Raw genomic sequence first — 72,089 nt, forward strand, 5'->3', positions numbered from 1 at the left:
TGAATCATTAAAATAATGAAAGAGAGATTGAGCCTTCCATTCCACCCTTTCTCCTTACACCAGATTCTACCTTAAATCAACATTGACACTGCATTTAAACAATGCTGTGTTGAAGGTAAGACAGTATGAGCTTGTCCTAATTTCTTTACATCTTGGCTCAGTAATAGTTTTCTTCTCTTTCTGAGGCCAAGGCAGAGTCATGAAATCTTCAGTTCCACACTTGAAAGCAAAGCCTCCTTGTTATTATATATATACACATTATATTATAAATATATGTTATAAAATATTATGTTATATTTTATATATATAAAATAATTGTTTATAATGATTGCATGGTTGATCAATGTGGGAAGGATCGAGATTTAGGGAAAACTGGATGAATTCAATGTTTCCAATTTTGCTATTTCTTCTTGTTGTTTCTGGGGGAAGGGGAAAGAATAAGGGGAAAGCCAGACATGACTTTCCACATGTCCCAGTACCCAGGGATGAGGAACTGCCACCTTATATCAACCCAGAATCTCAATGTGTACATATTCCGAGGGTTCTGCCCAAGTGGTTTGGGTAGTTCTTGAATTCTGTCGAAATTTCACCGATCCAAGGATGATGTCACCCTTCCAATGTCCATTGGCTGACATGGTAAGCCCCAAGTCTCCATTCACTGAGATTTTTTACTGTCATGGTTTGACTGGGATAGCTATCCAGTTTGTTCTGTTCTTCTACTATGACACCAAATGAACTGCCATAGTCTCCTTTTACAAACAGGGCCTGTGTCTACTGCTCAACCTTTTTCACTAAGTAGGACATATTTTTGCAGGTGAGCCCAAGGACCCAGCCCAGGTGACCCAAACCCGGTCGGATGCCCTACTCCTGGCACTCATAAACCCAGCACCCACCTTACAGGCAGACCCCAGGATCCAGGCCATGTGACCCAAGCCCTGCTGGATTCCCCACCCCTGGGGCTCACGAACCTGGCACCCACCTCACAAGAAGGCCCCAGGACCTGGGCTAGGTGATCTGAGTCTTGCCAGATCCCCCACCCTGAGGCTCACAAACCCAACACCCCCTTAGAGGCAGACATAGGCCAGATGGCCCAAACTGCACTGGATCTCCTGTCCCCAGGGCTCATGAATCTGGCCCTACTGGGTCCAGGCTGGCATGACTCACCTCACCTCAGCATCCACAGTCTTACTGCGCAGCCTGGCCTGGTCTAGCCTGCCCCTAGTTCCAGCACTTGTTGGTGGAGGCTGTAGCCTATCGCACCCTGCCTGATTGCTGTCCTGGTCCTAATGTGAACTGGCTGGTTTGTGGCCCAATCTGGCTGGCTCCTCCTGCCCCAGCTTCTCAGATCTGCCAGTGGGTGTTATGAATTGGCACAGACTGGTGCCTCCCCATTCTTGTGCCAATTCCTGCCTGACATTTCTGCTATCTTCAAGTTAACATTCCTCAGAGAGCATTCTCTTCCCAAGAAAAACAAGTTTGTAAAAAAGGCAAAGTATTTAACACAATGCTGGGCACTGAGTTTATGCGTACTAGCCCATAAATTACAGCCTTTACAACTACGGTAATTTTCTAAGAGGATGATGCAAGTGTTTCCATCCATGTTTGATTTCTCATCACAGTTGAACAAAAACGAGGAGCGTGGAGCTGCCTCATGTAGCCTTATTACAATGGTTAACTGCAGATTCAATTCCTGTGTTTTCAGTTATTCTCAATGATAACAAGATGGATGAGAATAATATAGTAAGATGTTCTAAGAAGGAGCGGAAAGAAAGCACACTTATATAATCTTTATTACAGTAGATAGTTCTATTTTACCATTAATTTTTATTTTTACTTCCTGCTGTGCCTATTTAATAAACCAAACTTTATCACAGGTATGTATGTGTAGAAAAAAGCAAACTAAATACAGGAGTCTACTCTGAAGCTTCCAGCATTCCCTGGGGTTATAAAACATATCTCCTGCAAATAAGAAAGGAACTCTATGACGTTATACTATATAAAGCTTTAAGGATCAATTTACTATTTAATGGATGAACAATGAATAGTGCAGAGAAAGGCATGTCTCAAATTCCTTTGTGAGTCTAAAGATTTCCAGATACTACTGAAGTTGTAATTTTCAAACTAAGTGGGGAGGATTATAAACTCAACTCTTCCTACAGAGGTCTGTTAGAAGCATGAAGTACTGGGTAGTTTAACAGGCACATACTCAGCATACCAATAGTATTTTTAACATAAGCCATAGTACACAAAGTTCAACAAAATCCTTCACTTGTGGGAATAGACAAAAATAAACTGAGAGGAAATTTTAGGAATTTCTTAAAAAAAAAAAAAGAAGCTGGATCAACTGCCTGCTAAAACATATAATTTCTCCCATAAGAGACAGTAAATTATAACTGAAAATTTTAAGTGGCCCTTTCAGACTCTTAAATATTCTATAAATACTATAAATATAAGATTAAAGGCATAGATATCAAACTGTTGAATAAGAAATTTCACTCAATTTATATATAACCTTGACATTCTAAAAACTGCTTTCTACATCTCTGTATATTCTTCATTTCCAAAGAAATGCTAGTTTCTGAATTTCATGGGGGAGAAGAAAATTTAAGAAAAAAAAGTGAAAATTTTAACTGTAGTATCATTAGAGAATCTGTCCCATGAAGAAAACTCCAATAACCCAGGCTCAAATAACATCAGGAATCACTGGCTTATGCTGTAAAATCTAGGAGAAGTGTTAGTTAGAACCAGGTATTTCTAACACCAGGAGTGCTGGGGTACGTCAGTACTTCTTTCAGGTTTGTCTGTCCTTGTATGTTTTTCTTGTCCTCAGATTGGCTTTCCTCTTGGTAATAGCATCAGCTCAGTGGGTTTCAGTCTAGTTTCTCATCCACATCATAATGAGATGAAGAAGGAGTCTCCATTGTGCTGTTTCACCGTGACTCTGGTAAAGACTGCAAAATGGCTTCAGATCTCTCCCTCTCCCTGAAATCACATTTTTACAATATGCCCTTCCAGCTCCTTGCAACACGAGATGGAGTTTATTTCCCTATTGCATGAGAACGGGCCACTCTCCTGGTTTGCTTCAGCCGAAGGAATAAGGAGGAGAGACTGACTTCTAGCCTAGGGTTGAGAAGCCAGTGTGAAACACTTACAGTTCTACACTGGAGTGCCTGGGTTTCACTTCTGACTCCAGGTTTGAGTCTAGCTTCTTTCTAATGTACACTCTAGGAAGCAGCTGTAGTGTCTCAAGTGACTGACTTCCTGTCACCCATGCGAGAGACTTAAATCGAATTCCTGGCTCCCATCTTTGACTGCTCATCCATTGCCATTGCCATTGCCATTGCAAGAATTTGGAACATTCACGAACAAACGGGAGCTCTTTATCTGTTACTTCCGTGCCTATTAAGTAAATGAATACATAATGTAATCTAGCACAGATATAATTCATGTAATAATTATACCATGTATATTAAAGTCATAGAATGCTAGTGGCCAGCTTAAACTTCAAGGAAATTACATGTTTTTCATTCTCTCTCTCTCTCTCGGTCAAAGTCCTCTCTCTACCATAAGATCTTCTCTCAGCTACCCTGATGGGGAATGAAACACCATGCAAAACAAAGGCAATGCATTCACCTGAGCCCAACCCAGACCAGCACACATCAAGCCAATTTCTGAGTGTATAACAGTGACCAATACGAAACTGTGGAGCCATTCCCTGGCCTTCAGCTGACCATGGACACATAGGGAAGCCCAGCTGAGAGCAGATGAACCAAGCTCACCTATAGAGTCATGATCTATAACAAAAGCTCATTATTTAAAGCAGCTAAGTTTTACACTGATTTGTTGCATACCATACCTAAAGGCAAGACATCTTGCAAGGTTGCCTTGCTTGTATTAAGTCACAGGTTCATCTTTGAACCAGTCATGGTGGCCAGGTCTAATCCAATCAATGCCTGCCTTGGGTCGTGATAGGGACATTAGTGATTATTAAGAAGGGGGTGAGAGAAGAGGGAGGGATAATGATGGCTCCTTAGGTGGGTGATATAAGTTAAGGTGATGGAGCAGCCCCTTTACATGGCATAACTTTTACCTAAAAACCAGTCTCACAGCATATTCACACCAAATCCCCCATCCACAAAAAAAACTAGAAGCCATCAACTGCCCTGAAGGTTCAGCCTGCTTGAAAATTCTTGAAACCACAATTATCAAATCCATTAATGTCAATGCTTCTAAGAACTGATAGTATCACATACACCAGGTAAAAATGTGAATAGATCACACACCTTTTAAGCTCAGAATGTCTTCAAAGAAGACATCTGCCTGCAGAGCCGGGTGTGTTTTCCCATGAGGCTCCAACATAGACTCTAGGCCTATAACTCATGTATCACTTTTCGGGTCTTTCTCCTGCAATATATGTAATTCGGATTCCTCCTGCAATGCATATCAGTATCATAAAATCACTAGATTATTCTGTTTTGAAACCCTATTAAGTGTTGCTGCAATATGTATTTTAACATTTATGACTGATACTTTAAAATACTTCCCAACAGTACATCCTAGACAAAAAGGTAAATAAACTCTATGCATTAGAGACATGCTCACCAGCAGGTATAAACTTTATAAAAGAACCATCCAGCACTTTAAAAATTCATTAATGGAAGCTGGATGATCAAAAGGGCAAACAGCTACCGTTAAGATAAGAGAAAGAATATTATCTTGCAACTGTGAAAGAAATAATCCTGGATCACTGTGAGCAAATATTCTATGCATAGCATTTTCTTTTTTGTGTCTCCCTTCTGCTCTTGGAAGCAAAAGTAGTAGGGAATGTGTGTGCTGGGAGAAGTGATCTGCAAGCTTAAGAAAACAACTTAATGGACTTTTAAAAATAGTATTTGGAAGTGGTCAAGTTTTATTACTAGATGGCATATCAAAGCTCTGAGAATGTGTACGGCAACCAATGAAAGAAGATATCTCAACAGGATTTTGACAGGAAATCGGGCCAGATCTATTGCAGAGGATGTAACAGTAAACATTTAGTGTAAATTTAAGAACTCATTCATTTAAAAATGAGGGCAATTATATTCGATTTAAAAAATGGTAGAAAACAGGGATATTGTGAATAAAGGTTTTGTCATCCTGAATATTTCCCTATGAACTAGCAAACTGAAAGAGACCTTAGTAGATTGTTGTGGTACATTAACTACACTAATGGCCTCAATTTATCACAGTTGCCTGAATTCACGTCCTTGAGTATTATTACCCTAAGCAGGTCAGTTTGTGATTCCCTTCACTCCGACACAGTGGAGGATGCTTTCTTGTCTGTCTTGGATTCCTGTAGCCATCATGTTTATGTAAGCCCACGCTACCTTGTCATAGCCACATGAAGCGGAACCAAACTAAGCCAGTCTATTGGAGCTTATACCCAGAAGAAGGGGCAGAGGCTTAGCCTAGTGTCTAAGACAGCCATGTCTGACATCTGGGGACCTTGGATCACTTCCCAGCTGCAGCTCCGGCTCCTGACTCCTGCTTCTTGACCTGACCTGACCTTCTTGACTCCTGACCTTAGAAGGCAGCAGTGATGGCTCAGGTATTTGGGATGATTCCCTCTGTGTGGTACACCTGTATTGTGTTCTCCCAGCTTCCATGTTTGGCCCTGGCCCAGTCACAGTTCCGGGCTTTTGGGAAGTGAACCAGTGAGTGGGAGGGTTCTCTAAGTGTACCTCAGCCTGTCTCTCACAACCAAAACACCAAGCACAATGCATTCACGCAATCTGTGAGGCAGCACACACAGCCTCAAAATTTTCAAGAAAACTTTTTTCCAACCTCACTTTTGATACCAATTTTTCTGACTGCACAACAAACTGTTCTAACATATAAGTGATTAAGTGAGCAGTGCAGGTGTCATGACTCAACAGGTAAAGCCACCCCTTGGGATGCTCACATCCCACATCACAATGCCAGGTCAAGTTCTGCCGACTCTGTTTCTGATCCAGCTTCCTGCTAATTCTTGGAAACAGCAGATGATGGCTCAAGTATCATGTCCCTGACATGTGCAGCAAGACTGGGATAAACTTTTAGACTCTTGGCTTCAGCCTGTCACAGTCTTGGCTTTGATAGACATTTGGAGGATGAACCAGTGAATGGAAAATATATCTCACTTTCTTTCAAGCAGGTGAAAATAAAGACACATTTAAAATAATAAAGAAACATTTACTATCCCATGCAATTGCTCTGTGTCAGAAATCTCGATGTGGCTGTTAACAGAAGCCTCAATTCCATAGCACTTGACTGTCTCCATAGAATGGAGCCATGTAACAAGGCCACTGGAAACCAGAATATCTTGTGTGACCTAGTGACCAAACATGCTCATTATTATTTGTACAATATCCTACTGGTTTCACAGGTCACCCCTCTCAAGGTGCAAGGCATAATGGTCTGAATGCCAGGATCAGTGCATCATTGGAAATTACTCTTTGAGGCTGGCTGCCACAATAGTGTTATAAGCCTTAGATCTACAAGACTAGTGCTGTACATTTCTTCTCAATAACTGTCTTACACTATGTGAATGTTCCCTAGATCTTAGCAGCTTGTTGCTCCCACAGAAAGCAATTTCAATAGTTTCTGAGAAGCCCATGGATCACTGGCCACACTGCCAAATGGTAGGATTCATCCAGTTCCTGTCATTCTGTCTCTCCAGCAGTCATCCCCCTGGTGTCCCTGTGTTGAAGAGGCTTACAGCGGGCTTGGCTGTTGGAGCCAGCAGGTGCTTCCTGAGCTCTGCTGCCCCAGCTGGCTGAGTCCTTCTGTTCCCTTGTGTACACACAGGTGTGTGCATGTCCACACTTCCATGCAGAACAGCTGTCTGCTTCCTTAACAAAGCACATATCCCTACTTTCATCTATTTCTCTCCCATTACCATAGGGTGAGAGAGGCTGCCAGCTGGAGCACTCATGCTAACCCTGTTCCCCTCTGCCAGCCCTGTTCTCAGCCAGCCCAGCTCCTGAGGATGGTAACTCACCTTCTTCGGGTGGTTGTTGCTGTTTTTCCAGCCACCCACTCATAAAGTTTATCAGGTATGTCTCCAAACCTGAACTTTGATTGTGGTTCATACATTCTTATTCTTTTTTTTTAGGGCAAGTAGAATACATGTATTTAATATATAGATCTTAGCGAGTCTGAAAGACTTTCTTATAAGTTTATTATTCAAAAAGAAAGAGGGAGAAAGAAAGAAAAAGGAAGACAGGAAGGGGAGTGCGTGGAGAAGACGGACAGGAAGAGGGTATGTTTGAGGAGCGTAACCATTGTTTAACAACCATTGTTTAATAATGATTCAGGAGTGATTGTTTTATACAGCAAAATCCAATTGAGGGCCAGCATGATGGCACACAGGCTAATCCTCTGCCCTGCGGCTCCAGTATTCCATATGGGCACTGGTTCGTGTCCCAGCTATTCTACTTCCCATCCACCTCCCTGCTAATGGCCTTGGAAAGCAGTAGAGGATGACCCAAAGTCTTGGACCTCAGAGTGAGACCCAGAAGTAGCTCCTGTTTCCTGGCTTTGGATCAGCACAGCTCCAGCACTACAGCCATTTGGAGAATGAAACTAGCAGATGGAAGACCTTCTCTCTGTCTCTCCTTCTCTCTATATAAAAAACAACTTCCTTTCAAGTAAAAATAAATAAATAAATCCTTTTTTTAAAAGACCAGCTAAAAATGCCATTCACATTCAAACAGTGAATTTATGTTGTGAATTTATTTTTATTGTCTTAGCATTAGAGGATTTCATGTTTATGGGACTTTAAGGTTAAGGGATTAAGTAAACTTTTTTTTCTTTGACACTACATTATTCATTCTTCTCCCCGGCTAGTTCTTGTGCGGCTTTCTCTGCCTGGGTCCTATAACACCAGGATTTAGAACCAGATCCAGGTGCTTTGGCAGACTCAGAGAAGACCTGGTTCAGCTTCTGGTTTAAAAGCTGTGTTGAGCCTTCTGTTTTCCTTACCAGCAGAGCTTGCCGTTACAAGGCTAGGAAACCACTCCGGGGGTTTGACTTGCACAGGGTCTCCCCAAAGACTCCTCCATAGTGCAGGCAGCTCTAAGATCTACTGTTTGTATATTGAGACCTGAAGACAACAAGGGTGAAGCTTCTCTGCCACCTGCTCTGGGTGTGTCTCCGTGTTCCATTCCATTTTCTATAGATAGACATGTCTGTTCTGTTTTGATCCCAAATTTAGTTTTCATTTTTTTTTTTGCTTCCAATATATGTAACATTTGTCATTACATTTTCAGAGAATTGAGAAGGGGCCTGGGAAGCAATGAAGTTTTAATTCATTCCATCAGGCTCACCTGGAAACCCTGATGAACATTTTTAGAAGCTTTGACAGGCTGCTTTGTGGAAAGCAGACCAGAGGGGACTGGGTTTGGAAACAGGGAACATTTAAGCATTCAGGTAAGACTGTGAGGACTTGCATGCAGGTAGTAGAATTGCAAGAAGTGAATTAACAGCCTAGAGATATATTTTCAAAGTCAAAATATCAGAATTTTCTAATGCATTAGATGGGGAAAGTGATGGGGAAAAAAGAATCCAGGGTGACAATTTAGCAAGCAGATTGGAAATTGTGTCTTTCATCCCATCTGGGGAAAGAGGCATGCTATTTTTTATTTGTTTTCTATTGAGGAGGTTAGTGATGGATACCCTAGCCTTCCATACTGGAAATGTCTATTTTGAGATGCTCATTTAGAGATTCCAACGGAATTGTGACAAAGCAACTGAGCATATAAACCTGTAACTCATATCTGGGCTGGCAGCAGAAATTAAGGTCATTTAATAGGCTGTTTCAAAACAGGATACAAACAATGATTATCTTATTCTGCACATAGATTCTGCGGATTAATATTGGATAAGGGACAGCAGGACAAGCCCATCCTTTCTCCTGAAGTCTGGGGTCCAATCTGGGAATGACTCACGTGGTTGGGGCTGGGAGAGTTTGGCCTGAAAGTTCTACTTCTAAGCTGTCTTCCCCCTATCCTCGAGTCCTATCTCTGGGATGCAAGGCTGACTCAGCTAGCAATGTTGAGCAGCACAGCAACTTGTGACATCTGCAACAAAACAGTCCCAGGGTGATCCAAGAATTTTCAGTGAACAAGATCACAGCTTCTTGATGACTTAGCTTTGGAAGCTGCACAGCCTCACTTCAACTGTGCATCATGAACCACTCGAGTAAAATGAAATAGACGTTAACTCTACTTCCTATCTGATGCCGTAGAAAAGAATTTGGAGTCATGATAAAGCTGCCACATCTTACTCATCAGTTCCCTTAACTAGAAAGTGAGCTTTGTGACATAGCATTTTTTTCACTACTATATCCCACCATACCAGTCAAAATTCTTCAGAAAAAAATGCGACTCATGTGAAATGGTTTGACAGCTAGATAATGAAGAGATCTATTACAGGAAATGTCTATTTTGAGAAGCTCATTTAGAGATTCCAATGGAATTGTGAGAAAGCAACTAAGCATATAAACCTGAAACTAAGCTCTGGACTGACAACAGAAAGTAAGGTCATTCTATAGCTTGTCTGAAAGAAACTGAAACACATGACTGTGCATATCATGCCATGCAGTCTGCAAGGTGGCATCCCAGAAACCTGGTGACATATTTCAGTCCAGGACTGAAGATCTGAGAACCAGGAAGCCCAGGTTGTAACTCTCAGTCTTGGGTTGAAGGCCAGGGGATGAGAGGCTCCACTGGTTTAAGCCCCAACATCTGGAAGCCTAAGAATGAAGGCGTCCAATGGCCAAGGGCAGAGGAAGCTGTCTGTCTCATACCAGGGAGAGAGGAAATTCACCATTCCTCTGCTTTTATGCTCTGTTCTCTCATAGGCAATCCACACCAGTGGGAATAGATCTACTTATTTAATCTAATAAGACAACATTTTTTTCCAGAAACGTTCTTACAGACATACCCAGAACTGATATTTTGTCAACTCTCTGGGCATCCCTTACATCTAGTCAGATCGACATACAAAAGGAACCATTGCACCTTGGCAACTGGAAAGCCATACTTGTTGAATGAGTGATACAATCATGGAAATAGATAAGGTCACTCAGGAAGGAAATACAGAGGAAAGATTGAAGGTATCAGCATCAATTACCTTACAGACACTACAACTTGGGAGTTGGACAGAGGACAGGCAAAAGGTTTCTTATTTCCTTTTTTCAAATTTAGGTATCATTTTTCTAAGCTAAGTTCTTTTAAATCCTATTCCTTATTTATCTGAGAAGCTGGGACAGAGAGCCCTCTTCTACTAGTATACGTCCCCAAAGCCCACAACAGCTGGAGCTAGCCTGGGGTCAAAGTTAGGAGTCAGGAGCTCAATCCAGACCTCCCGTATGAGTAGCAGAAACATAACAGCTGGAGCCACCGTTGCTGCCTCCCAGGGGCTTAAATGGCAGAAAGCTGGAATGGGAAAAAAAAAAAGACTAGGTATTCAATGCAGGTATTCAGATATAAGACACAGGCATCGTAACTGTCCATGTTAATCTTCTCATTACCTTCACTTGCAATGTGCTGCAGCATGGTACTGAATTGATTTTGACAGTAGCGTGCATCCATTAAATCATCGCCATAGTCAAGCGCAGAGCACTTATGTTGGGCCCCACTGCCCACTCCAAGCTATTCTTGCATTTACCCATGACTCCAGGAAAGCATGGATTTTTTTCTTATTCTGTCCTGCCATTAGAGATTAGCTGTTACTGTAAAAATGATATATAAATAGATTTGTGAACTATATACCCATTGGCTCTTTCAACCAAGATAATAAGTTTGGGTTGGTTCATGCTATTATGTGTGTATCATATATAAAACACATAGAAATCACATATTTACCAGAAGCCACGTGATGTTTCAATACTTGTATACACGGTGTAATGGTCAACATCAGAGACACACCTATAATCTCAAACATTTCTTTGGGATAAAAACATTCAGACTTCATGTTTTTCTCATGTACAGGATTGTTATCTACATTATCACAATATTCACTCTGCCATGTAATAAAAGGCCACATATTCTTTTCCAGGTGTCACCTGAGGCCTTCACAAACCAGTCAAGGTACACAGTCCATGCTTCAATCCCTCCATTATGCAACATGTGGGACTCTGGAATTCTCTGCATTCCTAGGCCCCAGATGGAAATTCTTTGTTCTTGAACTGGGGTGGACCACATCGAATGTAGCTTTGAGAAGAGATTCCTATGAGCCCAGGACATGGGTACTGCCTCTTGTCTACCACCACCCTGCCAAGTACAGAGCTCTGAGGACCCAAGAATTCAAAGCTTAAACCTGGCCTTCCATGTCACCACAACGTCATATTTGTCAAGGTAGAGTTCTATAATATATTTTATTTAGCCAATTATTAGCTTGGTTAGGATCCTAGAACATATTTAATGGAGCATTTGGTAAGCTTAATTTTCAAATTTTAACATTTAGATAGATATGAGGAAATTGGGCATTTGTACAAGTCTCTTGGATCCTTTAATTGTTAGAATCAGGCACAGGTAGATGGGGAATTTGATGTGGAAGAGACAGTGCTGCTGTATCCAGAAGCCAGACTTACTGGAGACTCAAGTTCAATCCACACAAATTCATGCTGCACTTGCAATTAAAATTTGCTAAAATTAGATTATGTTGCTACCAGGGGAGCTGTGAGAATGCTCTAATGAAATCATATCTAAACTTGCAGGCTTCTCCTAGATATGATTAACAAAGATCAAGAATTTAGAATGCTTTTCTATTTAATTAGGAATTTTATGAACTAGGAGTCCTCATTTAAGCAGCTAAGCATAAATACCCTTCCCCATATTAAAGGGGATGTACAACTGGAGTCAGAATTCAGCAGTACAGTGTTTGTAAAAACCTTGGTCTACGTTACATGATGCTGGAGCCAGGCAAATCATAAAGATCTCACTGTCTACAAGAGTGTACAAAGCAGGGTAGATTTACTTTCAATACTGTTTTCAGATATGTCATGGGTGGGGGTCCCAGGAAGGAACTTGGGGAAGGAGAAAGGGAGAGCCCACCACCAACTAAATTGCATCAAAAAACAGTAAAAAAAAAAAAAAATTAAAGAGAAAATGATCTAATTTCAGGAACTACATGTGATGCATAAGCAATCTGGTACAAAGTCCATCACATTTTAAAATGATTTCTTATGGAAATTTCCAAAAATACACATATGCAGATTGTGCCCTGAAACTCATGTACTTCTCATTCAACTCAATGATCATCATTATTTCTTTCCAGTTTTTTTTTTTTTTGCTTCTTTGTTTCATTATAATTCTAAACTGTCTCAGACAGAATCCCCTTCTTGATGGGATGCAGTGGGGTTTTTCCTGGTTTGTTCTTTTTCTTTCCTTATCTTGCTACTGGAATGAGAGTTATCTAGAATAATGGGGACCTGCTCCTCCAACGGATATCTGAGGTTAAATAAGATACACTCATCCCAGCTGGACATGCCCACAGCTTTCATGTTTGCCCTCTATTCTCCCCCGATCTAGGTGCAAAGGTTTCCATTGTCACAAGAAAGGAAAAATGCTTCTGGAAATAAATGGGAAAGGCAACATCAATTTAACATAGTCTTTCAGGGTTAGCACAAAAATGAAAGAACAGCAGGAAGCAGTTAAAATGCTTCCTCTGACAAGAGAAGCCAAATGATGCTGAGAACTGCTCCCAATCAGACACGGTATTGACAAGAGATCCGCTCTGATAATGACCTATGAAAGACTGCATTCTGGCTGCACACGCGCTCTTGTTTTTCTAACCAGCATGTCTTGAGGGGGGCAGATCGGATGACTGCCCCAGTGCTGTGCAAATGGCAGTCAACGTGGGACAGCACAACCACGGGCTCATCCTCCTCCTTTTCAGGTTTCTGGAGACACTGACCTCATTCTTTCCATCTCCATCACGCTAACAACATGACAACCACAGGCTTTTCCCACCAGCTGCATCCTTCCCCAGGTGCTTATCTGCCACAGAGGAGCGTCTCAGCTGCGAAATGTGAACACCTGTCATCAAGAGAAGGTCTCCCCTATTTTCAACATTGATGACTGTGGGTGTAGGGGTAGGGCAGAGAAAGGGAGAGGCTGTTTCTATGCATACACTGTGGCTGGAGATCAGCGAGCAGCAGGGGGCATTTCTCTGTCCACTTAAGGAAAGTCAACCCCGTTCCTCCATTGCTCTTCTAAAGGTTCTGTGTCAGGGAAGGTACTGTGGCTCTCTCCACAACCCCTTTGTTCTTCCCCCACCCCAACCCTACTCTACTATATTGGTTTTTGCTCGGTCACATCCGTGTTGATTTCTGGAACTGTCCTGAATCAGAAGCCAAGGAGACTTGTGTTTGTGGCAGGTGTGTTTTTTAAAAATTTAACAAATATTTCCTCAAGAGGTAGCTACTTCTTTGTAACTACAGGGAAGAGTTTAGGTCACTTCCTACTTGATTTCTGAACTCTTCATAAAATGAAACAGTAAAGAATGGCACAAGGGGCCCGGCGCAGTGGCGCAAGTGGTTAAGGTCCTCGCCTTGCACGCCCGGGATCCCATATGGGCGCCGGTTCTATCCCGGCAGCCCCACTTCCCTTCCAGCTCCCTGCCTGTGGCCTGGGAAAGCAGTCGAGGACGGCCCAAAGCTTTGGGACCCTGCACCTGCGTGGGAGACCCGGAAGAGGCTCCTGGCTTCGGATCGGCATAGTATCGGCTGTGGTGGCTCACTTGGCGAGTGAATCATCGGATGGAAGATCTTCCTCTCTGTCTCTCCTCTCTGTATATCCGCCTTTCCAATAAAAAATAATAAAATAAATCTTAAAAAAAAAGAATGGCACAAGAAAACTTACCACCACAACAACCAACGTAGGAGAAATGCCTGTAGCTACCTCTGCCTGGTTATGCCTTGTGGGGGTGCTGTCTTTACAGGGACATGAACTCCTTTTGATGCAACGGTAGGCTAGAAAGGAGATAGGAGGTTTTATCATTGTGTAGCTGGGAAGACCTTAGCTCTGCAAGAAACGCGCTACTTCAGTACAGCCATAATTTTCTGATCAGGAAGGGTGACAGAGACGGTCTCTGCAAAGGCCCCTCATCACCGGCCTCCCATCCATACTACTGCCAATCCAAGATTACATCTATGGCCATGGAATCTGGTAAGGGGCTAAAGGCACTCAATGGTGGAAAAGCAAATACTTAAAATGCATCCAGTTGTGTTTAACTGTTTTCACATTTCTTCATTTAAGGAAAGTAAATGTTGCAAACTCAAACAAATGAAATGGCTTGAGCTAGCTCTCTTAGTTTATGATAAACCTATGGGGTAAATAAGTCTCAGATTTGGGCAAAGAGTGGTGGGACTTAGCACATCTCCCGGCATGGGGTTTCTCGCTGGTTGCTAATGCTAATTAAGCATAATTTCTCAATAAGCACCATGCTCTGAATGCTTCAGTTTTCACACACACGCACACACACATCCCAAAAATATATGTTGGAATCCTAGTCTCCAAAGTAACGGTATTAGAAAGCAGGGCTCTGGGAGCAGATTAACTAAACCATGTGAATGGTCCTGTGTGGGTGGGATTGGTACCTCAGAGAGCCTCCTTGCCCACTCAGTCTGTCGGGATACAGTGACAAAATGAGGTCAACTAACCCAAGAATGGACCCTCAAACCTCTTGTCCTTCCTGTCGCTGTGAATGTCAGCACTCAGTTTCCCTTCATCTTCCTGCACCTGGGAGAAGCTAACACCACCCAAGGTTTCTGAGGAATGTTCTTATAAACAGCGGTGAATAAATACAGGAGGGAAGAGATCTTCCTGTTCATTTCCACAATCTATTCTCGCTTTACTAGGGTCTGGTTCCCTGCACAGTGATGCTAAGAGGGCAAAAGATAAGAATGGAAGTGAGGCTGTGACAAGACACAGATCTAAGACAGCGTGCACTTATTCCAGGAGAGGTTTTGGTTTGAGAACTGGAGTGAGCTAGTAAGATGAGGCCAAGTGATAACGCCCAGCTACGCCGGATGGGCTGGCAAAGCAAAGCTCCTTAGGAAAACCAACTGCTACCATGAGAAAACATAGCCAACGGATATTTGGAATATATATGTTGGGAATACAACACATTCCTCCTCCTCTCCCCTGTAAGATCTTCATGTACTCCAGTGTGTTTTGTTCAAGCAGATTCTCTTGAGTAAAAACAGCAATATCTAGCACTAGATCAAATACTGAAGCTGACGAACGACACAGCCCGATACACCACTGCCTCTGGATCCAGAGCCCTTGCCACATGACCGCATTCTCAGTAAGGAATACACTCTCACCCCTCATCCTGGACAGCTGGGTGGCCTTGTGCCTTTCTCTGGTCATCAAGCTCTGTGACGTTTTACAAGCTCTGAGCTCAAGTCTCATGACACGTGCTTCTCCCTCTCACATGATGTAGTGGTGCCACCACCATGGCCCTGACATAGCTGGCTGGAATAAGGCTGCCCCAGCACTCAGCTCTCAGAGAGGTGAGTGAGCCAGGCCTCAGAGTTGTCCAAACAACCTATGGGGGTCTAGCTGTGCTGCAGTAGGCCACAAAGGGCTTGCTGTGTGTTTATGATGTAATTTGGGGGCAACAGAAGGCAGCCAGCGTGGATGTATTTGAAGTATGACCTTCCAGGTATGAGGTCGGAGGCAAAGAAGAAAGGAACAGAGGTTGGGAGCCACAGATCAGGCTGGGCAGGGGTTAGGTCAACAGCAGTATGGGCAAGAATACCAGGCTGGCTGTGGATGCTCGGTGAGGAGACACTACAGACCAGCATGTCTGAGAAGAAGGAGCGGGTTTGGAGACCAGAGTCCTAAATATAGGCAGGCATCAATACCAACAAATGGCAATGAGGCCATCCCTCAGCAAACAGTGGCAAAGCAGGTGCAACCATCACTGGGCCCACAGCAGTGAATCTGGGGCTTTCTGAGTGCAGGTGGAAGGCCAGAAATATGGAATATGAGAAGCCAGCACAGATTAACAAACTGAGGTCAGGACCAAGGGCAGCAAAGGATGGCCTGTGTCCCATGGCTCATTTCCTCACTAACACTTAGGATCAGTTTAGGAGGCCATGTTCAGGGTATTAGCTCCCGACTGGCTTCTGGGAGTACATGGAAGAGGGTGCTGAGGCCACAGGTATCCATGGGTATGCACAAACTTCCAGGACTTGTCAGTATCAGGAGTTCTCAATCTTTCATGCTTAGCTTCCTAAAAGCATGACTGGTCCCTCCTGTTAAACCTCCTAGGGGCACGTTTTCACAGGTTAACTAGGGAAACTGGCAGAGAATCCAGGCCTGAGAAAGTGAACTGAAATTCCTATTCAGGATGTCAGTGTCTGAGGAAACTGAGGCCCAGTAATAGCTCAGGGAGGTGATGAGCCTACAGGTGCAGCTGTTCCTGGTGCGGAGGAGGAGGTGAGGCGGCACCAACCATGGGAACATCCAAACTGAAGGTTTCTGATGTTTTTGGTGCAGCTGTGTCTACATGAACCAAAGCAATCAGGAGTAGCTTGTGGCACCACATGTTAAGCTGCTCCCCATGATGCTGGCATCTCCTATGGGTGCTGGTTCAAGTTCTGGCTTCTCGACTTCTTATCCAGATTCTTGCTTAACATGCCTGCCTGGGAAAGCAGAGGGAAACGGCCTAGGAGTTTGTGTACCTACACCCACTTGGGACAGCTAGACAGAGTTCAAGGCTCCTGGATTCAGCCTAGCCAGATCTGCCTGTTGTGGCCATCTGAACAGTAAACTAGCAGATGGAAGACTTTCCCTCTTTTTCCTTCTCTTTCTGTAATTCTGCGTTTCAGATAAATAACAAATATGTTTTGAAAAAAAATTCAAACATCAATTGAATATTTACATATATGCTAATAAAAACCAAACTTACATTCAACACAATACTGATTTTAACCCCAAAATGTTTGAACTACGGGGTATATCCAGAATTGACTAAGAGCATAGGCAGCAAAAATAGAACTTATTTTTATGCCAGCAGAAATACTGAAGGGGCATTATTTTTTACCTGCAAAGCAGAGTCCTCATGGAAAATGTCTTAAAGCTTGTTATGCACACAAGCACTCAGTTTTATAGCGTAATTTTCTGAGCAATCCTAGACAATTCTCTCACAGAGAATGTGTCCGATGAGCTAGAATCTTTCTATGGCAGAGTAAATCACGTCTGAACCTCATCAGCAAGATACGATTAAAACATCAGATTTTCTTAACTGTGAAATTTTTAAAAATATGCAACCCTTTGCAGGTTTATACATTCTTCTCGTTACTGATCGTGGCGATTTCAAAGAACAGCAACAAACTTTTTAACAAAACCACTTTTTCTTTGCATTGACATCTAGTTAAAAGCATGTGTAAAGGAAAATAAATTAGTTCAAACAAATGCACACATGAGGAAAGTTTGGGTCCTTTTAGAATCTATTCCACTTGACATTTACATGACACTTTCACATACTATTTAAGGCTTTGGGAAATAGAATTTACAGGGATTGTAGTAGAGTGAGTGAAGTCACTGCCTGTGACTCCAGCATCCCACATGGACACTGGTTTGAGGCTGCTCCACTTCTGATCCTGATCCTTGTTCATGAGACCGGGAAAGCAGTAAAACATAGCCCAAGAATTTGGGCTTCTGCACCCATGTGGGTTATCTGAAATAAGCTCCATTCTCCTGGTCTCCTTCTTGTACAGCCCTGGCAATGGTGCTCATTTAGGGAAAGAACCAGTGGATGGAAGATCTATATTTCTGTCTCTTCCTCTCTCTGTGTAACCCTCTCAAATAAATGAATTAATCTTTAAAAAGAAAGAAAATTTAACTGGTAGGTTTGTGTTTAACCTAACAGTTAAAAGACACATCCCACAACAGAGAGTGCTGGGGTTCTAGACAGAACTGCAGCTCCAGGCTCTAGAATCCTGCTAATGCAGACCCTGGCAGGCAGTGGTCATGGCTCAGTTTACAGGTTTCCGGTCACCCCAAGAGAAACTAAAGACTCGAGTTCCCATCTCCCAACTTGGGTCCTGGCCCAGCCCAAGCTGCCATAGGCTTTTGGTCGGTGAACCAGTAGCTGAGATCTCTCTCTGTCTCTCTGTTGTATGGTCTTTCAAACAAATATACCTTTTAAAAAACAGAAAAGTTTATTTATTGACTCATCATTGTAACCCTATAAAGAGGACACTCACTTATTATTTATAAAATAAGTAGATTTCATGGTTTTCACAATACAGGCCTAGAAGCAGAGGGGTTCCTCCTCTGTGCGGAGCACAAAATCACATCTCCCTTTCCTGACAGAACCGACACCCAGAGAGATCAGGTAACTTGCTGAAGGTCTTATGCAGCCAGAGGACAAGGTCAAATCTGGGTAGCAGTCCTGCCCCAGATCTGAGCTTCTGATCCCACACTTCACCTTATTCTGGAAAAGAACAACGCAAGGCTAGACTCAAGAGTAGGCGCCTACAGGGATGACCAATGAAAAAGTGTTTTCCTTCTCCCTGCAAGAAAATGAACGTAGATCAAGAGGTTCCACTCTAACTTCAGCAAGCCCCCTTTTCACTGAATGCTGCAAAGGACAGCAAGGGTTGGGCATTTGGTCCAGGGTTGGAGTCAGCACTGGGGAAGCCTGCATCCCGCATCAGGCATCCTGGCTCACGTCACAGCTCCTCTGCTTGTGATCCAGTAGGACCTGATGCTCTGCCATCCACAGGGGTCCCAGGCTAACTCTGGCCTGGCGTGAGGCCAGTCTGCCTTTGTCCTGGCTGTTAGCAGCCTTGTGGGGAGTGAAATGGCAGATGCAAGCATGTGTGTCTCTGTATGTGTCTGTGTGTGTCTGTGTGTGTGTGTGTGTGTGTCCCAGATTTTCAAATCAACTTAAACATATTTGAAAGCCCCACTACATCTTTGGATATCCCATCCCTATCTAAGAGAAATTTCATTGCCAACATGTTTTGAAATCTATGTCATTTTTCACAAAATGTATTTTCCATGAACTTTTTGAACACGCTTTACCTCAACAACATGATAGTTTCTTGCTGGAGAAATTTTTTTTACCAGTGTGTATACAGATTGTGGAAATAAATGAGAAAATCCTATCTTTGAAAATATTCCACCGCATTAGTTTTGCTGGAATGCACACATTCAGCCTTGTGAATCTGTGCTACAAACCCCTGGATTCAATCATAGGTGGAAAATACAAAAAAATTTGCATTTTGCACTGACTGAACATGTACCAACATTTTTGTCATTATTCCCTCAAGAACACAGAACCAATGACAAAGTATTATATTGTATTAGATATTACACCTAATCCAAAGATGATTTAAGATACATAGGAGGGTCAGCAAAGGTTACACACAAATTGTCTATTGTTTTAGATAACAGACTTGAGTATCGGCAGGTTTGGGTAATGGAGAGTTCTCTGAGCCCATCCATAGGAGATACCAAAAGGAGATGTTCTGAAAAGCATAGGCTAAATGAACCATGTGCTAGTTGTTCAGTAAATGCAAGTGGCTCTGCACTGACTGAAACACTGAATCGTACTGTTTGGAAATCCAGAAAAAGGGTCCACCTTCTACTAAAGCACCTCAAAGGCACTCACTTAATCACGTTCTGTTTTCATGGATAATTGCTTATCTCAGCCTCTAAGTCTGGTACCATGTTGTTTCTCAGGAATGCTTTCCTCTTAGGTCCATGGCCATGGCAGCAGAGTAAGCTGGAAAGCATGACTGCCATGACATATGGGTCCCAGCTCCCAACAACAGAGGAGGATCATTCCCAATAGTTCTTGGATAGCATAGACAAACATGTGGATTAAGTAGCAACAGAGAGGAGCCAATTGCTAAGACTATCCTGAAAGTAAGATCTTAGCAGCGCAGGTTGCAACTGCAACTAGGCTGATGCAAATGGAGTGCTCCAGTCCCCTTGGTCCTTGGAACAATTCCAAACAGCTTTTGAGCAGATATGCTATAGAAACCAAACCCCGAGGAGATGAAGTGCTTACAGAAACACATATGCTTTCCCAAAGAATCACAGTAGAAAAGCCTCAGAAACTGCAAAGAAAGCCAAAGTACATCTTAATTGTGTTTGAGTGTGTGTGTGTGCGTGTATGAATGTGTACTTGACACTGGGAAATAGAATGGAAAACCACTTCAGTACATGAAAATAGTATTTAAAATTTTCATACAGCATTCCATTGATTATTTTATTTGCAGACACAAGCCCTTCTAACAACCCAAGCAGCGCAGCACCGGTCACCTGGGAAGCCAACGAACAACACCCGCTTAGGAGCAGGAGAGGCACCTACTGCTTCAGAATGCCAGCCAAACCACACATTCCCTAACAGGAATACAAATGCATCCATTCACGCTCTCATTAATGTAACAGTTAGGCTCTGAACAATGCAACTGATTAACATATTCATTGTTCTTTTCCTTATCAACCCCAACTTTTTTTTTAACTTCATTAGGATCAAAGATATCTGAATACACAAAAGGAGGAAAAAAGGGTGTTACTAAACTCTCTCTCTAAAAAGTAGTGGCACCAAAACATCAACACTAGCTTTTTCCCATGTCAAGGCAGTCACAAAAACACTAAAACAAGTCTATGAACCAGTTTTGTTTTATTTGCATTTAACATGAGTATACACATTCATGTGTCTAACAAGATCTGCACTGTTACATTAAAAATACAGTACAATAACATTCAACATGAGGTACTTCATATTTATATTTTTTCCTTCATAAATAATGCTGTAAAAGCTACTAAATTCAAGCACGCTGATGGCTACAGTGTCTTGAATTAGCTGAGCTTAAACACCATAAAAAAACAAAAGACAGTTCAGTGCAATCATTATGTAGAAATTAGACCATTTACTTAAATACTATTTTAAAATATGCTTAAAGAATGGTACATCAGAACTGCTAGCCTAGCCCCTTGATCCCCAGTATTAACAACAACAAAGACTGCCAGACACAGTGGGGGAAGCATCTACAGCATACTGTTTAATAAACTTGTGTGTTTATACGTTAAGAGTTGCCTGCTTCTTCAGAACAATGGTTTCTTGCTGTAAAAGCTACAAAAGTCAGGATTACCAAAGAAAATAAAGCAAATAGATTAGCCTTCATTCCATTTGTTGAAAAACACGCAAAGGAGGATAGGGCTTTAAATATTTTTTTTCTCCACCTAAATATTATTTTCCAATTTTACCCACAGCTCTTGGCCAAAGCCATGCAGACAGTGGATATGTCATTTTTTTTTAAAGTAACAGTGACGAATAGAACACACATTAGGATCTTGTATACCCAGTGTACAGGTCTCAGGTGGCTTTCACCCAGCAGTTTCTTAGGCACGTGGAGGGCATCTAACAGGAGCACTGACAGTGTGTGTCAGCAAACGAAAGATGTTCACACTAAGGCCAGCAATCACACCCACCTCAACAGTCAGGATGAATGAATGAATGGAAAAACTCCCTTCTCCTCTGGCTTCTAATCAGTGCCTTCTAATCAGATCTACCAATGTGCTTGGTAGCTACAAGGTACTGAAATATTTCAATATGACTTAAAAATAAAATCCTTTGTACAAGTGTGTTTTTTTTTCCATTGAAAATGTACCTTTTCTTTGTTTCCATCAACGCTTTGCCAAAACTACTACCTGCAATTTCCCTAATAGGAAATGGCTGTTTGAGACTGTCTGAAAGTTACCCTGGGAGTGATCTTCCCCAGTCACCAGAACAGCTTCTGATCTATGCCAACAGAGGCTGACAGACACAGGTAATGGCAAAAGTGAAGGCAACATTTCTCCTAATCCAGTGTTCTCCTCCAAAGGCGACAGGCCCCCACCCATGGGGCGATGGGGCCTGGAAACACGGTAAACCAGGGCAGTCCCTCGTGGGCCTTGCTCAGGCCAGAAGGGGGGAACTCTTTCTGTCCCACCTCTCACCAGCCAGGCAGGGAGGACACAGATCCTGAGTTGGCAACCGCACTTGCATGCGTGCGAGTGTGCCTGCACACACACACGCACAACCCTTGACTAGCCCCTGGCTCCAGCCCAGCCAGCTGAGGCTTTGCAGAGCAGGAGAAGGAGGTGGCCAGAGACCACACTCTGGGCGGCGGGGGACGCCATCTCAGGATGACACTGAGCACAACAGTTGCCCAGAAACACGTGGATACTTGCACTGGAGGTGAAAACACTCAACACTCCAGTGCTACAGGCACTAGCGGAACGCCAGTCATCTCTGAAGGAGAGCTTTGCAGTGAATTTTCCGTTCTTTGTTGGCATGAACTGTGGACAAGCAAGGGAGCTGGACTGTGATGCTGATGCAATGAATATTAGTGATCATCAAGTGTGTCACTCTAGACCATTTTTTCAAAAACCCTGCAGGCATATATTGGCACTTTAGGACGGCCACAGGCCATATTCTAGCAGTCCAGAAACAGTACGGAATTATAATTAACGAAAAAGATGGCATACAAAGAAGATTGGGTAAAGAGTATTTCAGATAAAAAAAAAGTAAAAGTATCATCACATTTACATATAGTGCTACAAAACTAAGTGCGGCTCCATCCCTGTGAAGTCATGTTTGGTCCTCTTGGAATGGGAAAAGGGAATGAGAATTTTATACAGTGCAATTTATAAAAACAAGCAAACAGTGAGGATTAAAAGCTAGGTGGTGAGAAAGAGAGTTTGGTTTTGTTCAAACTGTTATGCTAATGTGCCATTAATTAAATTATCTGCAGTATGAGACATTTTTAGGATTTGTCTTTAGTTTCAGCTTAAATTATCAGGTGTGCAACGTCTATTGATAAACGTAGAATTTAGTTGCTTCTAAAACAAGCATGTACTTAAATATTTTTTTTCTTCTAAATGAAGGCTAATTCTGCTCGGAATAGAGGTCATGGCCTCAAATTCTTTATTTTCCTTTGAAGTGTTTAAAATGGACAATTCTATGAATTTAGGATTAAAAAAAAAAAAAAAAAAAAACAAGACCCAGAAGTAACAAATTTAAAAGGAGAAAAATAAGAGCCAAACATGACGACTATCAACTTTCTAAACTGCAACTTAATACAAAGGAAAACTTTCGTAACTGTACACTGAGGTTTGTATGTTTTTTTGTGTTTGTTTTTTCTGGAGGGGAAGGAGTCTGCTTTAAAATAACTCTATATGTCATTATTTCCGCTCTTTCCTATTCATCAAAGAAAACCTGAAAGGAAATCCCAGGTGATCCCAAACTGTCTTCAGAGAGGCAAATCTGGGAGGCCAGTGGGGCATTTAGGAGCAAGCACAACATCCCCCCAGTGGTACAGCTCTAAAACTACATGGCCTAAGCGACTCGGCTCCGTGAAGCATCTAGGTAAAAGCGGAATGCGGCTGTGCATCTTTGCTTGTACATAATTGAAAGGTTGAAAGAAATCAAAAGCTTTCTACTGCTCCATTCACTGCGAATCACCAGCGCTGATCATACATTTGCACAGGAGCTAACGAGCGTCAAGCAAGCAGGGGCCAAACGCGCACCTCTAGCTCACACTGCTTCAGGAAGGGAGTTTTCAAGCATAGAATATAAGTTCAGGGATCTGGCCTCCCTGTACCCCAGTGCCATTAGTGCTGTCCGAGGAGCACTGGAATTGGACAGTCACTTTGCCACACTGCACTTCCGTCATGCCCTCCTGTCCGAAGTAGCTGAGTTCATTGCCATCGAGGATCACACTGGCTGTGTAGAAGGTGTCTGGCTCAATCTGCACTGGGTATTCAAACCACACAGGGAAGGTGTTGCTGGAGCCATCTGAGAAGTACTTGCTCAAGTTCTGCCCCAGGACCACGCCCTGCCGCTTGAGTTCAATCTTGGCACTGTATTCCGCAGAGCCACAGCTGGAGCCGTACAGCCCAAAGCCAGCGATGAACACTCTCTTGTCAACCGCAAACTGGATACTGTCACAGCGGCCCCGGTAGCGCCACTGGTTGCTCCGATAGGCACAGGACTGGAATCGGTGACAGCGCTGGGGAACAAGGCCCTTGCGGGCTTTACTCACAAACTGCAGCTCGGGCTTTTTGGCTGCGGTGTACCAGAGGAAGATGTCGTTAGTCTCATTGAGAGTTAATACTCCGGACTGTGCAGCACCGTTGGCAAAGTCATCAAGGGCCATTGTGGGGATGCGGATCAGGTAAAGTGCCTTTCCCAGGACTTTGCGTTTATTCTCAATGCTCAAGGCTAGATCTTGCCGCTGGCATTCGACTTCAGCCCAGTTGAGAGCTGCCTCAAACACCACGATTTCTTTGGCATTCAGAGTCTCCCTGCGGAGAATACTTTCCAGAGTCTGGAAGTCGATATCGCAGAAGCCCTCGGACTTGAGGGCTAACTCGGCCTGGGCGTCGATCACCTCCCAGCAGCGCTGTGTCAGGTCTGGCTCTTCGAACAGGCAGCTCTGGGACAGGAGCACACAGGCGTTCTTGGCGCTCAGGCTGGTCTCCAGGAAATTAACGCAGGCTCTGGCAAGGTGAGGGACGATGTACTTTTTGGCAGCGTAAAGAGTGGCCAGGACTGTGTCAGCAGCCAAGTCAATCTCATCACAATAGATATATCTGGAAGAAAATCCGCAACACACGAATGATTTTTGTCAAAGAGGCATCTTCAGCAAGAAGCAAAACAACTACTCCCAACTGCGTACAAGAATATCATCCTACGTGACAGTTACTACTTTAGAAACTAAAGAAACACAGTCATAAATTATTCATATTTCAACTCCTAGTTCCTATAATTAAAGACATTAACTATTGTGCTACATTCTAGCTTCTGACTAAAGATGGAAAGCATTACATATTGAGATCATCATTAGGAAAGAAATTACAAAATTCTGTTACATATATTCTATGTAATCAAAGAACTGTGCTGAAACAGCAGTTTGTGTAGCTTCTACCGTAAATATGTTTATGAAAATTCAGGTAAAAAGCATGAATACTGTAATGTTAGCAGACTGCATAAGCAGGCTAGGCTGTTCAGGCTGCCAGTCCTGTGCGGAAGAAGCCACGGGGTGCTAACCCACTCCTGAGGGGCAGCACTGACAGCCCAAGTCGTTGGGCTCCTGCTATCCGCAGGGGATACTGCACTGAGCACACAGCTCCTGGCCTAAGGCCAGCCCAGGGCAGTCTGCTGCAGGTACTTTTGGAACGACTCAGCAGTAACTAGTGAGAAAGCCCTCTCCCACTCAAACAGGAAAAAAAATAATAAAAGCAGAACAGGGAAGCTAAAACATGTAATATTTATTTCTGCGCTTCCATGAAGTGCTCCTATTGTAGGAGAGAAGATACTTCCTGGTGTTCCTGGTGTTCCAGGAACCAGGATGCTCTCCTAAAACGACCCATAAAGCAAGATCTCATCTAATTCCCTTACGTTACTATGGTTGACAAAGAAATAGTCAGTGAGAATTACATAAGGATGAAAAATACTGGTAACAACTTTAAATTTTTCTAGCTTTCTGAGTTTCTTTTGTTTCCTAAATAATGCTTTAGTGAAACACACTTAAGAAATTAAAAACAGCTTCAGTAAGAAAATTCAAAACTTTCTCAGCATGCAAAAAATGGCTATGATCACCAATGGGGTGTGCCTTGCTCCCCTCTCTCCAGCAGGGCAGCGTAACAATACAGTTGCAGTTCAGGGGCGGAGCAAGAGCACCAGCACTTGGCAGCTCACATCCTGTAGCCCCTTTTCCTATTAGTGACTCACCATGATGTAGAAGGGAGGAAACATGATCACCACTCTCCTTACTAAGGTATGACAGCAAATGGCATTTCTAATTCTTACCACTTTACAGGGATTGCGCATATAATAAAAAGCTGTATGCATCTATGTTCTAGGCCACACATCTGTGAGAAAAGATACTTGTCAAATGATGAAACAAGTGACTTAGGTGAGAGGTACTTCTCTGCTGTTCGTACGCATGCTTCCCAATTATGTGCGTCTCTGGACTGACACAACACTCCACTTGATGGCAGTGAAGCCAAATCCTCCTCACTACCAGACAACACCAGCTTCGTGGAGCTGGCATCAAAGGTCAGCTAGAATGCGTCCTGCGCACCAGCTTCTAACAGTTCCCAATGGCTCAAACTGGGGGATTCATGTATGTTTTGCTACTAATCAGGTTCACTGCCTTTAATTTTCCTGCTTTTCACTGTGAAAGTTCTAATCACACAGATCAGATTTCAGAACTGCATTCTAAAGAATGAATACTTTGAACGGGGAGGGATAAAAACATGGTATTCATGCAAATCCTATCAACAAAATTTATGAAATACATTTTCTATAAATTAGTGAATTAAAAAAAAGAACGTGAAGTTCTAGAACTAAGCATAATACATATTTTCAGTATGCTTGCAAAAAACACATGTCACCATTGTAACCATCTGAGGGACTATTAGCCAACTTTTCTGACCCATGAAATAACTCTTTTCTTAAACGTATTATTTATTCCAGCAAAATAATATTAGCAGGTAATTTCAAAGCTGAAATACTCTGTTAGAATAAGAATTTTAAAAGTCATAAAAATTAAAAATTACTTTAATCATGGTAAACTATTACACTTTTTAGTCCCAGTACATGGTAAAGAAACTAATCTAGTTTAGCTAGCTCACATATACTGGGGTCTGCAGAAGACCTACTAGATACAAAATTATTTTATAAGTATCTAACTTGTCATAATTTTATAGTTCTGTATTAGCAATTAAAGTTCTCTATATAGATTCATATGAAACTGTTCATATCTTGCAAAAGAGCATCAATCAACTGCAAATGCTTCCCATCCTTGACAAGGTATCTGAATCTGCGCAAGCATGCCCGCCCAGGTACACAGACAGGATTGTAAAATCAGGACTTGCCATGAAGGAAGGAACTCTTAGGAAAAAAAAAACCAAACTTTCCAACTGATGATATTTAAATAAGGTATATAATTTCTAGAATTATGAAGCAAAAACATATTTTTGGAAGATTTCTTTACATACTGCTTTCAAGATTACATCTTCAAATAAATAATGCCTACATTGGAAAGCTTTTTTTTTATGTTGTTAAATTTCAAATCACTAGACCTTCACTGCCTCCTAGCCTACGTGAGGTGTGATCATGAATGCCTGCACACCATTCCACAGGCTCTTGGACTGCACCTTTTTTTCCAAAAACATCCAGCAGATAAGCAGCACGCCCATTCTCCATCAGAGTCTCCTTTTTTGCTACACAGAAGTTAGATTATTTAATGGAGAAGCCAGCAAAGTACGAAGCACAGAATAAACAAACTCTTTCCCAATGTATGAACAACGCTTACTTCAGCATAGCAAGAAAAGCAGCAGGTTCGACATCTGGTATACGGATTTCATCTTTGTCCTCAGCAAGTTCTCCATAAAACATTGCATGGAACACAGAGCTCCCAACAGCTAAAACATACTGTGGAAAAACAAAAATCTTATTTCATGCATTAAATTAAAAGCATTTTCGGCAAATCAATCCAGAAAAACAGGCTCTAGGCAATGGGGTTAACCTAAATGGACAGGGAAAACCTAAATGTGTTCTTTTGAAAAAGCCAAGGTACAGGGTATCATGCCAGGGAAGCATAAGACAGTCACAGAAAACAGTTGTTAGGCAGTTAATTATCTCAAGTCTTTAGGAGATTAACGTACAAGCCCCCATCGGTGTAAATAGAATACAAGCTGATCTGACTTACAAGAGAAGAGTAAACATCTGACTTTCCTAACCTGTCACAACTTCTCATGACTGCACAGTGAGAGGGCTTGTTTTTGCTTGAGATAGAAGGAAACAAAGGAAAAAAAAAAAAAAAACAGCCTCCAAATCAGGCTCCAGTCTTTGGGGAGGGGCCTGCTTTCTGTGTCCTCGGGGGACGTGCACTGTCTGCCCCAGCCACGCGAGTTCCCACACCAAGTTCCCGGCTCCCTGAGGGAGGGTCCTCTGTGACTCCTGGGACTGAGCCCAGAAGGTAGCTGTTGCTTACTTTGTGTCCTGGCAACCGCTGAGTCCCACCTGGTGGCCCAACCACAAAATGTACATCTGCCATCAAATCATTATTGAACATCACCGCATTTCTGTAAACAGAGGCAATGCATTAATTCACAGAGGCCAGCATTTTAATATTCCCTTCCCCAACTCACAAAACCCACAAAAGATTTGCAAACTAAGCAATGGTTTAGTAACTTCAAGGCAAAACAAATAAAGGTTCTAACTAAACAACTTTGTTTTTAATCATTACAAACACATGGCCAGTAATTAATGTTTCTTTAAAAAGAAAGTTATACAAACTTTTCACAAGGCTAAGGGACAAACACAAGGTTTCTATATTTTATTTCCCTTAAACATATCCTTGTCATTTAAATGTTACAGCTTGCAAAAATATTTTTATCTGAGAGGAGAACAGCTGTACTGTTTTGGAAAAGATACAAGGCAGTTTTCCATTACCAATAAAACTTGTGGGAAAAAGGAAACATAATCATGCCCAACAATACATTCCAGGTCCTGCAAAAGCAGAAACTTCACCACAGGAACACTTTCACAGTGGACAGGCTGGCGGGCACTCACCTTTCTCTGATGGTGGGATAGAGCCCTTGCCAGTTCGGGGCCGGGATAAGGTTGTTGTTGCTCAGGTTCTGCTGGTGGTACTGCTGGACAGTGGTGCTGCTGGAGCCGGCTGGTTTTTTCCGGGGGAATATATCAGCAGCCATCTTCTTCTTCTTTTTTGTCTTTAATGTAATTATTTCATAACAAACGGGGGGCAACTTGGTGCTGCTGCCGCCACTGCTGCTGCCGCCACCACTGCCACTGCTGCCGCTGCTGCTGCCGCTGCTACTGGCTTTCTTGGAGCTTTTCTTGGACCTGCTCTTTACCGTCTCTGGAAGCATCAAGAAGAAGGTGAGACATTTCATGTTCTTTTCCTTGTCATCTACCATGAGTACAGTATGTCTCTCTTTATGGCCAGATATCCCAAACTGGATCGAACATCAAGGAAAACGAGCCCAGCTGGAGCTAAGATGTTAACAAACCAACAAGCCGGTATTTTGCTGCTTTTCTCAGCCAGGCAAGGTGACCTTTTCACTATGTTGAACAGAAACTGGCTTTTAAGTTTTATCCAGTGCTGGATCTGTTAAATACATCCCCATCATGATTCCTGCTTTTCTTATTTGTTCATAACAATAACCGTTTCCTAGATCACCTGAAAATGCTACCCTGAGCAAAGACGACAGGCACTGAGCGGTAGCACTTGTTTTCTGAATTAGGTTAGCAAGATGTGCTGGAGCCGAACGCGTCTGCTGAGCCGGCTGAAGTTGTGTGGTGGTGAATGGATCGGAGGAGAGTAGGTATTACAGCCCTGCAGATGGAGTCAGACAGCCAGTGCTCCGAGCCAATCGCTGAAGTCACCAATCAGGATTGGACCAAGCAAAACAGTGACACCTATTGTAACGTGCATAGTTCTGACGTTAAAGGAACAGCGCAGCATTTTCTTGTCTACTGTATATTTAAATAAGATAAACAACTTATGAAGCACAGTCAAAAATAGCAGTGGAGGAATTTATGCCCACAGATTTCTCTTCGGTAGATGGACAGTTTTTACTCAGTTAAGCAAACAGAATCAATTAACAAAGGGAGGGTCAGATATCTACTGCATATTTCTAGTAAAATCTTTTTCCCAAAAGCATTTAATTTAAAATCATTCAACTACAATCCTACAATGTATAAGCCAGAAAAAATTATTAATAACAAAAATCATACATAACATTTATTACAGCTTATGAGGAGATTTTCTATACTAATCTCTGAACGCAAATTCTAAAGCAGAGGCTATTTTCAGTTTACCTGTCCATGTTTATAGCTCCTAAAATAACCTTTAACAGGGGTTTCAGGTAACAACATTCTGATAATTAAAATATTCTAGACTGTTTAGCCGCAATGAAACATAAGATAAATTGAATATGTAAATAAAAAGTAACATTCAAATGAGATTTTGGTAATCAGTGTTTAAAAGCTGTAAGTCACTGAAAAATATGTCAGAAGGGGGCCTTTTCCAAATTTCAAAATCCAACTTAGCTGTTAAAGCTACATTTAGTCTGGCAGTAAACTTAAAAAATAAAATCCACACTTCTAATGAGGAGCCAGTAAGGCCATGCAAAATGATACATCTCTGATGCTGCCTAGTTAAAATGTCAACATGTTCTCTTTACTTTGAAATCAGAGGATTACAAACTACTACACGGTTTTCATAAATGTAGATCCTCTAGTAAAATACTCACACATACACACATACAAACCCTGAAATGCCTATTACTTGTTCTGCACATGCTTATTTACCGGGGAAACGGATAGCGAAGACACTGATTCCATCTGCTGTCTGGGTTACTGAGTTGCTCCAAGCCATGTCAGTTCCGTGCTACCCAACCTAACGCTCTCCTCAGGGCCCCAGCTCACCTTGCTGCACACAGCCATCTGAATCATGACTGCCTAACCAGGTGAGGGTACAGCAGGAGAGTCAGCAGTGCCCATCACCGATTACCGACTGAAGACAATATCAGAAATTAAGTGTCTAAATTCTGAGAACCCTAAATCCTGCACTGAGCCAGGGAAGACTATCTTCTTTTAGGGTCATCATTATTTTCTTTAAAATCATTTGCAATGCCATTGCAAAACATACTGTGTAAGAGAACCATGGTCTTTAAAAAAGGGGTACACACCCCCACTTCCAATGCACCCCCAGTGCTGTTGATTTAACATAATAATCATATTCCTAGCCACAGGGCTGACATTTTTAAATATATACTCTAAATATACTTTAAGATGCAATGTTAGAGAGCGACCGCATGCACTGAAGAGCCAGATTGAAAAGCACAAGCAGAAAGGCCTGAAGAAGAAATAAACAAGCTCACCTTTGGGCTACAACCAAAGGATTTTTCCCCTGCTCAAGTGCCACCCAACTTTTTGACTGCCCCCCTCCTCCACCAAAAGCCCCACACTGGGCAAGCCCTTCTAGCTGCAACTAACACGCATTTCTGACAATGTAGTATCAATCAGGCTTTTCACATGTGAAGTAATCAATCAGAATGGAAAGGGAAACCAACTCTGAAGCAGACGTACTGAAAACTGGCACTTGGCTTAGACAAAACCGAAAAACACAACACAGACACATGAAGTCACAAGGTTCTGGATTTCAAACTCCATCACTAAGAAAGGTTCGACACACACGGTTCACATACCATCCAATAAAGTGGGGAGCACAGGCAATACTGTAGGAAGACCATGCACCATTTGTGAAAATGCTCTTTCTAAAATTAGAGTGCAGTTAGTTGGAAAATTAAGTTTGGCAGAAAAGCTTGAAAATACCCACTAGAACGAGTAGTCTGTCTCAGTCACCCAGAACAGTGCTGCAGAGGGGCATTTACCACTCAGGGTGTGGCAGACTGCGACACAAGGCTGTTAACAATCAAGGCAACCAAAAATCATATGAGCGAGAACTCAGTTAAGAAGGCAGGTGAGAAAGGCCCCCGCTACCCAACAGCACCTGCTGGGAGCTGGCAGAACCCCAGAAAGTCACGCAGAACCAGGATCAAAACCCATACTTTAACAAGGCTCTTGACATAATCTGTATGGCACTCAAGTTTAAGAAGACCTCAGAGAAGTTATATAATGTCTTTGTCTTTTCAATGATCCAATATCACTATCTGGTGCTACAATTTACATCTAGTTTTCAAGTCCCTGGAATAATTCAAAGTCATTAGATAATTCAAAATAATTCATTCGATTTGGATATAAAACTTAACAATTCTTCACATATTTTTCTAAAATTCTGATTAGACTCTGATTGTGAAAATTTCAGGATTCACAGGTAGAGGCAGCCAATGGAGAAATCTCTGTCCAATTAATAAGAAAGGCCACAAAATCCCAGACTATCTTCAAGGGAAATGAGATGATTTTAGTGGGAAAAGGATTAAAAAACACGCCAGGAGTGAAGCAGACAAACCAGTTAAGATTTCTAAATAATCTGATTCCCAATGCTATTTTCAAAAATTAGCAATGTGGTGTGCCACAATCAAGTAATCTGGTTTATTCTGACTGGGCCACTTACAAAGTGGACAGGCAGGGATTAGAGCAGACCAGTTAGTCTTTAAGGACATCCACTTCTTCACCTGCTGAATGAGGTTTGGTAAACAGAAGGGTTCTCAAGCCACAGCAAGAAATACATTTTACATTCTGGTTTAACACTTAAACATGCATGAATACAAATAAGAGATAAACAATAAAAGTTTTTCCTACCATGTTGTAATATACCCTGACATTTTCAATTTCTATTTCATACTTTTTTAGTTTAATGCTAGTTTTGATCTACTGAATATAATAACCACAGTTCAAGAAACAAGGCACAAGTAATGTATAAGGGCATTTAAGGCTTAACATGCAGGTTTCTTTTCTATCAAGAATGTGGAGCAGACAGGCAGGCAGGCAAGACTGCACTGATTTCATGGGAGTCAAGAAAAACCCTCAAATCACCTCCACACCCATTCTTCTGGAAAGAGAAGCCATCTTTCATCTGCCCTTCTGAGTTATTCACAACTTGGAACACAACAAAATTACTTTGTGTTGTTTTCATTTCTACAGTCTGGATATTGAATCCAAACATGACTCTTTCTCTTGATGATATGTAACTATTTACAACTTCATTTATTGAGTCTGTAACCTAGAACGCATCAGCCAATAGACTGAAGGTTAAACAAGGATCAAGATCTGTTGTTAAATTTCACTCCTAAATTTTCTTTCCAGCTAGCATTCTATCACTTGTTGCTACAACTCCTGAATGTTACAGCTGCTTGAGACCTGGCCAGTCAGCACTAATGAGGTATGAGGTCGAGTCCCATCAGTCTCTGATTAATTAAAGTCGCTGAAAACACAACACACTGAGCATGCACCCTATTACAAGTGTCAGGCATCAACGGTGATTCAGATTGAGAACTAAGTTCAAATATTAGCTAACAGTGAACCACCGTTGATTTTGTAGCTGCCAGAAAAACAGAACTGCTATTAACTATTTTTATTCCATTTCAATAGCCACAGTAACACAGTTTAATCTTAGATCATCCATTTCACTGGTAGAAACTCTGCTTTCAAGCCTTTTATTTATTTAAATTCAGCAAGCTGACTCGAGTGAGACTGGGAATTGACAGGGACTGCAGAAGTCAATTAGCACCTGTCATATTTATGGATAAGACACAGTAGGTGTAGTAAAGTTTAAGGTGTCTGAAAAGGTCACAGTTAAGCTGTGGAACAAAGTCTGGACTATTAGATCTGCTTGCCAAGGTCTACTTATCTCACTCTAATTTTTGTCCACAAAATGCTGTTTCTATACTTTTAATCTACTTAATTTTAACGAAAAATTCATATGAGTATACAAAGACTATACTCCTACAGGGAACCATTACAGGGATGAATGCTTAAAGACATTTTCTGGAAGGAAAAAAAAAAGAGGAACTCTAATAGGAAGGAATGAGGAAGCCACTCAAAAACAGAAGAGGCTCCTCAGGTAAAATCAAAGTCAAAAAACCAGCCATTCATGGTTAACACCAAATTCTGTGTCAACAACTAATGATGCTAGCAACTCTTGCTAAACTTGCTCTAAATTCTTGTTTGGACTTGTATGTGCTTTACTACAATACACCTAAAAAGCTACAGCAGTGAGGTTGAATGAAGTTTAAGCAACAGAGGGTAGAATCACTCCCCAAAATGACTGATATAGCCTAAAAGAGGAAAGCAGTTTAACTTGATAACTCATGATGCAGTCGTATTTTGGTTTGGGGTCTATTTTTTCTTTCTGATTACCAAGCAAAAGTTCATGCTTGCAATTTGGAAGGTAAACAAAGAGAATCTGCAAAATGCTGGAAGTTCTTCAAGACAGCAGTTACTGCTGGAAAACAGACTATATGTCTTCTAAATTTGGAAATAAACACGAGTCAAGCATTGGAAGCATGGTGGAACGAAAAAGCAGGTGCCAACAAGTGACCTCAAGATTGCTTAGTGTGCGTGAGCCTCATTAGCCTCATCTGCCAAACGGAGTAATTAGATCCAGCTCACCTCTCAGGTTAATTGTGAAGGCAAGATGATGTTTGTGAAAGCACTTTGATGAAAGTTGAGAATTAGCACTACACAGACAACTGTACCCAAAGCAGGAAACAGAATCTGTGATTCAGTTATTCAGATACAACATCCTCCAGAATTCACTGGGCACTCCTGTGGCACTCTTCCAGGCTGCACAGCTGCTGACGTGTCAATCCCACCTGCATGTCGTACTCAAATCCCACCCAAGAGCCAAGCGTGGCATCAGTGAATCTTTCTCTGATTTTGCGAAGGAGGTTCAATCATCAAAATCTGTTCATGCATTTGATCAGGTTCACACTCAATGTTTGAATTCTGCAGTACTGTCTCCAAAACAGTACTTGAACTCTACGTTCCAGGTTGAGTGTGGACTGGGTTTCAAACTTCCCAGAGGTCACCTGCTGGCTGATGCCCTGCTGTGCTTTGCACCTGAGAGGATCTAGGGCTACAGGAAGTCCCGGTAGCAACTCAATTTCAATTTTAGCCCCAAGGATGATAACCTTGTTATCATCCAGTTCACCAGGAACTGCACTCTATGTCTGGAACAAAACACTCAAAGTGTGAATGTGACAGTTCTCAGAAGGCAGGAAGATGACTTTCAAGTATTTAAATTTGAGAATTAACAAGACATTTGATGATTATACCTCTTCACCATACTGTGTCTCACTGTATTTTTTGGTATCCTGAGCAACTCATCCACATTCAAAATTATTCTCTATTATACCTCAAAGTGATCTTAAAAAGGAGTAAGGTTGATCATGTGAAATTCTGAAGATAGCTACTTAAAGGAATACAATCACAAACTATTATATAAAGTTTAAGATACTTTAACAAAGTCCTAACTGCCAAAAATGTATATACTTAACATTATTTCATTCAGTTTCCTCAGGTGTAAAGGCTGACAACAATTATCTCTTGTCTTTTCCCATTCTCCATTTTACTGAAGAACTTATAATACCTGGCAGAAATAATGATTTAGCTGACACACTTTTCCTGCATTTTCTTTTTTTTTAATCAATCCATACATACAACACATATGTATTATGATAAATATAATATACCACTGTATAACGCAGGTGAATTGTTTTCTTTATCATAGATCCAAGTGATCATTTTCAATGATTGTGTATGTATAGTGACTTACTGAGCCACTGTGCATTTTCATATTCTCACTGTGACCGACACCCAACTAAAGCTTCAAGTGCACACACTATAAACGGCATTTGATTGAATGCCCCATGCCTCCTTCACCAAGTCCACATCTCTGACAATGGGCTGTGTCTTGTGCTTAACACCTCATTAATATAACAATTATATATTTTCCCTCTTTTAATGGTACATAAAATAATAACATGTGTTACAACCCGACAGTTAGCTAAAATAAGATAAAACTTACAGAATTCAATGGAAGAAAGCAGAAATTACTGTTTAGTTTAGTTAATTATTCTTTTAGGCCAGGGCTGTGGCAGAGCCCACTAAGCCTCTGCCTGTAGCATCAACATCCCATATGGGCACTGGTTTGATTCCCCGGGGCTCTATTTCCAATCCAACTCCTGCTGATGGCCTGTGAAGACATGCACAGAGGAGGTACCAGTCTTTGGGTTCCTGCACCCACGTGGGAGATTTGAAGGAAGATCTTGCCTCCTGGATTTGAACTGGCGGAGTTGTGGCACCACTGTCTCTGTAACTCTGCCTTTCAAATAAAAACAAATAAATTTTAAAAGAATTTTTCTTGATTATATTATTAACCAGGAGAAAATATGGCTCAGAATTCTGGCAGAACTACCTTGGAATACTTGACCTTGCATTCGCTAGTCATTTGATAAAGCACTGCATCACAACTCCCAGTTGAGACACTACAGTGACGATTAGCAGCATGGTAGAAACTCTTGATATAATGTCAAAATCAGAGTGTCTATTTCCAGAAAAGGTAAGAAGAATTTCATCAGCAATACAATGACCATCTAATACTGCCTCCTGGCACAAAATCATACACACACATATGTTGTGGATGATTTACCTACACAGAGTCAATGTTATGCTAAATGCCCCTGTAGAAACTGTTTACCTTTAAGCAAACATAACCCACATTAAAACGCTAGTCATTACAATGACCCTATTAAACCTCTGCATGTGCACGTGTGTGTATAAAGCTGTCTGTTAGACACACAGTTTATCCACACAAATGTAACATCAGGGCTATTAAGGAAGCTGTTCTAATCCAGCAGAGGACTTCAACTTTCCTGGAATGGCCTGAACTGAGCAACTGTGCCCAATCACACCCATGTCTTTCTCCAAGCGATCTGTTGGCTTCAGATCACAGCAGAGGAAAGAAACATGTTTTGGTAAAACAAAATTTTCCAAAGATTATACTTATATAAAATATACATTCCATTATATTATAATACAGATTATATGTATATACGAAACCCAAGAATCACTTACTCTATCTGGCAAAGTCACCTTCTTCCCAAGGAGTGAATAAAATAAGGTTTTTTTTTCTTTTAAAGTCAGACTCCAGACAGTCCCTAAATCAGCAGATATTCTGTATCAGGGCTTATTGTGAGCGGAGTTCCAAATGTTGTGAATTTTCCCAATGCCCAGAACTCTTAGAGGAAAAACTGTACAAGAAAATTTTACAAAAAAGAAAAGTTTCCCAGATGGTGCTGCACTCTCAGGCCCTAAGGTATGATTCAAAGTCAACACTGCTCTTCTGTCCTCCAACTTACTATCTCCCTCCCCACACCAAACAGCAGGATGATGTAAATTAACTCAAATTTTAAATTATTCTCAGTACATAATAAACAGGAAACACTTAGAAAAAGGAAGACTGGAAAAATCTCTTCAATTCACTTTTTAAAATTTTAGCAAAACTGCTTAGAAAACACTAGTTGCAATTTTATGTTGTGACTATCACAAATCCACAATTGTCTCAATCAATTAACATATATTGTAACACCTTACTCCATGTTATCATGTGTGTGACTAGAATACAAACTGCTACTGAAGGAAAATGCAAGATCTAAAATGAACAGGTCTACTATCCCAAGCTAAGTCTCAAATTCTGCTGCAGAAAAAAAAAAAATACAAGCAGTTCAACGGTCCCTTCCCCTGCCATTTCCAACTCTTCTTCTCTGGGGTAGACGCCAACATATGAACAGGAAAAAGGCAGGCGCACTGCTGGTATGAGGAACAATAACATATGCGAACAAAAAATTCAAGTAGAATTACAAGTCTATGATAGAGAGTTATTATAGAAACCAGTTTCTGGCAAAAATTCAAAGGAAAATCAATTCTATTTTTAAGTCCAAATTTAAAAATGCTTTACATTATTACTATTAATTATCTTTAAGTATACAGTTCCCTATGAATGTTCTGAAGAGTTCAGTAAAATGGCACAGTGTACCACAAATGTTGGCATAACCTTAACTTAATCATCAACATTCAGAAACTCCATTTGCTACAGGAAATAATTATTTGGCACTGACATAGTGTTTCTTTGTTACTTCCATTTGTCATGCTGTTATAATCAGAATAAAAGTAGAGGAGGTTCTATATTTAGCCTACCTCATGTGCCAAGACTAAAAAAAGAAAAAGGTTATTTCAAACAAAAAATTAATTCTAATAATACAATTAGCATTTAATAAAGAGTAACCATTCAAGTGGGTCAATGCCTGCTCTCTGCAAAGGTATGGAATACTTACTGCTCATAAAGTACTAATCAAGGAACTCTCACTTAGCACCAGGACTACTCACAGAATTGCATTCTTAAATGTGGTTTTTTCCCTCCCTGTACCTCACACATATGATGCATACATAACAACAGGCAAAGAACACTTACGTGTGGACCTTAACTATAACGAGCAGACTAAAAACATTAAAGTCAAAATTCATCTTCAAGGAGTATCAACTCAATTGTTGGTTCATTTTTTTTTCAAACAACAAGGGAAACCAATCATTTCACCAATGCTACAGCTACATGGATCCACATAAGTATGGCTGGTATCAAATTAGTGAAAAACAAATAATTTCTGAAAACAGTCATTCAAATTTTCTTCTCAGACTGGTTTTCCCAAGGATTTCTCTAGCCAACTGCAGGAATGCCATGATCCGTTAAGAGCTCACACAGGAGACCTGGCAGATGGAAGCTTCTGTTTAAAATAGCACCGGCTTATAAAACTGAAAATATAACACCAGAAAGGACATGAAAAGAGCTATTTATAAAGTAAAACATGGCCAGACCTCAACTACACTCTGGGATAACCCACCAAGACGCTAGTCTTGTGGATTCAAGATGGTCTCCCCTGCAAGCAGGGGAATGCACATAGGCGGCCATCCAGGAAGAAGAGAAACTCAGAATTCTTCCTCAGTGAGAGGAAGCCACAGGGCTTCCTATGCCTGCTGGATCTCCATGACCTAGATCTGCCTCACCATCAGCCCTTCTGACCTGTCTCCTTCTTCACCCACTTTGCAAACAAGACTACTGCCACATTACAGGAGATTCACTGCTCTCCACCATCCTCACTGCGCCTTCCTCCCTTCAATCCCACCTACCAAAAGCCTACCCATCCCTCCAGACAGAGTCCAAAGTCCACTCCCCCCGTCCCAGCAGGGTTCCTAGTGCTTCCAGCCTCAGTGTGCTCAGCTGTAGTACTTGTTCACAGCCTGATCTTACACGATGTTGCCTAACTACAGGGTGCCTTCTCTGCAGACAGTATCCTGCTTCCCCATCGTGAGCTAACAAAGTCACACCCACACAGCTGGCTTTCCATGTTATGTAAAAGAAAGTTCAAGCCCAGTGCTTCCAAGTCCAATTAGCACTCTAGTCTATATTTATGGAGTGCAACTGGTCTTGGAATAAAAGAGACCAAGGTACACAATATTTCTAATTGTCTGAGAGGCAAGCTTAGGCTAGGGACACCAGTGAGCACTGCAGATCCTATTAAATGTGCCCTGGGGCACTCCTCAATGTGTCTAAGCACAAAGGGAAAAGCAGACTGCTACACCTACCTTGCAGCTAATCCACAGGAACATACTAAAGCTCAGTTTACGGCAAGTTCCTACAGGCACTCAAAGTAAGGCTTTGCTTCTTCAGAACTCTAAAATTTAACCTAACACAGATATTCACAGCAAAGTGCGGGTTAACTAGGAACAAGACTCAGTTAACAAAACAAAGCTGCCTTTATCAACCAGCCTCACTTAGTTCATGGTTTGGCATATTTATTTCTAGCACCAATAGAGAATTTTAGTGAGTTAATGAACTGAATAAACTGATAAATTCTCAGTAATTCACAGAAAAGGAGGAAAGTAATCACATGAGTAACCCCCAAAAGATAATTAAAAAGATTTTTTTTATGTGGGTATGAAACGTGCTTCATGTGCACTTAACACTGAATCAGTGAATTTTCACTCCATTAGACACACCCAGTCATCAAACAAAGTCATGGAATATGGGTACATGTAAAAACAAAAAAACGTCAAACCTGTTGCACAGACCAATCACAGGGCAAGGTGTCCGAGTCCTACAGAACAGCACAAATAGGACAGTACACAGATGTGTATGTCCCTAAGAACTAGACTGTGAATTCATCAGGCTGTTTCCAGAAAATAAGTAGTTCTCAATTTTCATCCAAATAGTCCCTCACAGTAATGGAGTTGGCAGTATCTGCAGTGGAATGAAACATTCTGACCATGGCTGGAAAAAGATTCTTGTTGTGCTATTGTGTTTATAAAAGGAAATGTTTATCATCAGTCATGATTTTAAAAATTACTAATAGTGTTGAAAACATCACTAAGCTTTAAAATACGTTGATTTTTACATTGGCCAATCTAAAAGCAAAACAAAGCGAAAAAATCTAAAACTGTCTGAGAAACATATATTTTTTAAGTTCAACTGGTTATAGAACTATATTCTATGAAGGTGGAATGGGGTAAATACATTGAGAATGTGTCTATTTGAAATCATGATTCAAAAGTATTAAGCAATTTTGATTTTCAGTGGTTAAAGAAAGTATTGGCAGAGTGCTTCACAGCTTTCCAGTAACATCTGGCAATGCTGATGCATAACCAGAAATCCTCTTGGGGGGGTCATCACACCAAACAGAAAAGGTAAGAGCTTTTTCCAGGCACTCTAAAACAGAAGGCGTGGTCTGTAGCCTGGCTTTAAAATCTTCTTTCCATGATTGATGATCCTAGTTTTCAAACCACTTAAAGGTCACCCAAGGAGACACACACTGAAGGACCAGTCTAGTCATGTCATGCTTCCCCTTCCACCCTGGCTGATGATGCGTTACACACTCAGTGAAGCACCTTGGGTGAGTGGTCATTAGCTATTGTGCATTTCTCTGCTATCAACTTATTAGTTCATGGGAAATCTGAAAGATGTGCCAGTTAAGAAATTACTGACTTTATTAAACTTCAACCCCTGGTACACAACTTTGTAATAGTCTACATCATGAAATGGGAGGTACAGAGAAAGCACTTCTGATGAAACTGAAATAGAATGGAAATACCTTGAGGGGAAAAGAAAAACACTTGTGCAATTGTGTTGTAAGTTAAACCAGCCTTCTTGTTTTTTCCTTGAAATACCATTGTCTTTGAGAACAAGAAAAGTAAGCTATTCAGGACTTGGGTATTTGGGCAGCATCTTCTCAAAAACAAAGGAAGTGAGCCTGACACTGCAAGAAAAGTTGACAGTATTTATTGCTGATAATAAAATTTAAGACCTTAAGCAAAAATTAGAATCCTCAAAACTTTGATTATGCCACTATTAGCCTGACAGCTTCCCAAGAGACTGTAATGATGAGAGCAGGGATATTAAATGAATGTGAATTTTTGATACTGTATAATGAAATGTGTCAACCTTTCAAAGATTTGTATAATTCAGTGACTGTGTTTCCTTATAATGAAATTACCATACGGAATCAAATTCTACTATCAAACATCCACAAGTATCTTATAAGGTTACTCAACTTCCCCTTTTGTTCCAGCTAGCTTCAAATTTTCTTCAGATACTTCAATGCAACATCTTAAACATTTATTTCAGTCTCTGCTCTAATAAAATCAATAGATGAGACTTAGCCTAGAGGGGCAGGAGTTCGTCACAGTGCTTACGAGGCTGCTGGGGACCAGAACCCCGGTTTCCCAGAGCAGAGTGGGTCTGCTCCCAGGTCCAGCTCCCTGGCAACAGGCATCCTGAGCAACAGCAGGTGCTACCTTGGTTAGCTGGGTCCTTTCCACTCCGATGGGAGACTTACACTGATTCCCCAACTACTGACTATGACAGCACACCCTGGGCCTCCCTATTGTGATAACATCCTAAGGAAAAGGTGTGAAGACAGCTGATAGGCAGCCTCAGAAGGAGTTGGAATCTTACTTGAAGCTCAGTCAGCCTCAGAAGTTATTTACAAAGATTCTTAAGAAACTACACATGCTCAGAACCAAATCTGCCTTTTTCTATTTCACTCTTTTAAAAAAAAATCAATTTTCAGAGCTCAATGCTCAACTTTCATTATAAAATAGTTACCTGCACACTGTAGACAGAATGGAAAACAAGGGGAAAAAAATGACAACTTACCACAAAAATGACTAATGGGCAGGGAGATAACAGTCCATTTCTTCTAGGACACTGTTTGGCAGCTTGGCATCACCTTACCCTAAGAAAGCTTACAAAATCTAAGATGCAATGCCATAGTAACTGATAACCTTTGAAGACCTCAACAAAGAAACCTAAATGAGCTTTCAGGAGACAACTGTCCCTAGAAATTTAATGTAAGAAGACAGTGGCATCTGGAAATTTGCTTTCTCCTACGGTTAACCCATCTTTAGAACCGGCACCCCATTTCCCCAAAGTAAGCATGGCTGCCGACATTCCCAAGGATCTACAGTTCCTGCTTTGCCTTTTGTTTCAAGAGACATCAATCATGCAGAAACTGCCTTCTCCCACAGTGCAATTCTACTATCTTCCCACACATTGGATTCATATAGTTAAGCATTTGATAACATACACTATCAAACTTTCCCACTTCCTACATAGAATAAAACCATTGCTGGGGCATAAGTTATGGGAGGGCTTCATAGAAGTCTAGAGGAAATACTCAGTCTACCAGGAACCAGTAACTTTTCAATTAAAGTTAGTCAAGCTGGGGTGGCCAAACTCTTCCTCAACTTCTTAAATATTTTAAAAGCTAGACATTCTCATAGGATTTTGATCCTTAAACCTCATACTCAGTAACTAAGTACATTATACAGAGAGTGTAAAACCAAAATATGGGTTGTCTTCAATCTTGATCAACTCCCCTCCCTATAACAACCCAAACACCATTACACTTGGAAATCCATAACCTGCGTGTACCCAGTCAAGTACAATATTGCCTGGTGATGATTCTGACTATGTGCTAGAAATTCTGAGCTAGCTAAGAGTTCAAGAGCTACATTCTCGTTTTTGAGACTTCCACATCACTAATAAAGTAATGAGAAATGCAAGTACATAAAAGCTGATCCTGCTCACGGGTACCATAGAAATATTTATTGAATGGGATTAACCAGAGAGTTTACAACAGCAAGTAAAGAAACCACACAGTGATATAGAGTGCAAGCTGAAATACTCGGCCGGGGGGTGAGGAGTACAGAGTCTGCCAAGAGAGACTGAAGGTGATTGTAGACGATGAGGAGAAAGTGCGCATGTGCATGCTACCTGCACTGCTGGAGACATTCAGAGGACAGCCCACTCACCAACAGATGGGCTCTGGCTTCAAGCACCTCTACATCCCAAGGCCACAGAAGATGGAAAGGGCAGTGAGGGAAGAGAGCTAGAGAAGACAGCTCTTTGGGACACACCTCTCCTGCAGGGAGCCACAAAGGCCAAGGGTCAAGTGCTGTGCAAGAAAAGACGACTGCTCCAAACAGCTGTATGGAGCCTGGCCCCAATACTGCACAGGAAGAGGTGTTGGTGAGTAGCGTCTTGTCACTTGTAATGTCAGCAGTTAAATCATTTTGGGAAGGAGTTCCTAGCTATAACTCCAGTTAAGAATTTTACCAATTTTCAGGCTAGAAAGAAATCATTCCCCTATAACAAATATAACTTAACTTTGTGACTTTTGATTTTTTATGAACAAAGGCAGGCACATTGGGGGTCATCTGTATTAGAAGCCCATCTCCATTCAGAGACCTAACGTTAGCTTCTGAGGGTCTGAGCCTAGTGTGATTAATGTTTGCTGGTATGGGGTAGGCAAGACCACCACCTCTAAAGTACTAGATGTGCAGGAAAATGAAGTGGTCATTTAAAAGATAAGCACAAAAACATTCAAAAAGGCAAAAAGTACACATAAGATTCTCTAACCCAAGTATAAAACTGCAAGATGTGTTTTCCAAATAGGATATCCCAGAACCAAACTAAGGGAAAATAGATTCAATATCAGAAAAGTCAGTATTTCAAATTAGCCTTGGCCAGTAGTACTAAATGTTTAGTGCTCATTGTAGAATAAATCTTCAGCAATATTTTACAAAAGAATAAATCTTCACAATTATAAAACCTAGATCTAATCTGGATTTCAAATGGAAGGCAAATTTATCATGTAAATGCATTCAAAACAACTAGATTAGTGCAATTTTACTTCTTCAGATGATAATTGTGGTTGAAATGTCTATACCCTCTAACTGAAAATGGAGATTGCTCTTGTTCAAACACTTTTACAGAAAAACTAAATAGAGCAACAATGTGCATAAGGAACTGGATATATCTTAAGAATATAGACAGAATTGAAAAAAACTTTCCCCACTTCATATAAGGATTACAACTATTAAGTTTACAAACTCCTAAAGATATACACACCATGCTTTTCTTCACCATCTGCTCATTTGTTGCTTAAACTATCTCTGAAATGACCTTTTGTTGTGAATGACATCACTTAATGGCACAGCAACTTCAACATTTCAATTCAGTAAATATTTCCTGCTCCATTAAAAAAGAAAACAACAATTTAATGTTTTTGCAATAATCTTGAATTTGAAGACCACAAAAGATTAAAATTTCAAAATAACTGCTACAGTAATCGCTGTACAGGTGATTGCAAGGTCTAGGACAATGAAGGCAAAAGACCGAGTTTCTTCACTTTGGTGGTTTTAGAGTCTGTTCAATTAAAGGTTTCTTTGTAGTTCTGAAGGGTTTTCTGGACACATTTGGAAGACAGAGCAGCAGAATCTGCAATTAGCAGAGTAAGAACAAAAAAGAAATCAGAGGAACTCCATGTGTTTTGGGATAGTTAATAGAGAAAATGGAGCAGGATGTTTGCAGTGAAAGACCTGAAACTCAATTTTGGTCCTGTTAATATTGAGTTGTATTTCACATATCCAAGAGACAAAGTTGGAAAAGTAACCTAAGCTGCTTATACTGGAAAAAAAAAAAAAAATATATATATATATATGGGAATCTGACATAGCTAAATAGTATTCGATCAGACTTGAGACTATTTGTGACAAGAGGCTAGCAGGAACTGAGGCTTGATGCATTCTGCATCTACAGGTTGGCGAGAAATGTAGCACTAGCAGAAAAACAACTAAAAAGGCAAAAACTAGGGTGCCAACGGTATAAAAACAGGAGAGTGCGGTATCCTCAAAAATCAAATCAAGAAAGTATATTGAGAAAGAGAGGAAGGCCAGTTACATCAAATGCTGCCAAAGGTAAAGATGAAAAATGATTTCCAAATTAGAACATTGTGAAAAAAATCCTAGTGATCCTCATACCCTACTGAGGATGACACAATCAGGCATTAAATGTGATGCTATGTTTCAAACTCCTTATGAATTCAGTTTTCTAAAGAATCATCTACAAGGAAAGGTTTGATCTAATTTTGCGACTCAACTGACCTGTTAACGTATAACAGTGGTAATCTGTAGATGTTAGCAGTCATTTGCTAATATTCAATTCCTTTCCTTTAAAAAATAGCTCTAGGGCCCGGCGCGGTGGCACAAGTGGTTAAAGGTCCTCGCCTTGCACACCCCGGGATCCCATATGGGCGTCGGTTCTAATCCCGGCAGCCCCACTTCCCTTCCAGCTCCCTGCTTGTGGCCTGGGAAAGCAGTCGAGGACGGCCCAAAGCTTTGGGAACCTGCACCCACGTGGGAGACCCGGAAGAGGCTCCTGGCTTCGGACCGGCATAGTATCGGCTGTGGTGGCTCACTTGGGGAGTGAATCACCGGACGGAAGATCTTCCTCTCTGTCTCTCCTCTCTGTATATCCGCCTTTCCAATGAAAAAATAATAAAAATAAATCTTTAAAAAAAAAATAAAAAATAGCTCTAGGCAAACTGGAAGTAAAAGAACATATTTGTTTTGTCCTAATGAGGAACTGTAATCAAAATTTAATTCTGTCCTACTCTTTTTCTCTGTTAAGATAAACAACATGACTGCACACTGTCACTTTGTTACTATTTGATAATGTTCAGAAGCATTTTATAACATTCCATAATGCTGTCCAGCTCAACCTGACATAAAACCAAAATATAAGGTTACCATTATGTAAAAAAAAAAGTATTCAAAACAGATTACATTCCTAGAAAACACAAAAGAAACTGCAAAGCTCTTAGAATTACAGCCAGTTATAAATGTTAAAAATCAACAATCTTTGAACACCAGCAATAAGCCAATTTGAAGACTTCACAAGAGCAAGAAAAACATAAATACCTAAGAAGGACCCTAACAAAAAGCATTAGGATTCAAGCAAAACAAAACTGCTGTGAGAGACAAAAGATCTGAATAATCTTTCATGTCCCTCAGTGAAAACACACTCCACAGATGGCAGTCCTGGGCAAAGACAGGAAACGCAACATGATCTGAGACTGACTTCTAAGGATTCCTCCTGGGAGTCTCCCAAAATAAGACAGCAGATTGGGCAAGCATGTCCAACTCCACTCAGTGACAGTAAGACTCTGTAAGGCACAGTGGCTAAAGGACTTAAAAGAAACGTAGTGGAAACTACAATGAAATCATGGGAGTGTAAAAATCAGACGGACAAGTGGGTGGAAACCACCTTAGCTGCGCCTTGGGTGAACAGCATATCAGCAGCAGAGAAAGCCAAGATGCAGCACAGGGACCCACTTGCAAGAGGCACTGGGACCCCAGTGAGAGGAGCCCCAGGAGTGCAGGACTCTGCTCAGCACAGGACCTTGGAAGACAAGCCTCTCCTGGGAACGCAAATGGCCTCCAGGAAACAGGAGGAACAGCCCGCAGTCCAGTGCACATGGAGGAAGGCAAACTGAGGGACCGCTGCTGGCAGGGAAATGGGCAGCCACTTACTTACATCAAGCTTCTGAAAACCCAATAGCATGTGTATATTAACTTAGAGACAATTTTCACTAGCTGGGGCAGGAGCTGTGGCACATCCCAAATCACTGTTCCTGACTGGAGCCCCCCAATGACGACTCAAATATTTGGGTCTCTGCCACCCATGTGGGACACTTGGATGGAGTCCCTGGCTCTGGGCTTCAAGCAGCCCAGTTCCAGCTGCCACAGGTATTGTGGAGGGAATAAATCCAGCAAAATAGTCCATAAATCCTCACAAATCTTCCCAACTCCTCCATGTTTTTTGTCACTTTACTTTGCAAGAAAAACAAATTAAATCTTAAAAAACACTATTAGCTATCTGAAAGAACAGATGAATAGGAACATTTATATACATATATATATACACACACTTTCATACCTATATTTTTAATATAAATTATTCTACCATATCTTGTATAAACTCTAAATTTACAAGTTAGAATATTTGAAATTAAGATGAATGATTAATACATATAAGTGAGACCTAAAATAGAAACATTCCAAAACCAGCCATGATCTTGAAATGTAAGAAAGGCCTCAGCCCCAAGCGGAAAGGATAACCATTTAACAAACACTGCTGGTAGAACTGGCTAATTCAGAGGAAAGAACAGGAAAGCAGAACATAGACATCAATTCGCACCCACATACAATTATACAACTAAATGTAAAAAAAATCTAATTCTTGTTCATTTCAGAATTTTTTTTATTGACTTCATCTCTGGGTTTTCCAAGCATCAATGCTTACAAAGTAAAATCATGAAGGACAGGATAAAACCTTAACACACAAAAAAATTTAAAATTCTGCTACTTGTAAAATATCATAAGGTCAACTAGAAAAGCAAGTGATGAACTACAAGGGGCCAAGTACCAGCAGTGAAAATCTCAAAAAGAAAAATAAATTACTAAGATAACTGCTTATTAATATATTTGAATTTAATCACATTTTTATACAAAAGCAGTTCAGATTCAACACTGCAGTTCTGACATACTGGGATGAGACCAGAACATGACATGGAAAAAGCAATTTGGCCACAAGCCTGAGTGCCATAACAGAGTGCGACCCTGTCCTGGGAGCCCCACTACCATACACCTGGCCGGGCCAGCCAGGGTTCAGCAGGCTTCCGGAGCAGGGCATCTCCCTCAGCCTGCCTGTCCTGCTGCATCCTTCATCTCACCAAGACACCTCCCTTACACCAAAGAAACAAAAACTAAAAAAGTGAGCTAACAAGGGCCACCTAGGCAGCAGCCAAGCAAGGAGTTGTAACCAAACCATCCAACACCATATTCTCAACCATTATAAAGAGAGTTCAAAGACTAGTTAGGTATATCCATCATCCAAAGCTCTATTTGCACAAGAATTAAACACAGACGAAACACCTATGATGTAATAGTAAATATTTAAAACTACAGATAAAATTGAAATGCCAATTTTGTCAAAGTCTTTGCAGACGAAAAGAGTTATACTGAGGTTCATGGTCTTTTAAGGTTCTGAATGATGTAATCGTGACTGTTTTCTATTTTTTCAAGAACTCCCAAGACGCCTACAGTAAGTACTTTTAAATGTTTCAAAACCATAGGAACCCCAACTACAGCTATTCATGGGGGAGGGATGGCAGGACTCTCAATTACTGCACATTAATGTACGTGCTCAATGAATGTGTTCCTGAATAACCAGGCTGAAAGAAACACTAACCTGAGAAGGCTTCAAAGTCAAGTTAAATGTATGGTGGGAAAGGGGAAACACAGCATCCTTGCTGGGACTACAGCTGCCCATCCAAAGACTGCCCACCCAGAACTGCTCATCCAAAGTTTCCACCAACATGCCCTTCCCATCCTCAAATGGGAAACTGAGCTCACAGAACTTCCTTAATGGTTTGGCTACCAGTACTGAAGCTGGCATACAAAGAGAAAAACACTCCGATCCCACACTCTCTGTCATTAAGTGTCTGAAGGCACTTGGGGATTGACTTGATTGTGTAAAGTTCTAACGGTTTCCAAAACTGATTTGGGGATGCACTGAAGGAAACAGAGACGACAGAAGTGTAGGCTACCTGGATCTTCCCACTGTTTTACAGTAAGACTCACGGGCTAACACACTGTAAGCAATCCCAGTAGCATATCCTCTAAGGAGCAAACTTGTCTTCTGGCATAGTTAAGGATTATATTTTACTTCTCAAACTTTTTCAGCATGTCTTCAAACTTTAAGAAAATGTGACTATTAGCTTTGCGCGACATACAGGCATTAAAAAAAAAATGTTTCCACCTCTTTTGGGAACTTTGTTAAAGTTCTCAGCTCAAGGATTGGAGAAGAATGCGGCAAGAACCGCAGAGCTCTTCCCAATATCATCCCTCCAATGGCTCTTACACTTAATTCTTTAATGATCCCAGGAAGAAACTTGGGAAGTGAATAAGTTGACCCTTACCTGTGCGGAGGACAACAACTGAAAAGGGTAATTGGAAATCTTCACAAAAGGAAGAGTCCTTTACAGAAACCCCGGGTGAGAGGACCCGCCCACTTCCCCTGGAGGACCCGTTGCTATGGGAACCCTCAGTAACCCCTTAGAGCCAGAACCCATCTAGAGAGGCCTCGTCCAGGAGACTGGTGCCTGGTTAAAGTTTGCAAGGTGAGGGAGGTCTCCAAGAAGGAAAAGCCCCTGGGGTGCAGCAGGGGGAGAAGGTGGGCGCAGTGCCCCCAGTAGGAATTCAAAACATCACTTTAAAAGGACGTGTGGGTGTTGGGAGTCGTGTGATAGTTCAGCTCAAGTTTGAAGCAAACTCCCTCCCTGGTGGGAAACAAACCACTCTTTGTGAGTTCCCGCGTGAGGACGAGGTACCAGCTCCACGCCATAGGATACAAACTTTGTCCAACTCAAGTCCTAAGCTGACACTCCACCAGTGGCTCCCCAAAGGCTGTGCGTGGAAATCACCTGGGGGGGGGGGCGGTCTTCTTCAAACCACACAGTTTTCATTGCAATCTGGGTGAGTTTTAAAACTCCCCAAAAGAACCTCCCGTGCAGCCAACTTTGGGCACTATTGTGTTACAGGATTTGACGAGGTGGCGGGCAGAACTTAAAATACACACATGCACAAAAGCACCAGTATCTTCCATTGTCTTTGTAAGAAAAACAGAAACTAAGCACACAAGTGGCCAGTGTCTCTAGGCACCAACAGGACAATAGGAATGCCCAGCACGCTCCAACAGTACTTTTCTTGGACATAAAGAAGATCAAGCAGTATAAGCGTTGCCTTCCCAAGGCAGCCAACAGCCTTGTCACCAAAACACCAAACTTCCACAGCAATCTGCAGCAGCGCCAACGGGCCACACGAATGCCACTCTAGAGCTTGCAGGACACGCTCCGGCACCTGACAGGGAAGCTGCACCCTTGCAAGGGGGTCCCCGGCTCGGCAAGCCTGGGGGGGGGCGGTTGGGGGCTGGTGCGGGTCCCTGGAGCCCACAGCCCGGGACCGCCGACCGCGCAAACCCCACAGACAACAGCATCTCCGCAAAGTTTCTTGAGGGAAGTTTGCACGGTGTCCAACCCAGAACCTCCCGGGGGCGAGCGGGCAAGGGAGCGAGGGGCGCGGCCCCCTCCACCTGCCAGCGACCAGGCTTCCCAGGTGGCGCGCCCCCTAACCCTTACTTAGGGACCTCGGCCACCCCCACTAGCACCACCACCACCACCACCACCCAGGTCGCAGCACCCCGAAGCGGGCGGCCCGCGGGGGGCCCCACCTGAACCCGGACCGGGCTCTCGTCGTCCCTCCTCAGGTCCCTCAACCGCGCCACCCGCCTTGCCACCTCGGCACGGGGCGCCCCACCTGGAGCCCCCTCAGGAAGCCCGTCCGTGAGAGCCAGCGCTTCTCCCGGCGCAGGTGGGCGGTTCCACGGGATCCCCCCCCAGACCCCCTGGCCCGGCACGGCCGGGCCCCGAGGCCGGCCACCCGCTCCGGGGCACCCCCGGACCCGACCCCGCCGCGCTCGGCCCCTCCGGCCGCTGTCCGGGCACACGCGCAGGCCCGACGCCCGCTGGCCCGCGGCGCCCTCACTCACCGCTCGCGCTCCTCGTCAGCCCGTTCACCGCCGCCTCGGCCCGGTGCCCGCTCTCTCTCCTCAGGCCCCGGCCCGGGCACTCGGGGGGATCCAGCGCCCGGCGGGCTCAGGCGAGCACGCGCACGCAGGGTACGCTCCGCGGGAGCGCGAGCGCGCGGCCTGGTGCCGGAGGGGGCGGGGCGGCGCGGGCAGCGCGCCCGGAGGCCGCCGCGGGTGTGGAGCATGCGCAGTGTCGTCTCCCGGCTGGACTCGGTGGAATGGGCCTGGACGCTGGACGGGCTGAAGGGAGGCTTCGCGAGATGCACCTTCAAGCGTTTGCCACCAACTGTAGTTGCCTTGTCTGGCTCCTGGGATAAATGTGTGAAGCACCTGGAGCCCCTGGGTTGCTGGGGGGGCTGCCATTTCAGGATACAGGGCATCCTCTGAGGAGAAGGACCCAGGTGTACTCGGAACTCTGCCTGACTGGATCCCTGTGTTTGATAGGCAGATCTCCTTCTGCATCTGAAACTGCAGATCCTAAGTAAGCAATCTGTGATTTGGGGAAAGACAGGGGATGCAACTGAGAAAGTAAGCTCACCTTAGGGGGAACACAAAAAGATGGAAGATTGTGTGAGCCCGCCGCTCTCTCCCAAGCCTTGGCCGGCACGATAATTGTAGCTTACTTGCATCTCAGTGTAGTTCAGTCAACCACTGATTTGTTGCGGAACTGAGTAAAGTCAAGACCAGAGACTTGAGATGTTACGGGCATATTGGAGGGAAGGGAGTGAAATCTGGAATTCCGGAGTTGGCATCAGGAGTGGAAAGGGTGCAGAAGTTTGTGAGGGACTGTGGAGCAAAAAAACTGGGCGCCACTCTCTCAGACGCGCTGGTCATCCTGGGCCAGTGCTGAGTCGCCACTTGCAATGCCTGCAGACTCTGTCAGAGGGCCTGGTTGGGGTCCAGGCCTCTCTGCTTCTGACTCAGCTTCCAGCCAAGGAACAACCATCACACGATGGCTCCCGGACTTAGGCCCCTCTTATCCACTTGAGCGATCCAGGTTAAGTTGCAGGGTTCTCTTTCAGCCTGGCCCAGACCCGGCTAATGCAGGCAGATGGATAATGGATCAGTGGGCACATGGGTCTCTGCATTCCTATTTCTGATTCTGTCTCTCAAATAAAGTAGGTAAACATTGAAATTGAAAAACAGTTTATCTGAAAAACGCTCTATGAATGAAAAACAGTTAAGCTTTGCAAACCAAAAAAAAAAAAAAAAAAAACACGGGCCCAGCACAATAGCCTAGCAGCTAAAGTCCTCATCTTGAACTCCCGGGATCCCATATGGGCACCGGTTCTAATCCTGGCCGCCCCGCTTCCCATCCAGCTCCCTGTCTGTGGCCTGGGAAAGCAGTCGAGGACAGCCCAAAGCCTTGGGACTCTGCACCTGCTTGGGAGACCCAGAAGAAACTCCAGACTCCCGGCTTCGGATCAACTCAGCTCTGGCTCTTGCGGCCACTTGGGGAGTGAACCATCAGATGGAAGATCTTCCTCTTTGTCTCTCCTCCTCTCTGTACATCTGACTTTGCAATAAAAACAAACAAATCTTAAAAAAGAAAAAAAAGCAAAAACCCCCTCTATAAAACCGGAATGCGCTGTAACAAGCTGATAGTTCCCAAATTACTGAATATCCCTGGGTCTCTGTGTCCATGAGAAACATGGCATTGTAATATTTACCTACAAAGAGAGAGTTCGTTTTCATATGCCACCGTGATTGAAACATTATGCTCATCTGGATGTTTCCAGGAAAGCATTTTCTTCGATGAGATTCACTCTGAACTCGTTGGACTTTGTGTAGAAAGTCTACAGGGCCGGAGGGGGTGGGGGGACACCTGCTGTGGGCGAGAGGGACTTGTAGCACACAGCAGTGCATGCCACTCCGCTGGCAGCTCCATCCTGCCCGCCTATCCTGCAGCTCGGGACACCTGCCAAGCCTCCTCAGTCCTGCATGTCACTCTGACATACCTCCTCTCTCCTGTTTACTTGTAAAATCTGACTTTCTGAGACATGGGCGAAGAAATGACAGCAACATACTGGTACGCCAGTAGGGTTTCACTTGCGTCATGCAAGGAAAGGATTCTAAAATGACCCGTCCACTTCTGGCGCCTTATTCCTGCTTAGTTTAAATTCATACTTTCTGTTTAATCCAACAGAGCATCTTTCTGTGTTGCAGAACAGATACTAATCAGTTCGCGAATCACTCCTAAAAGCCAGGTGGATGCTTGAAACGCAATGTGGTGAGACTTTGCTCCTTGACATATTTATATAACACATATGTGACGATGCAGTTTCTAATAATAACCATTTTCCATGAACTTTTTAGGTTCCAACATATGCATAGAATTAAAAAAAATTTTTTTCACACCAGAATAAATTCACATTTTAATTTTATCTTTCCGTGAAAATTTGGAGGTATTTTCTTTTTATGGTAATCACCAAGGATATCGCCACAATCAGATCACTAAAATCCAGAGCCCATCTCATTTATATACTTACTCATATATGTAATCAAAGAACATACTACTGTCTTTGGCAAAGTCATCCTTTCCCCAATGAGTGAATAGAATCAGTTTGTTTTTAAAGACGCCAGACAATCCCTAAAGCACCAGCTGTTCTGTATCAAGACTGAATATAAGTGGGGTTCTAACCGTCATGAACTTCCCTAACACCCAGAACTGTGAGTGGAAAAGCTGTACAAGAAACTTTAACAAGAAGGAAAAGGTTCTAAAGGCAAGTATTCTAGATGGTGCCGCACTCTCAGTCCCTGCCCCACAATACCCAGCACTTCCCTCCCCAACACCGAAACATCGAAATGATAAAAATCATCACGAATCCTTAACCCCAACACCTCCCTTTCCAGCACCAAAACATCTCAAATTTTAAATTATTCGCAATACAGAGTGAACAGGAAACATTTAGGAAAGTGAAGGCTGGAAAAAACTCTTCATTTTTAAAAATTTTAGCAAAACTACATACAAAGCACCAGTTACAGGGCCACTGCAGTGGCTCAGCACGCTCACCCTCAGCCTGCAAAATGGGCCATGTTTCATGTCCTAACAGCTCCACTTTCCTTCCAACTACCTGCTTAGGGTTTGAGAAAGCAGTGGAGGATGAGTCCTTGCGCCTCTGCACCTGAGTGGCTGACTGGGAAGATGTTTTAGGCTCCTGGCTTCGCATCAGTTCACCTCCAGCTGTGCAGCTCTTTGGGGAGTGAACCAGCAAATGAAGACCTGTCCTGCTTTCTCTCTTCTGTAAATCTGTCTTTCAAATATCTTTAACTATAACTTATTTTAAAAGACCAGTCACAAATTTATGTATTGAATATCATATTTGTATCCATTTTGGTTCACTAACCAGATGGCCACTCACACAAATCATTTTTAGACTTTATTTGAAAGACTTCTATAGAGAAGAAACAGAGACAGGTCTTCCATCTGTTGTTCCAATCCCCAAATAGTGCAAAAGACCTGAGCTGAGCCGACATGAAGTCAGGAGCTAGGAACTTGTTCCACACAGGTGCAGCGGCCAAGGCTTTAGGCTATCCTTTGCTGCTCTCCCTGGTCATAAGCAGGGAGCTGGATCAGAATTCATGCAGCCAGGACATGAACCAGCCATGTTGACTGTTAACTAATTTTAAAAGATAATACATATGTGTATCTCAGTTACTTATATATAAATATCCCATGAGCTATTAAAGACAGAAGTACTCAAAAACACTTAACATGGAAAACAGATGTGAATTCACACCTGAAAATTTTATGCCAATGAAAGTCCCAGTTCAGGTCACTCTATTTGCACCTAGAAAAGAGGGACCTAGCAAAAGCTTAGTTTTAAAATAATTTCTCATCTCACAAAGTAGCTACATGACACAATACTCAATCAATGTGCCGATTGAATCCCTTCTAGGAAGAACTAAAGCTCTGGGAAGTGTACGAAGTGGCTAAAATAGCACGTATACTCTATAAAATATTGCCATTTCTTATCTACAAGGCAATGTCCCTGCCCTTAAGGAATTTATCAAATAGCTTAGGAATAAAATGAATAACTATAGCTAAAATTATGGCAGAATGTGCTAAGTGCCTGTAGAGGAATATGGCTGAATGGCCAGCTGCACCGTGTTTAGGTAACTGATGCTGGTGGCTCACTCTCCTGGCCGCGCCTCCATTCTAGTTTCCAGCTTTGTATATTTTGTTGGGCATCAGTTCTGAAAGGACACCAGCATCTTTGAAAAATGTTCTGGGCAAAGTTGGTGAGTATCCCCTGAATTAGCGTTCTCTTTTCCCTGACTCCTCAGCTTCTGAGTCTTAGATACAATGAGAGAGGGTGAGCCGGCAAGGCACATCCTTCCACTTGTGGACCGTCCCTTTGTTCTCTTTTTCTTTCTTGTGTTGGAAGTTTTGTTCAAAGGAAGACTTAATTTCAGATGTTAAAGAAGGAAGCAGATCATGTTCCTGACTTAATGGTGCTTGGTGAGGGAAACACGTGACAACTAACACAAACAGAACAAACCGTTGGGTTTGGGATTATGAAACGACCCTGAATGACTGAGTTTCCAACAAGGAACCTGGTGGACAAGGGTGACCATCATGGTCTCGCTGCGACCCTTGCTGTGACAAGGTAATACCTTTTCTCTTTGCGGCTGAGAATGGAAGTGGAATACACCACCATGACCAAGAACAAAGCATCTCCAGGACTGGCAAAAACAGATGATGTGGGAAAATATTTAGCACTTTAGTAAACTGCAGTGGGGATGGATGGGGGAATATAGTCATTTCATGAATTTGCCACAGTGATTAGGAAATAAATTAATCTGGGATTAAAGGAAATCCTGTGCCAGAAAAGGAAGAGTTTTAATAAAATTGAAAGGAATGGCCTCAAGCCACGGGTGATAATTATCATCTGATGAATAATAATGATAATAACAGGGGATGTGAAATAAGTTAAAATACATCCTAGGCCAGATTTTTTTTTTTTTTAATTACAACCCCTGGAATGCTGCCCTGCAAATGTTACCAGTGTGCTAGCTCTAAATGGTCCAAAATTAGACTTAAGTTGCAATTAGCCTTACATTAGTTAACGTAGGCCTCTCCGTAGTCTTCCTTTTTGTTAAAGGGTTTCAAAAAACTTTAACCAAGTCAGTAATACAAGTGGATGACTCCTTCTCAGTAATGAAGGTAACAGTCCAGGTGTTTCCTACTGAGATCACCTGATTGTGAAAGGATTGAAACTTAACAAAATGACCAGCAGCACAGGATTGATGATTCTTTGTGACTTCTTCCCTCCCTTTGCCTCTCTCCCTTGATATTTCATCCCATTGGCAAAATACGTTTGGATTCACACACAATATTTTAGCAAGGTGCTTTTTCCATATTCTTCGTACACCTTCATCCTGGAATCCTGTCTAAACTTTATGTCACTATAACATTTAAACTAGTAAATTAAGGATAATAATGAAAATTGAATTCATTTAAATGTTTGCATACGCAACAATAGTACAAGAAACCTTGTGTTGTTAAAGAGTTTTTTCCACCTTAAAAATTAAATCCATGCAGCAGACGTTTAGCCTAGCAGCTGATATTGCTAGCATGTCCTGACCCCTTCTCCTTCCTGCTGTAGACCCCGGGAAGCAGTGCTGGTGGCTAAAGCAGCTGCATTCCTGCCATGCATATGGGAGTCAGGATTGCTTTCCCAGCTGCCACGTTGGGCTCGGCCCAGTCTCAGCCGGGTGAGCATCTGGACAGCTCGTGCGTCTCTTTCTCTACCTCTCGTGCTCTTGCACTATATCTCACTGTCCCTAAAGAGGTGAATGATGCTAAAAAACAATCCTGGAGGTCGCACTGCGGAGCAGCATGTTAAACCTGTGCCTGCCATACTGACATCTTCTATGCGTGCTGGCTTGAGTCCTGGCTGCTCCACTTTCTATCCAGCTCGCTGTTAAGGCGCCTGGGAGAGCAATAGAAGACGCACCCTTGTGCTGGTTGGCTTCAGATCCGCCCAGTTCTGGACATGGTGGCCATTTAGGGAGTGAACCGGTGAATGGAAGGTCTTTGTCCCTCTCTCTGTAATTCTGCCTGTCTAAATAAATACATTTTGAAAAAATGAGAACCTTCTGACAAACATGCAGTTTCCTAGAATGTAATCACGTATTTCATAAAGCAGGTTTTATAACATCATATGACTGTTAAAGTCATTATTTCAAACATCTATTGTAGTTCATGTGTGTTTGGATGAGCATCTTGGCTCTACGGATAAAGCTCCCCCCATGGGATGCCTGCATTCTATGTTGGAATGCTGGTTTGAGCCCTAATTGCTTTACTTCTTTTTTTTTTTTTTTAAGACTGAGTTAAGACTGAGACATTGGTCCCACCTATGTTTTTAAAGGTTTATTTTTATTGCAAAGTCAGTTATACAGAGAGGAGAAGAGACAGAGAGGAAGATCTTCCATCTGGTAATTCACTCCCCAAGTGACCGCAATGGCCAGAGCTAAGCCCAGCCATAGACAGGAGCCCAGAGCTTCCTCTGAGTCTCCCACATTTCCAAGGTTTGGGCCATCCTCCACTGTTTTCCTAGGCCACAAACAGGGAGCTGGATGGGAAGCATGGTTTCTGGGATTAGAAACAGCACCCATATGGGATCCTGGAGCGTTCAAGGTGAGGACATTAGCTGCTAGGCCACTGTGCTAGGCCCTGCTTTACTTCTGATGGATCCTCCTACTAAATCCTGAAGGGCCATGGATAATGAATGGTTCATGTGATTGGGCCTGTGACACTCCCGTCGAAGATCCAGATGAAGCTCTTATTTCCCAGTTGCAGCCTGGACCAGCTCCAGCCATCACAGGCATTTGGGAGGGTGAACCAGGAGATGGAAGATGGAGGGTATTCTCTCTCTCTCTCTCTTTCTCTCTCACCTTCTACTTTATTAGTATATGAATATAAATAAATGGGGGGGGATAAGAATAAATAAAACTGGGGATAAGATTTTGTAATGCTAGTTTTTGCAGGTACAACTGGTGTTTTCCGTTTTTTTCATTGTGGCCTTAAACCACCCCCACCCCGTAGAGGGAAAGCCATTTATGAAATTCATTCTTAGAAGAATTCTCTATTTTTAATGGGATAAGTAAAGATCCAAAATGAATTACAAATATATATATAATTTGTATGAACACTGGCAACCAAAGTAGTTCCCTACACATTTTCAGGACTTTGAATTTTAGAGTTGTTTAGCAAATTTCCTAACAAAGAAAATGACTTTAAAAAGGGATATAAAACATTTCTGTCATGTTTACATTTATTTGATGTGTCTAAAAGGGAGAACCGAAAACAGCCTGTAGGAGGACATTGTGTCCCTGGAAGGCCAGCAGCACAGGTTTGCAGTTCATTGGGCAGTATTTGCATGAAAACAACCAAATGGCTACCTTTTGTATACCTGTTGGGAGATAGTTCCCACGGGTCGAGTAAACAGCATGTGAATGAGAACACCTAGCGCGATATAGAAGACAAAAGGAATTCCAATCTAGAGTGCGAAAACAGTTGATGGTTTTGTTTATGAGCTCGATACTTCCTCCCCTACCCCATACGGACTTTCAGAGTATAAAGTCTGATGCCCCTAATAAACTTTGGCTTTTGACCATCAGTCAGAGTCCACGCGTGTTATTATCGGCTCCGTGCACCAAGTCCATCGCTGCGGGACAGCGACAACAGCCAACCCACATTCATGACATATATTCCTCATCTAGTTTTCTACTAATTATTAATTTATGTGTACCACAATGGCAAGTGCGTTTGGTATTGCTGAGTAACGTCAAGTTACTGTAAAGCAACCACTTTCATTTCCTCCATCCAGGCCACAGACTACCAGCTGGTTCCATTCCTGGGGTGGCAGCTGTGAAACTCTCTCTCAAGCATTCACAGGTTGCTACCAGGTTGCCTGGAGATGGGTAGTCCTGGGGTATTCTCCTGTGAAATAGCTCAGTTCCATGTGTTATCTTTCAGAAGCCTGCCACTGTGCCGAGAACAAGCCCTGGCTAGCCTGCTGAGGATGAGAAACCCCTGCAGGAGAAAGGCAAGCCCTGCTCACGCCTCTCGTTGCTTCAAGTTGCCAGTGTCTCAGTTGCCCAGAGCATGCCACCAGGGAAAGCCACACTCGGTGTGGGAGGATGTGACTAGCGCATTCCTTCACTCAGTCCACGATGCGTGTCTTCCATTCTGTTGCGCCTGTCATATTTTGTTCTGTTCATTCCCAGTGGTTCTTGATCTTGAATGTTATTTATCCATCTTTGTTGCGGCAGTGTTGGATAATCCTCCTTTAAGTAAACTGCGTCTCTTCTGAACTTTGTAGGTCTGTTCTGTTTAGTTGAGTTTTACACTGTTAAAACCCTCTCTCAACTTGATTATATGGATAAATAATTTAAAAGAACATAGTCTCCATTTATTGAAAATAGTAAACAGATACAATGTGTTTAAAAGACTCAGTGTTGTCTTGAACTCCAAAAAGACTGCAAGTGCTGTGAGATTTGTTAAAAATTCTGAACCTGATTGGAAAAGATCAAATAAATGAATGTCCAGATACACACACTTGTGCGTCCTCCCTTTTTAGCTATCCACTGTGTACACAAGGCATGCAGTTCACCTGTGCTTTCCGTTGGCGTTCCTTCTCAAGTAATGGCTCCGTTTGTGGAGTGTAAAGAAACTGCTGGTTAAATATTGCAGCAAGTATCCAAAAGAGTTGTACATAGATTCTTCATCCCAGACACTAGAGCAAAAGGCATTGTATTTTGCAAGACAGGAATTTGGCTGAGCTATGTGATAAGAAATAGGACAGGGATGGCTTTGTGGTATAGCAGGTTAAACCATCCCCTGCAATGCTGACATCACACATGAGTGTCATTTTGAATCCTTGCTGGGCTGCTACAGCAGCAGCTGCCTGTCAAGGTGCCTGGGGAAGCAGTGGAAGATCACCCCATGTTTGAGTCCCTGCCATCCAACAGGTGGAGTTCCTTGCTTGTGGCGGCAGTAGCCTAGCCCCACTGTTTCAGGCACTGGGGGGATGAACCAGTGGATGCAGGATCTCTTTCCTTCTGTATCTCCTTCTCTGTCACTCTACCTTGAAAGTAAAGAAAAATCTAAAAGCTTTATTTTCGAATCCATTTCTGGGATTACTTATTTGGTATCTGTGGAATTTCAGAACTCTCTAGAATTCTTTTTCTGCCCTTTTTTCAGGAGGCATGGCAACTCATTTGTTACTAGATTATAACCTTTTAAAAGTAAATTATACTTCTTGGAGCTTTGAATTTACCATGTCACATTTTGTGCCTACATGGGTACATGACAAAAAAAAAAAAAAAAAAAACAGACTAAGAAAACAGCACCGTGTTAAGTTACACTGTTTGCCCTTTGGAAAGATTCCTAGCTGTGAAAACCTCAATCCTCTGATCTGTGGCTGAGGAAGGTATTCTGTCTGATCTAATAATCACTTGCCCTAGGATGAGCCTTGCAGATTTAAATTCTTCTGTGATTTAGATTCATGGGTTTGGAGTTCACAAGAATCCAACTCTGGGTTGTCGTAAGAGCCAGTGTTCCAAATAGGACTCAAGTGAAAGTGATCTGTATGGTAGTTATTCGCCCACTCCGCGCCCTGCCCCCGAAACCCACGGTTGGCGAGGTCAGGATGTGAGACAACGAGAAGCAGCCAAGTCAGCACTGTGGGCAACTGGAGTCCAAGCCTATCGCCTGGGGAGCGACGAGACGCAGTTGCAAAACGTAATGAAGGATGCAGAGACCTGGCTAGGGTTGTTAGCTACTCAGTCCATCTCATCAAGGGACGGGAGCGCTGGAGTTGCTGTTCAGCAGTTCCCATAACAATGCACATTGTTCTAAGAGAAGCTAATTTGCCAGCATCTTCAACCAGCTCCCGCTCATGAGCTGGTCATGGTTCTGTGGCCAGGAAGTAAAGGGCCAAGGATCTCCATCCCTGGCACTTGCAGCCAGTCCCCTTTTCTCGCAGGGGTGAGGGGCTATCAGAAGCAGCCAGAGGAAGCACCTGGTAGTCAGACACAGGGGCCTCCTAAAGTCCCTTTCCATTCAAACCTCATTTTTCTCCTTTTTCCGCTCAGAGTCTGCCTTCCTTTCCATGTCTTTTTTTGGGGGGGTGGGGGTGGGGGTGCCCTCTCTGATGCTCTTTAAACTCAAAATCCTCACCAGAGGTTAACTCCAAAGAAACAAACGGCCAACAGCAATTCATCATACCCAGCAGCCAACAAGGCAAAGTAGTGGGTTTGCCAAACCACCAGCCTATGGGCACACCCTGTGAACAAGGTTCTTTATAATCAGACTGTTTTCAGAACGTCAGGGGGAGGAAAAGTTGCATGACGGTGGAGATGTCGTGGAGTAGACGTGAAAGCAAACGCAGAAAGCTAGCTGGAGCAGCGGCTCCGAAATGGAGGAAACTTAATTCTTTATCCTGCCCCTTCTGCTCCCACGAGATATTTAGCAATGACTGGAGATGTGTTTGTTCTCTTTGTCACCACCAAAGGGGTCAATGCTAACGGCATCAGGTGCCTATAGGCTAAGGATGCAGCTACACATCCTACATGGTATAGGATGGTATAGGCAGACCCCACACTGCAAATAATTACCCAGCCCCCAAATCCCATGTGATACTCTTGGGAAAGCCCCCTTTAGGGAAAGAACATCAGTACGAAAAGAAGTAACTGTTGATGCTGTGTATGGTTTTCTCCTCTTAATCTTCACTCCCAGTTTTTACACTATCAAGTTAAGTTTCATTCGATTTCTTCTCTTTTATTTTATTATTATTTTTTTTTAATTTTAGTTGGACAGTCAGATACAAAGAGAGGAGGAGAGACAGAGAGGAAGATCTTTCATTTGCTGATTCATTCCCCAAGTAGCTGCAATGGTCGGTACTGTGCCGATCCGAAGCCAGGAGCCTGGAGCCTCTTCCGGGTCTCCCATGCAGGTGAGTGCAGGGTCCCAAGGCTTTGGGCCGTCCTCGACTGCTTTCCCAGGCCACAAGTAGGGAACTGGACAGGAAGCGGAGCTGCTGGGATCAGAACTAGCCCCCACATGGGATCCTGGCACATTCTAGGCAAGGACTTTAGCCACTAGGCTACCATCCTGGGCCCATCAATTTCTTTTCTTTTCTTTTTTTTTTTTTTTTGAGTCATTTCCTTTATTTATTTATTTATTTTTTTGCAATCCATCTCTCATTAATTATTGATTCACAGGTTACATCATAATATCTTATTGCATGTAGTACAGACAGTTTGGAGGCGCGATAACATACAATTTACGGGTAGTATGTTTAGATTTGACATTGTATTATCTTATATTAAGGCAAACAGATGGTATCTAACCTTTTGGGATTGGCTCATTTCCAGTTGGGGCCCATCACTTTTTACAGTTGATACCCAGCACCCTGGGAGGCACAGAAAGGAGGCTCATTATGTTTTTTTGGAAACCTGACTGAGTAGAAGCAGGGAGTAGCAGTCTAACCTTTCACAGTGTTTGCAGATGGCGAGTGCTGGATTGAAATGCTAAATGGAAAGAACTAAGCATTGCTGATTAGGAGGGCTATGGCCAAAAGGGCGGTTGTCTTTTGATGGACAGAATCAGGAAGGACAGAAAGATACTGACACTCGGTGATTAATTTCTGGAAATGTGCTTGAATGAATCAAATTATGTATCATTTGATGCCATTACATCTGAGTCCCTGCATTACATGCAGACCTTTCGCTTTTCAAGCATTCTCAGTGTGTGAGATTGAATGTGCCATTTACAAGCTATCCTGTAATTTTCTGTTTTCTGAAACAAAAGCAACAATCTGGGTACATTAAGGACCATTATATAATTGACAAACCTGCTTTTTAAAACTTGATCCAAAGCACTTACAATTACTATCATTTACCAGAGGGAGCTATTTCTTAACAGTGCAAAATCATTTAAAAATTAAAATGAAAACTCTCTTGCCTTTATCCCAGCAAGAATACATTCCATGTGTACACATTTCCACAATTTACAAAGTTCCCTTATTCGATGTCCATTAACTCATTTGATTTTTTAAAAATCAACCCTGGGACTACCTAAAGTGGATATCATTGTCCCTATTTTTAAAATGTGGAAGCTAGAACTAAAAACAGAACAATGTAGTGTGTCAGTAATGAAGACAGAGTGCTGACCATGTTTCTTCATCCTCTCTTGAAATTTCATGCAGGTTTTAAAGTTATATTGAAGTCTAGCACATCTATAGACACACACACACATGATTGCTGCACAAATCAATGAATTTTCACAACCTAAAAACACCTGTGTGACTCATTAAGAATCAGAGCTTGAACTGTTTCCCGAACTGCCACTCCTTCCGCTTTTGCCGTAGGATACCAGTAACTTTACTTCTGAGAGCAACGAATTCCTTTTCTTGTTTGTGAAATTAAAAAAAAAAGTAATAATTTATTTAGTTGGAAAGGCAGAGTTACAGAGAAAGGAGAAACAAGGAGATAGAGTGAGATAGAACAAGCCATCCTCCTCTGGTGCATTCGGCAGATGACCACAATGGTCAGCTGTCAAGGCTAGGCCAGGTCAAGGCCAGGAGCCAGAACTTCATTCAGTTCTCCCACCTGGGTGTAGGGTCCAATTGCTTAAGCTATCTCCTGCTGCTTTTCCAGGCACATCAGCATGGAGTTGGATCAGAAATGGAGCGACTGGCCTGGGAACCAGCATCCATACACAAGTGGCGACTTCATGTACTGCACCACAATGCTGGCCCTTGTTAGTGGATTTTATATAAAGGGAATCATAGGATGTCTAAATAGTCTGTGATCTCCACTCAGAGTTCTGGGTGCAGTTATAAGCTGTTGACTTTTATTGTTGTATACCATTATATTTATAAATATTTAAAAATGTATTCACCCATTGGAACGTCGCTGATCGATGAACATTTGCTTTTTTGTCACAATAATTTCCTGTTACAAATAGTGGTATTATGAGTATATATATATATAAATATACACATACATATATGCTCATGGACTATTTATCTTTCTATCTAGATGTATGGAAAGAGATATATATATATGTAGAGATATATGGAAAGATATATATATATATATATGTAGAGAGAGAGAGAAAGTTTGGATACACATTTCTATTAAGTCTATGTCTAGAAGTAGAATTACGGAGTTGCAGCATGCGTCTGTCTTTCCCCTTGGTAGATAGTGCCCACAATGACTGTGCCTTTCTTCACTTCCCCTAGCATTGGTTAAAAGTCCCTGTTATTTTTATCCTTGCTGAAACTTCATGTTACCTGTCCTTTGGATATGGCGTTTAGGCGGGCAGCTAGTTCAGTGTCACAGCTCTGGAATCACACCTCCTCTGCCTGTGTTATTCTTTTTGCCCTCCTGTGTATTAAAGGACGCTTACCCATCACAAGCCAGGACCTGAGTGGAGGCGTTGTTACATGGCTTTGTGAGCATGCCTTCTCTGAAGCTCCCTTAAAAGCCCGAGGTGAGGAGAGGCTCACTCTATTCATCGTGTGCCTTGTTGCAGGCTTTGTCCTGCACCTGTGCTCTTGGCCTGGCGTGTAGCTGCTTGCTCTCTCGCTTCCTAAGGACTCCAAGGACAACAGGTAGCAATCTCGCTCCCTTGCCCTTTCACATTCTAGCTCACGCTCCCTGGATGTAGGTCTGTATTCCTCACTGTTTGAATACACTTTGCCACTTTCGTTAGCCGTGTCCGTAACTGTACTAAAAATGTTTTTTAAGAGGCAAGAACTTAGGAAATAAATATTAGGCCTTAACCTAGACCACAACGCTTTCTCATTGTATACATTCTTTTGGGTATGGTGTTACATTGCAGAAGCTTTTTTTTTTTTAAGATTTATTTCTTTTTATTGCACAGTCAGATATACATAGAGGAGAGACAGAGAGGAAGATCTTCCATTCGATGATTCACTCCCCAAGTAGCTACAATGGCCAGAGCTAAGCCAAGCCAAACCCAGGAGGCAGGAACCTCTTCCAGGTCTTCCACTCAGGTATAGGGTCCCAAGGCTTTGGACTGTCCTCTGCTGCTTTCCCAGGCCACAAGCATGGACCTGGATGGGAAATGGGGCAGCTGGGACTAGAAATGGCGCCCAAATGGAATCCCGTTGTGAGCAAGGTGAGGACCTTAGCAGCTAGGCTACTGTTCTGTGCCTACAGAGGCTTTTGTTTTCAATTTTAATTTTAAAAATTGGAATCCATGTCTTTTGGCATCAGTAATCTACAAGTCAGACGTTGTTTTTGCACTTAAGTTTGCCCTCCTTACCTTCTTCTGCCAGAATGTAGAACCTTAAAAGCTACTTCCAATGGAAGATATTTTTCTCTGTCTCTCCTTGAAAAAAAAAAAAAAGCTACTTCCAAGGCACACAATTATTTTGGATTATCCACTGAGCCTGCAGGAACCTTCTTCTAGAGTTTGTCTGTGGACACTTCATTGGTATCTGGTACCCATAAAGCATGTGGGCAAGTAGTCACATCTGAATCGTGGATGCCAACGCCTGTGAACTACTGTGAATCTGCCAAGAAGGCTTGTGTACAGCACTCTAACTGCTGCCAACATCGAAAGTTCCAGAAGACCAATGTTGTGCTGCATTCTGTTCTCACATCACCAGAGCCAAATTCTACGTTCCAATAAAAAGGATTCTCTGTTATTTGGACTCCAAAGTGTTGTATTTGCTTCCCCTCATACTTCTATCCTGACCCAAATGACCAGATCACATCCAAATTCCATAACTTGAACACATGCCTCATGCCTGGTAACCGATTTTTTTTGTTTGTTTCCTGAAAGCAGCCTACCTGATTGCTACATGAGTCTGAAAGAAAAAGCTTCTAATGACTTCCAGCTCTCTCTTGATTTCTGGCATTTCTAACCGAGGAACACATCAAACTTTCATCTAGCTGTGGCTAGGTGTAGCTGCTCTTGTTTCAAAAGTACACTACTCACAACTGAACTCTAAGATAATGTGCTGCAGAAATGCATGGCTCCTAATGAGAAGGATTGTTTGTAAGTTAAATAAGGATGAGCTATTCACGCTGCAAAGAAGTATCTGTGTTATTTCCAACTGTTTAAGTTACGGACCAACTCAGGATAAGTAGTCCTCAGGAAATGTAGGAAAAGGAAGGCCCTTTAAATCATGTTAGTTCTAATTTCAATGCCCAAGCCCCTAAATCCTGCAGAGTAGTTGCTCTCTGTAAAGAGGCACATGTATAAATGGGCCCAGTGCTGTGGTGTAGGTTGAACCTCTATATGTGGTGCCAGTATCCCATGTGGGCAGTTCTCTGCATCCCAGCTGCTCCACTTCTTATCCAGTTCCCTGATAATGACCCGGGAAGGAAGGCAGAGGATGGCTCAGGTGCATGGGCCCCTATACTCATATGGAAGACCAGGAAGAAGCTTTTGGTTCCTGACTTCAGACTGGCTCAGCTCTGTCATTTGGTGGCTATATGGGGATTAGACCAGTATATGGCAGAGCTCCCCTCATCCCCCACCTCACTCTCCCTCTCTCCCTGTCTCATCTTCTCTTTCTGTAACCTGCCTTTCAAATAGAAAGAAAGGAAGCAAGAAAGCAAGAAAGAAAGAAAGGAAGAAGGAAAGAAAGAAATCTTCTAAAATAAGAAAATAAAAGGGAGACAGGTAAAGAAATAAAATGTTGCTCATTATCTTTTCTAATCCCTTTTAGGAAGGAGTGTCACAATATTGGCTTACAAAGGATCATTGCCAAATTTTCTGGTTCTAGAAACTTCTAGAGATGACTGGATCAGCTCAGTGCATCTCTTTATACAGTGATGGCTGTGTGAATTTTAGAGTAGCTCTTTGCTCATGAGAGTTTAGGCAGGAAAAAGAACTATGGGCAAACAGACCCTGAGAGAACATGAGATAAGATCCTGTGTACACACCCTCTCTGCGTCCTGAGGCACGAAAAAGCTCATTCCTCTGGAGGGAAGAGTAGAGGTCTGGAAATCTTATCTGGAAGCCCCATCACCCAACCCCAGAAGGGAGCTTTCCCCTTAATGCTCCTGGTATCTCAGGTTGGATTTTCCAAAGGCTGACTCTGAGATGAGTAGTTCAATCTAAGTGATTAACCAAAGGAATTTTCTCCTAGGAGAGGTAAGCCAAGGGTGGGACTGGCAAGGATTACACAAGGAGGTACTCACAGGCAGAATCTATGCTGAACTTTGATTGCAGGGGGAGTTCTAGAGAATAAATTATGCTTCAGACTGTGGAGCCCTGGGACAGAATGTCCAGACCAATCACACTTTGGTTGTGGCCTGAGACTCAGCTCTTCTGCCTTCCTCTGAGTGAGTGAAGTGACCACAGAGCTCAGGTCAGGCCTTGGAAGAACTTCTCAGATGCAAGTTCTAAGCAGTGCAAAAAGCCATAGACTTGACTCTGGGTAGGGAGGGAGCTGAGGCCAAGAGAAGCTGAGGAGCAGAGAGGATACGATGGGGATCCTGAATTGGATGTCAGGCTGCAGAGGAAGGATCCACTGGGAGGGTTTGCAGCCGTTGCTCGTGAGAAAGACTGGGATGATCATTCTCAGCAGAGAAATTGCTCAGAAATGTCTCAGAGATATTATCCACAAATTCTCACCATGGAAATTTAGAAGGCATTAAGGTTATGAAAACAATGAGAAGTGATGCATTAGCGTAAGTCAAGGCAGAATTGTACTTTGTTATTTTTGGATTTTTAACAGGAATTGTTCATCTCTTCAGAAAATCATGCTCCTGTGTGATGATGTGCGGCCAATAGAATGCAATTGGATCAATATGTTTTTGTGATTCATGGTGTTTTGTTTTTCTTTTTCCCAAGTGGGTACAAGAATAAAGCTGTACGTCCCTCTTTTTAAGAAGGAAGAGGAAGAGTTGGAAGAGGCAAAAAAAAGAAACAAAGGAGAAGACATGGAATAAGAAGAAAAGGTACAGTGGGAGGAGGTGGAGCTGACAGGAGCTCCAAGGCAGAAGGGATTCTGGGAAAGCTGGCATTACTGCTGTAGCATCTTTTGGGTCTAAAGGGTCTACCTCAGCAGGACTGAGAGAAGCAGTTAGAAGACCAAGAGCCTTCTAGTCTCAGGGGAGGCACTTTGCACCTCATCTTTATTTGCTTCTTTGAGGGCTTTGAAAGGTCCTTTTTGGTAGGAGGGAATAAGAACTGCACATTTACTGCTTATCAAAAACACATATTTTGGTAATCCAGTCAGAACTAAGCCAATCATCCTGAAACAGCTAAGCTAAAATTCTCCAGGGATATTGATGTAGCTTTCAGAATACTGGGAATAACTTCCTGCAGGTTACATGCACACTGGTCTCAGGGAAATGTGACATGGTGTTTGTGGGCCTAGTAAATTAAAAGGATCCAGTTTCTCAGCTACAGAGCAGATTCAACTGAAATCAAGTCGCATCAAAGTGTCCTGTAGGGTCATGGGAATTTCAGGGTGATCTATGCAACCCCTAAATGGCACATCAAGCTGGATGTTTCAACATTAGGTCATCTGTTCCCTCAGGTGATTGGAGGAATTAGCAGCACAACGCTAAGGAAAAAATGAATTACTTTCTAAAATAAAATGTCTAAGGAGAAAGAAAAATGTACTTGCTGTCCCTTTGAAGTATAATTGATATGCTAATCAGAGTCCATAATGAGTTTTCATTTCTTTCCCCACTAATATAAATTTGTAATGAAATTCAAGATTGATTTATTTTCTTAAGCCAAGGGTAGGCAGAGAGATACAAAAGAATAAAGGCACAGTAGACAATGAAATTTGCTCTTTTATAAAGAGGAGCCCCTACTTTTCAACCCCTGTCTATCATTTGTGTGGTGGTAAAATAGCCTGTCAGACATTGGAAGATTCAAGAAGAAAATGAAAGTTTGCACATTCCCAACTTTAAAGTTTTACCTACTCAATTCGGAAAGGGGCTGGCATTGTGTTGCAGTGGGTCAAGTCATCAGTACAATGCTGGCATGCCATTTCTGAGTGCTGGCTGTTCTGCTTTCAATCCTGCTCCCTGCTAATGCATCTGAGAGAGAGGAAGCTGTGATGGCCCAAGTGCGGAGCGTCCTGCTTCCCGTGTGGGAGACCTCAAGGGGAGCTGAGCTTCCCTTTGTCTCTCTGATGCTCTGCTGTTAAAAAGGAAGACTTAAAGACTTAAAGTAAGTCTTTGGCAGCAGCAACAAGAAAAAGCTATGATGCCCTGCAAAATCAGGAACACCTCTTCATAACAACAGAAATATAATGTTTAGATAAACTTTAAAGTTACTGCATTGGAATTTTTAATAAACCCCTTGATATTGTAATAAACTTGAATTATTGCTTATTCATAGCTTACTTAACTCCTTGGCTTGTTTTTTTTTTTTTCTCATTCTCATTCATTCTTAGTTTTGTTTATAATCTTAGTACAAAGACCATGCTTTAGAAACTATGTAATTCCTATTCTTTTCTGGGGATTCCAATGCTGGAAGCATCGTTAGCATATGAACATATCTGTGTGAATTATGGGAGACATCTATGACAAACAAGATGGTAAAAGCCTTTATTTTCTAGTCTTTGAAGACTGAGAATAATATTGATTATTCCACAACAACGGTTGTCTTTGGAAAACCAAGAAAAAGCATTTTTGAATCTCAATATTTCTAGGTTTTGTCACCTAAAAGCTGATGCTTTGTAATGTAAAATTGTCTAATGCAAATATAACTCAGTTTCAGTAATTCTTTTTTTTAATATTTATAAACCTTTATTGTATTCTCTAATGACTCTAGCTAATCTTAAGTTGAATGAGAACAGTGAGAGTTGGAACCTTTGTTTTCAGTAATTCTTTAAAAATGTGAAAGTATTATTTGTCAGATTATCAGATATTAGAGTGATTAAAGATACCTACTTTTACATAGATTCTGGATATTGTGTTTTCCATTACTCCAGGAACAAGTCAAATTGGAATAATTTTTGGAAACTTAATTCAGCAATATATTCAGTAACATGTAGCCAACTCAAAAATACACACATACAAGGGATCTTCAGAAAGTTCATGAAATTGCATGTCAAAAACCAATTGTGGATTTCAAACTTCTTAAGGATTCTTAATTTTTGTTTGCTTAAAAGGCCAGTTTTACAGAGTGAGAAGGAGAGACAGAGAAAGTCTTCCATCTGCTGGTTCACTCTTCTGTTGGCTGCATTGGCCAGAGCTGAGCTAATCCAAGGCTGCGGGCCTTTGCCAGGTCTCTGATGTGGGTGCAGATTCCCAAGGACCTGGGCCATGCTTTGCTGCTTTCCCAGGCTTTCAAAAGAGAGCTGGTTTGGAAGTGGAGCAACAGGGACTTGAACTGGCCCCCATATGGGATGCTGGAGTTGCAGGGTGGAGGATTAGTTTGCTGTGCTCCAGATTTGTAAACTTTTTTTCCCGTCTGAACAAATTTATCTTTTAATTTGTTTTCACAAACTTTGTTTTGTTTGTAAAAATTCCTTTGATTCATCAATTTCATTTATACAAAGCCCATTCTATGTAACACTGCTCAAAATAGAAAAGCAAAAAACAAAATTACTTAAAATGTTCATTATGAGAGAATAGTTGAATAAGTGGTGCAGTTAGTGAACACAACATTTTGCATTCATTGAATGTAAACGGTGTATTTATGTTTGCTAATGTGGAAGTAAAACAAAACGACTCAAAACATTTTTTATTACAATTCCATCTTTGTTACAATATGTAAAGTTACATGAGATGAAAAGGAGAAAGAATAATATATATTTTATGTGTGTGTGAACCGAACGTACCTGTGATGATGACTTAGTGACTGATCATGATGTTTGTGCCTTGAAAAGCTAGAAACCAAGTTTCCAGGTTACACAATAACTTCCAGTGAAATTAGCATGGCAACTGATGGTTGAGCCATCTCGGTGGGAAACTGAATCAAAATAGAACTACAGCATCTTAAAGTTCTGCTTATCAGAAACAAATAAGTGGAAGAGTGCAAGTCAAGAAGAAGCTTGGAAGAATATGCAATAAAATGTGAAGAGTGGGTAGCCATCTCTAAGGTTTGCATCCGTGGAAGGCTCTGATTTCTTTTAAAATGCAATCTATTTATTCTAAACATCCCTATAATTAGTATGGGAAAATGCAGTGCTGCATTTTAATACTACAAACCCAATTATATTCTGATTTAAACTAATAAACTTACTCTGGTCCAAATAACTTAAAGATCATTCAGTTAATAAATGCTTGGAAATTATTCTTTTAAATCCCTCACTCTAAAATCAGAATGAACAAATGCGATTAATCTGAGAGGACAACGCTCTGCAGTAAATCTTCCTTAGAAACTAATGCCTGGGTTTCCTCTTTAATTCTTTTCTGCCTTATGCCAATTAGTGATGTAACTATTTTCCTAAAAATCCTCCATATATTCTGATCCATATTTCAAAAATGTCTTTCTGTATGTTTACTTGTCTGAGAGGTAGGGCAACAAAAATACATATATGTAAGTGAAAAGGAAGCGAGAGAGAGGAGAGTCCCGTGCACTGATTCACTCCCCAAATGCCTACAATAGTTGGCACTGGGCTAGGTGGAAGCTGGGGACTGGGAACTCAACCGAGTTGTACAAAGCCAGATTTTCGAGCCATGATTGCCTTTCAGAGCACACATTGGCAAAAAGTTGAAACTGGGGGTGAAGTCAAAAGAGTAAAACCCAAGTACTCTGATACGGGATGCAGGCATCCCAACAGAAATGATGTTTTAAACTCCATGCCAAACACCCAATGCTGTCACAATTTCTCACAGCTCACCGATGGGGACTTAAATCCTTTCTTTCTAAATCTACTGGGAAAGACACTTGATAGATTCTTCCTGTTTTTCCCTGGATTTTATCCCTTGCATGGTTCCCCTTCATTGCCTTTGTGTTGTATTCTTTGATGACAAAGCATCATGGCTGTGAGTACAATGAGTTGAGTCCCATGAGTCCCTCCAGCCAATCCTTGAATTTGGGAGTGATCTTGGGTTCCCTCTGTGTCATGTTTCACATTCCATTCTTGTCTGAATGCCCTCCATTAAGGATTTTGTTCCAGTGTCTGCATGATATCCGCTCATATCAAGGGCCTCATTGACCTCCACTTTGCCCAGGCAATAGCCATTTCCCAGGCCTTGTTTTATTCTATCCTTGGCAGCTTTTGAATGAGGCCATCGTTTGCTTCCTTTTGAATTACTTTCCTTCTTTGAATGAGGACAGTGCACTGTCGTTGGCATGTCCTTCCCAATCTCCTTTGGTGGACGTGGCTCTGCTTCCTGAACCCTCCATTAGGCATGGTTTTCATAATAGCGGTTTTGTTGGCATGGTGGAGTAAGGGGGGTGGTGACTGTCAAAAGAGGAAAAAGGAACTCTAAAGCAAGAAGAGGCAATTTTCCTTTTACAAGGTTCTGCTTTAAAGAGTGACAGACTGTCGTGTTGCTTGATGAACATGTTATTTGGAGGGGAAAACAGGATCCA

The 72,089-nt window shown here is 42.2% G+C and overlaps 1 protein-coding gene across 2 annotated transcripts; it reads right to left on the bottom strand.

The window, feature by feature from the left end:
- Window positions 1–20,663: 20,663 nt before the first annotated feature.
- Window positions 20,664–29,385, bottom strand: BTBD3 (BTB domain containing 3). Of its 2 annotated transcripts, XM_040980961.1 has the most exons (4): window positions 28,624–29,385; window positions 28,043–28,133; window positions 27,362–27,480; window positions 20,664–24,632 (listed from the first exon to the last, which is right to left on the bottom strand). In XM_040980961.1, the coding sequence occupies exons 1-4, from the start codon at window positions 28,989–28,991 to the stop codon at window positions 23,600–23,602; spliced, it is 1,611 nt and encodes a 536-aa protein (XP_040836895.1). In that variant the 5' UTR covers window positions 28,992–29,385; the 3' UTR covers window positions 20,664–23,599. The 2 variants fall into 2 exon arrangements, with proteins under 2 accessions (XP_040836895.1, XP_040836896.1); XM_040980962.1 differs by lacking the exon at window positions 28,043–28,133 and having other exon boundaries at window positions 28,624–28,728.
- Window positions 29,386–72,089: the final 42,704 nt, after the last annotated feature.

The sequence above is a fragment of the Ochotona curzoniae genome, unplaced genomic scaffold (assembly GCF_017591425.1).
Source record: "Ochotona curzoniae isolate NIBS_2020 unplaced genomic scaffold, NIBS_Ocur_1.0 contig_3520, whole genome shotgun sequence".
In the NCBI taxonomy this organism is placed as follows: domain Eukaryota; kingdom Metazoa; phylum Chordata; class Mammalia; order Lagomorpha; family Ochotonidae; genus Ochotona; species Ochotona curzoniae.

What these genes read in the sequence shown, in the direction of transcription:
- BTBD3 (XM_040980961.1), bottom strand. Translation starts at nt 28,991, where the DNA reads ATGGTAGATGACAAGGAAAAGAACATGAAATGTCTCACCTTCTTCTTG. An exon ending in TATCCCACCATCAGAGAAAG is followed by an intron (nt 28,134 to 28,623) that starts GTGAGTGCCCGC and finishes CTCTGTTTACAG; the next exon opens with AAATGCGGTGATGTTCAATA. An exon ending in GCTTTTCTTGCTATGCTGAA is followed by an intron (nt 24,633 to 27,361) that starts GTAAGCGTTGTT and finishes ATTTTCTTCCAG; the next exon opens with ATATATCTATTGTGATGAGA.